This window comes from Cyanistes caeruleus, chromosome 2 (assembly GCF_971803275.1).
Source record: "Cyanistes caeruleus chromosome 2, bCyaCae1.hap1.1, whole genome shotgun sequence".
Classification (NCBI taxonomy): Eukaryota; Metazoa; Chordata; class Aves; order Passeriformes; family Paridae; genus Cyanistes; species Cyanistes caeruleus.
In genome coordinates, this window is record NC_141702.1 from 53013790 (window position 1) to 53072763 (window position 58974).

At 40.5% G+C, this 58974-nt stretch overlaps 2 protein-coding genes across 6 annotated transcripts; both read right to left on the reverse strand.

Annotated features, from left to right (window-relative positions):
* Positions 1-2985: 2985 nt before the first annotated feature.
* KIAA0408 (KIAA0408 ortholog) lies at positions 2986-18077 on the reverse strand. 2 transcript variants are annotated; one of them, XM_086877022.1, is made up of 6 exons: positions 17987-18077; positions 13792-13935; positions 10714-11055; positions 10293-10372; positions 7709-9083; positions 2986-5905 (listed from the first exon to the last, which is right to left on the reverse strand). In XM_086877022.1, exons 2-6 carry the CDS (start codon positions 13924-13926, stop codon positions 5735-5737), a joined length of 2103 nt encoding a protein of 700 aa, XP_086733148.1. In that variant the 5' UTR covers positions 13927-13935; positions 17987-18077; the 3' UTR covers positions 2986-5734. The 2 variants fall into 2 exon arrangements, with proteins under 2 accessions (XP_086733148.1, XP_023779831.2); XM_023924063.2 differs by having other exon boundaries at positions 13792-13987; positions 17987-18070.
* Positions 18078-25005: 6928 nt separating this feature from the next.
* MTCL3 (MTCL family member 3) lies at positions 25006-55090 on the reverse strand. 4 transcript variants are annotated; one of them, XM_086877019.1, is made up of 7 exons: positions 55012-55089; positions 51925-52865; positions 51377-51601; positions 47827-47985; positions 28195-28266; positions 26428-27603; positions 25006-25116 (listed from the first exon to the last, which is right to left on the reverse strand). In XM_086877019.1, exons 2-7 carry the CDS (start codon positions 52792-52794, stop codon positions 25006-25008), a joined length of 2613 nt encoding a protein of 870 aa, XP_086733145.1. In that variant the 5' UTR covers positions 52795-52865; positions 55012-55089. The 4 variants fall into 4 exon arrangements, with proteins under 4 accessions (XP_086733145.1, XP_086733147.1, XP_086733146.1 ...); XM_086877021.1 differs by lacking the exon at positions 25006-25116 and adding an exon at positions 25123-25511 and having other exon boundaries at positions 55012-55090; XM_086877020.1 differs by lacking the exon at positions 25006-25116 and adding an exon at positions 25518-25788 and having other exon boundaries at positions 55012-55090.
* Between the last annotated feature and the right edge of the window lie 3884 nt (positions 55091-58974).

Below are 58974 nucleotides of genomic sequence, written 5' to 3' on the forward strand. Positions count from 1 at the left end.
TCAACTTACATCTCACCATCTTACCTCCTTTGGTAGACAGCTGCTTCTCTGAGTAGGTGTTTTGTCTTCAGAAGAACTCCTATGAGACTTCTTACCCGCAACAACATGGGTAGGTCAAGTGTCTTCAGCTGAATTTGGAAAAAAAAAAAGTAATTCCCAAACTCCCAAAACAATCAGAATATCTTCGTGGAAACTAGAAAAATCCTGCAAAGAAACAAGCATGCCATATGTACACGCATATCTGGCTGTGGTGTTCTTCCAACATCTTAATCAGCTGTACATCACATATGGTACCAGAACAGCTGATCTGATGCAGATATCTCGAGATACAGAAGTAAAATTCAATATGATTTTCTGTGTCACTATGCCAGTTAGCAGTGTCATGTTTGCAGAGTTCACACATGAGTGCAATTTTCTTTAATGACAGTCTTTTCCTACTGTGAATATGATTTAGAAATTCTTCTAGCTGCAGTAAACTTAAATTTAGGGAAATTTGACAGGCACTGGCAAAGGCCTATGCAGGCACATCTGCCCCAGGCAGTGGCCTCCCTCCTTGTGGAGGGGCAATCAAAATCAGGGTCCTTGGCATTACAATCCCTGTGACACATTAGCAGGTTAGTAGAGGTCCATGCATCCACTGAGATCTAATATTAAAGAACCTCTGGCTTTAATGAGTTGACTGGTCAAGGAATTTAACCCACCTGGTAGTATCAGCCAGCATAGCTTGCTTGCTTGTATTACATACCTTAGACATACCTGTGCCTGCTCTCCTCCCACTGTTCATTTTGGGATTGCATCTATTCCGTAGTAAAGGGAAAAATTATCTCATGTGATAGACTAGATAGATATATGTACTAGACTAGATACTACATAGACTCATGTACTAGACTAGATAGATATAGATAGTATATTTTGGGCTCACAAATTAGATAATCTGATTTTAAAATATAACACGCATGGACTCCCCTACAGTGTCATTTTTCAGTGAGTCTTGGCCATACACACACACACACAAACATGTACCACTAGGCAGAAACAAATTCCAGACCCTTTAACGAAACATTGCTGACAGCAGGTACTAGAGAAAAGGCATTAACAACACATTCATTTTGATCATAGATGGTTCAATCTCTCTTGTCTCATGGAAATTGTGGTACAATTCTTTTTAGAGCAACACAGTTAGCAAGGCACCCTTAGGTATGAGCTGCTACAGCCACACAGCAACTGGATCAACCAGACACAACAGAAACACCTCTCTACTGATATAAGAACTTTGCCAACAGAAGAGGTCCGAGGGAGAGGGATAGAACCAAAGTGAAAAAGCAGATGAATTGTCATTTCAAATAGCAAAAGCACAGGTTCTGTATAATGTATGCCACTAACAGTGTATGAAGAAAGTGCATTTTCAGTGATGCAAAACAATAGATCAAGATCTAATATACTTGTGAATGGCAGTAGTAATATCAGCACATTTTAAAACAGCCTGTCCAAAAAATATTTTGGCTGAAGTACAGATTAAAATCCTGTGGTATGGCATATACATACAGACCAGCAGCAATAAACATAAAAGGACACACACTGCAAATCAAAGAGAGGTAGGAAGGCCAGAGGCAAGAAAGGGCTTTGATTTAGCGCATTTAGAGCACCTCCCAGTTTAAAGAGCATGTACACAACTAAAGATACCATTACAGATGAGAATACCATTACTGAGAATATCAGCAGTATAACGGCTAAAGCTGTGTATTACGGATCTCAAAGCTAAAGAAATTCTTTGCATAGCAGCACTGTGAGAATTGTGTAAGTTCTTGGGCCTGCCTTCTGGACTGCTGTAGATCTTTGCTAAAATGGTGTTGAGGACATTCGGATACAAAATCCCTATTTAAAACACCAATTTTTAAAATAGACAGCTGGAAAAATAAATTGGTGTTCTGAATGCTCTTGAAAATTCTATTACACAGATTGCCAATCCTTTCCTGTATGTAACAGCCAACTCCTTTACAGTCTGTGTAACAGTGAAGGACAATTGTGTTGTTGCTAGAAAATAAAGTTTGTTCCTTCAGCAACATTTTAAAGATATATAAGTCTGTCACTTTCATGTTAAAGACAAAATACTTAATGGAAGAGTACTCTTAAGTTTGAGGAATGATACACAGAGGTTTTGCAGGGAATTTTTTTCATCTACTCCTTCTGCCTCCAGCAGAGGGTCTGAGTCAGGCCAATTTTCTAGCCTCCAGGCAGCCCGCTCTGTTACATATGCAAGCGAGATCTAAATGATTCTTCTCTGTATGCTTCTACCCTGCCACACTCCTCCATAAAAGGGTCTGGTAAGATCATGGCTCCATGTCCCAGCACGAGGGAGAATGATGCTTTCTGTCAACTAAGTACCAGACATCTGATTCCTAGTGACGTCCCCATTTCAATGGGCAGCTGACTCTGTGTCTCCAGGGAATTACTAAGACCCATAAAAACGTAATAGTGACTAATTCAGAGTGCAAGAACCTATAACTGCATTAAAATTTCAGACAGGGTATGGAGGAGTAAAATTATTAAAACCTATTTTAGAAACAAGCTTACAAAACTCACCGTTTCCATAGGCAACACTAGGATTAACAGGAAGGTCAAGTTATGCTCAGATCATTTGTGTTTCTTGCACAAGCGTGTGTGTATATGTGTAGATTTCCTTGTCAGAAACAACACAGGGGAACCTGAAAGCCCAATGGAGCTTCTCCCCCTACTGTGAATAAGTGAATAAATCCTTTACTGTGGTTCAGTAACCAGTTATGGGAACTAGAAAAATCTCCACAGTCCAATGGTCCTGTTACAAGTGCAGTTGAAGAGAATATTTTAACAGTGACACTGGCAATTTTCTAAAGTTAGGCTTTCCAACTAGCCATCTGCAGACCAAAATCACCAGTTTTGATACTTTTAGGCATCAGAACCAATGTCTAAAATTAGACAGACACAGAAAATCTTGACAAAATGGACTCATCCTTGACCTATTAGTTTATTTCAAAAACCTTCTGTTCATTTAACTTACATACATCAGGGAATGTTGTTGATATTAGATCCTTTCTCTGTGATTCAACAATGTGGTCTATGTCAAAGGCAACCAAAGAAACTGAAGGGAACTAAAGAAACACCTTCACTGACTAATCAAGGGAAATGCTTTTGTAGTTACATACTTCAAACAAAAGTGCATCACAATTTTTCAGAACAAAACTGCTTAACTTCACCACAAAGGTAATTTAAAGAAGTGTTTTTGCAGTCAACAGTGACTGAAACTAAGAACCACATTTTTTTTACAATTCTCTCATATTACCCTTTCCTCAGCATTAGGCATTCAAAGCTGGTTAGGTACTTAGGCATTTAAAAGGTCAGTTTGCAAGGTATTTTGGTTTGCTAATTTCCATAGTTAGAATATTAAACCATGTTCCAAATTTACCACGAATCATGTCTAATTTTTCTAGTTCTGAGGAAGCTAATGGAGTGCAATCTCTAAATCAGGGCAAACAATAAAGTTTATAGAATTCTTGATTTTTTTACTTGAACACACAGATTTTTGTCTCTATCCAAATTGTATGAATTTTTTTCAAGATTTTCTGTCCTTGCATATTTTCCAGCAATAACTTTGCAATAATGTCTCAGTAAGTTTTGATAAATTGTTGATTTGCTTGAGGTCTTCATGGGATTTGTGGGATAGACATAGAAAGGAGCAGAAGCCTAGATAGAGCAAATTATTTTGAGTGTATTTTTTGCCAAGCAGACAGCCGCAATGGCATGATAAATTGGGATTTATGGTTCTAATGCCTGCTCACTCCAATATTGGCAAGCCCGAACTGTTACCAATACTACCATACAGGCTATTGCTCAGAACACACGGCCTCCTGTTTTCTCTTTCTTCAAAATCAAAGTTGTGCAGAGGAAAGAAGAATAAGGTCCTTAAAGGAAGGAAAAAGGTGTGAATTCTCAACATGACTGGAGTAGAACAACAGATCACTACCAAATTAAGCACATTAAATTCTCCCTATATTGCCACATATACAATTCACTAGGACAAAAGCCTATACTCTCTCTGAAATCCTTTTTACATTCACATAAGAAGATGTGCACATTAATGGATCCTGGGATGATTTTTGAAATTCCTTTGAAGACACTATGTTTCTCCAGAAGACGAAGAAAAGTTGCCAGACAAGATCAGGCTGATGTTGAAGAAGTGCCTCTTTACTCCTTTTGACCTAGACATGCTGTTTAAAGGTAACATTTATCATCATTACTGCACTGTGTATCCAGCAACAGCCTAACAAAAGGTACAAAAATTCCAGGATGAAGGACACTGTCTTTCTGAAAGTTCAGAGCCTGGACAGCATCCGGACTTCTTTCACGCTGTGAGAAGGAAACAAGCCAGGCTCTGCGCACGTCATTCACATGGCAAATAACACCAAGCCAAGAGATGGCAACACCAGAGTTGCAATGCCATGCGTCAGGATTTCGGGCACCATTGTGATCATATCTTGATGTAATGTTTCCCTACTAGATGCAGCTTGCTGCCAGAGTGCAAGTAAACTTCATAACTGACTGCCACGAGTCAGTCCAGGAGCAGGGAGTTATAGCAAGTGGCTCAGGCACTCTAGTCTAGGAGAAGAGTAAAAAAGGAGTGTGGCTGCACCACTGGGAACAACGGTGCTTGTTCTCCCGCCTTGAGTGAAAGTAAACAAGTCCATTGTTATCTGAACTTTGCCAAACCTCAAAGTATAATGCTGGAAGGAAAAATAAGTTTTACAGAATTAAGCATATACAACTCTTTCTTCCCTTCATAAATTGTATGTTACAGTAGCTGAATCTACCAAAGTGTTTACAGTATGCTATATATATAATGGCACAGTTAAGCTTTGTAAAGGGTTTGGAACATTTCAGAAATGTCTCTGGTGCTGAAAAAGGCTAATGTATTACAAATCATATAATATTTTAATTCAGAAAAAATATGTTTTGGAATTTTGACCTAGCATTAGGGTTAGGAAACTGAACAAGGATGCCATGAAGCATGACTGACAAATCAGTCAAGCTAGTCTGCTTCAGATACATATTGTGCAAGGCATTATCACTGCGATCAGTCACAAAAAATGCATATTTAGTTTTTTTGCATTAAATACTACACCTGTGAACCTATGTAAAAGATATACAAAATATAAATGTCATCAGGACTGTATATTTCAAACTTTTTAAAATAAACACGAAGTATATATATATATGTAGGCATATAGGTTGTAATTTCAATGTCAACACTAGCACAGTTTGTCTCTTCTAAATACAGGCCTGGATACTTCCTAGTCCAACACATGCACCTACAAACACATGATCATGCATACAGCTTTACGTTCTGCTGTTTGCAGAAGAGTCAGAATATACAGCACTATACATTGTTTCAACTCAAAATTGATTGGCAAATTAAGAAAGATGCCGTTCAAAAGAAATTCCTTGTGAACTTATTAAAAAAAAAAGAAAAAAAAACAAAAAAAGACCCAGAGAAAACCAGGGATATCGCTATTTCATCTCAATAAAAACACTGAAGACCATGGTGATGACGACCTAAGATTCAGAACTCTTTGTCCGGCAGGTGGTGGGGGTCACTCTTGGACAAAACACAACAGTGCGGAACTGGTTGCTATGACACATACCAAACACAGTTACAGTGAGGCGTAGAGCTTTCACAACACCATCCAACCCAGCTCTGGGTTCACACTACGGAGGTCTCTGACCGAAAGGAGACAGAGTTGTACACTGTTCTTCTCACAGCGGGCGGTGCTGATGGGGATCTGGATGCCCATCTGGAAGGTAAGCGTCGATTTGCTGGCCGAGCGGGACGGGAGAAGCCCTTCTCACTTGAACATTTAGCTGGCACACATATCTAGAACACAAAGGCAAGTCCTTGCTTTAACAAGTCACAGCTTTTGTGGAATGCAGCAGGAATGCAGGAAGACATTTGCAGTGACCTCAGAACAGGTGGTTGGAAGCTATTAAAAGGAGTGCAGAAATGCACAGAATGCAAAAGAACAGCTATTTCTATGTACAGGGATTCTCACATCAGTTGTGGTTTAAAATATATGAAGACAAATGTCAGACACAAGGAAACGCATAAAATGATAGTGCAAAACAAAAATGGCATTTCCTCTTATCTTTTAGTTTCTGGAAGTTTGTTTTTTTTTGTCAATGAATGCTGTAATATATTCCAAGTGTAGAACTCAGAATAGTATCTGATATTACTGGAGTAGGCTCTACGTACTTCTCAGGTATTTTTTGATAGATCCTATTTCAGGAAACTCTGTTTCCATTAGTTCAGTGTGAAGCTGTTTAACTTGGTAACTTATTCAGAATGGTTATGTGTTAATACAGTGTCATGTCTACCAGCAGAGCCATAGATGAAGAGGAAACTCAAGAGATTTTGATCATAACTACATTGATGTAAATTGGAAATAATGAAAATAAACCCAATGCCTCATGCTACATATAGTTTTTACATCTCTGTGACATTAATTCTGCTGGACCTAAAATGGTAACTCCTAGTTAGGCAGTATTCTACACTTAGTTTCTACAGATAGAAATGACAAAATGTGAGCCTGTGCAAAAAAGTCATTATTTCTTTCTTTCATTTTAATTGATGAAAATTTGTTTGCCTGATGAAAGTTTATTGGATGAAAAATAAATCAGAAGCTTTGAGGCTTTTTTCTTTCTGTGCTGAAGCAAAGATGTGCCTGTTAAGCGAGACACTGCATCACAGTAAGGCTGTCAGAAAGACATGCAGAAGAAAATCTGCATGGTCAGATTCTCAGCTGCTTAAATCCATATAGCTCCACTGAAGTCTGTGAATTTGTGACAGTTTAAGGTATACCAGCTGACAGCCTGAACCCATTTAAGTTTCCCAGCTCAAAACACACCTGCCTTATCTTTTTTGAGATTCCAAGAGGCGTGTCTCTTTATTTTCTTTGTGGACTTATACAGAACCTGCAACTTACAGAGTGTTTTCCAAATCATCTGTTTGTATTTTCATTAAGAAAGAATGTTGGCAAAAGCAGTATTTCTAAACTTCTGAAAATAAACTTCAGCCAAATATAAATTAATTAGTCATGCCAAGCTCTTCTGTTTCTGTAAGCCTGTGCTTGAATATATAGGAGAAGCTGGAACTGAGACATGAGTAAGAGGTTATTTTATTACTGGAAACTTTATGGAGTCACAGTACCCCTTGTCATAGGTAGTTCCAAGGAAACCCTGAACCAAGCAGCACCCTGGATACTGAAGAATGTTATCTAAGACCTCTGGGGTTTGGGGCATGGCCAAGTCTGCTTAAGCCCTATAGGAAGTCTTATGACATAACACATCAGCTAAAGGAAGTGGAGAGGGTGTTAAAATCTGGTTGAAGTTCGCACTAGTTCAATCTTAGCATAACTGCACTGCAGTAAAAAACTAGCTTTACAGAACACCAGCAGGGATAAGAATCTGGCACATGTCTTCACTGCTCATTCTTACTTCCATGCTCCTGCCCTCCCACAACTCTAATCTGCAGAGGAAATGCTCCTGATTCATCCAGATCCTGGCCTAAAGTATCTGTTTTTACGTTCATTATTTACAATATAATGTTAGTCTGCCCCATTAAGAGTCTGAGGCTTGTTATGAAACGGCATTATTTTGTTTTTGTCATTCTTATGAACCTTACCTCTGGTAACTTCTGTCTCTCTTTTCCTTGCTTGAGTTGCTGCCCAATATGCCTGGCTGAATTCCTTGGAAAGTCTTGCTTTTCTTGCTCAATCTGGAGCATTTCTAAATACTGACTCAGTGTCTCGCAACCCCCATTGGTGAATTCAGAATTTGCCTGTGTCCACTTATCTTTGCAGAATTTTGCATTACATGGAGAAGTCACTGTTGGTTTTTCATAGGTTTTCAAAAGCTTTTCAACAACACCATAGTTCGACCTTGAGTCAGCTGAACGCGGGCGACCGGATAAATTACTTGGCCTCCAGTCATGCTCGTGAAGCATGTGCCTATAACCACTAGTATTTGGAAGTCCATTCACATGTTTTTGTTGCCCTGCTCTCTTGACAGCTTTGCTGGGGTTGTTAGTTTCTTGCTCCTTTGCTGCAGAGAGCTTGGGATTTGAAACACAAGACATATTTACATTTTCTGCCCTGCTGTTAGTGGAGTCACACAGTGGACCACAGGGTCTGTGATCTTCTGATGCTGTCTGAGGCACCTGATTTTCCTGCAGAGCATTGTTACTTTTATCTGTATGAAATACAGTCCGATTAAACTCATCAATCTTTGCTGCTAGCATTTCATTTCTTTGGGTCTTTCCCAAAGCATACCTAGTGTCTTCCAAAAGATCATTGTGCAAGGTAGCAGGGGCATAAAAGTCATCACTGTAAAAAGGGCTGCTTTGAGACTTGGTGTTTTGTTTCTGATGGATCTTGTTGCTTTGGGCCATATTTCCATCTGAACAACTCTTTTGGGCTGACAGTGGGGAAGTCTCATTTTTATTGTCTTTTCCAAGCTTGCCCATATCATAAGCCCATGTGTTGTGGCAGAAGCTTGTTGGAACATTGCACTCATTTTTGGTTACAGGTACTGCAGCCGTTACCATCACAGGGACTTTCACAGCCTGCCCTTCATTTGCACAGGCTTCTGCAGATTTATTTTTGTTTACAGGTGAAGGATTCCTCAGTTTCCCCCCATTCCAACAATCCTGAGCCTTGCAATTGCTTTTGACGCCTGAATCTCTTATGGGTGCTTCTGAAAGCTGTACAACTGCAGAAAGTGAGTTTGTTAGGTGCCGAGAAGTGCTCCGTGGAGGAACTGGTGGAGCTTCTTTCTTTTGCCAAGGTCTGAAATCTGTTCCTATGTCACCAGTAAGACTACCATAAGAAATGTCCTTCAAAGCCTTGGTGGAGCTCATCAGATTCTTCCTATTATTATGCTGCTCTGTTTCAAAAGCAACTGAAGTCTGTGATTCATTGCTGGACACATGGTTCATCTCAGGCAGAATAACTGTGTTTTGGGTTTCCTCAAATTCCCCCAGGAAAGGAAGTGACTTCATTCTGGAAATAACAGAAGAGGTGTTTTAGGGATGAGCAATAAGGAACATTCCAGAGGACCTCAGCATGGATTAATTCTCCCCAGGAGCAGGTGTTTTAACATTGGCTACTTAAAAAGGTTTGGGAACAGTTTTGCTGCAGCTGAAATACCCAGCATAATCGAAACACAAACAAAACATTTGAGGAAAGGTCAACAAAAGGAATTTGTATTCCTTTAATTTGCCATTAAAATTCTTCTTCTGAGTTTTTTAGATGACTGTTTTCTTATCTATGATACAGTAAGTACAGCAGGATCTTTTTCTAATAACTCAAAGTAATCTACCTGACTGTGAACTGAATGAAGAAAGCTGTAAAACACAGTGTATGCCTTGTTTAGGTTTCATAACCTTACACATGAGATCTGCCTTTTGATATCTGATAAAAAAGCACCTTTAGAAGTTACGCATCAGCAATGAATCCATTTGCTCTAAAGACACAAACAGTAGCCCAGCTAAAATAATGAATTAGTGATAACTAATAATAACTGATCGCATTTTGGAATGTGAGAAATCTCTCTGACCTATGAGAGCATCTAAGAAGGTTCTGTTTTACCTGAGAAATTCTACACAATGCAAGAGGAAGTCTGGTGTTTAGCTTGCTAGAGAAGACAATGAATACTGAATTTTTAACAGATGATGGAATGTTCACCTGCTGTACTTTTCAGGATCTGACTTGCCTTCTTTCCATCAATAAAAATGTATGGTGGTTTTTCTTTCTCTTCCTTTCCTACTACTCTTGTATCATCAGTTCCTGACACATCCCCCATGCTTAAGGCTAGATTTGGGCTTTAAGTAAGAAATTCCCAGAAAAACCCATACAGTGTTGTATAAACCTACATGGAAATGGGGCCAGAGCAGACAGAAATATCTGTTCACTTTCCCAATCCTCTGTACATGAGAGCTATTACAAACAAATACAATTTCATTTCATATAAATACTAACCAGAATTTGTAGGTTCTGTATATAAAATCCATTTTGCTGGCAGAACATGCCTTTGTATCATATTTCAGCATAATTCATTTGAATGTTTTATGCTGAGCACTGAAACATTAGGAGCGTAGGAACTGCCCAACTACTAATAAATCCAACAGCAAACCTGCCTTCAAAGTGAAAAGCATAAGGAGCATTATTCATTTCCTTCCTCTAATATAAGAAGTCCAAAGATGTTTTTACCTTCTGTGATTGGACTTCTTTCGAATTTCCTCTTGATAGCTGCATAATTCTTCACTGACTCTGGCAAGTTCTTTAAGAGCCTTTATAAATATAAAAACAGTCCTTTAATATATACATTTAAAATGATATCTCCAGAATTAATTCGAAACTTGTGATCATTTGCATTTAAGATTCACAGCAGAGGGAAGTAGTATGAGAAAAGATACAAAAATGTCCCCACCTCATGAACAGAGGTAAAGAGCATGATGTTAACACATTTAAACAGTGAGAAGACAATCACTATAGCAAACCTAGGAGCAAGTTGAGACAGTGACTTGTGGAAAGCTAAAATCAGGGAGATTGGTTCTTTAGCTTAACCTGGAAGACCAAAGTCCTCAGTATTTTCCTCCCCCTTGTAGCTGAAACATGAAACTTTACTTACTACATTGAGATCACCGATATAATTCTTGGTACTCTGCTCAGAATTTCTAATGGAGAGGCTGTCTTCAGGTTCCTTGTGGTTCTCAAAGGCCAGATTGTCCATTAACAGAGTATTGTTTCTGCTCTTGTCTCTGGGTTCCTTCCATTTGTGTCCTGTTATACCGAGCAGACTCCCTTTCTCCATTCTGTTATTTGCCACACAGTGTTGATGGTTCAGCTCCACTGAGTCACTCTCTTGTGAAGTAGGGGAATGCATGGACAGCTGCAGCATCTTGCTCTGAATGGCCTTGCTATCATGGATGGTCATATTGCTCTCCCTTCTAAGTTTTACCTCCTGGTAAAGCTGAAAAGACAGTAGAACCTTCTATTAAATTATGGTATTGTAATGAACTTTATGGCAAAGCCCCCATATTTATCTTCTGTTTTGAATGATGCTTCTAGCATAATTTCATTATATTCATAGATTAGAAAGAGTCTACATGTGTTAGTAGGAAGGTGCTGCTGAGTCACCTAGTGTGATAATCCAAACACCATGATTGCCACAGGATAAGGTTGTTACCATTCTCAAACTCTCTGCTATAATTTTAATGTATGGCTTCCACCCACAGTTGGGACTGGAAGAGATCTCATGAGGTAACTGGCCCTGCCTTGAGCCAAAAGCTGCATGTTGTTTTCCAAGTAATATCAGCACACTATGTGGTGGACACAACTGTGATCTGATGGATAGGGAATGTGGGGAAATGTGACAGAGAGAGAGTGTTCTGGCTATGTTACAGCCTATTAAACCATATTATTTGAAGGAGAGGAAGTGAATTCTCATCAAATACAGTGCCATCTGCACTACAGCAGACTCTCAGCTCTCAGACAAGTGGAATTCTTCCCTGTGACAGGAGTGATAAATCAGTACTGCAGAATGGTATTATTTGGCAATGTGCTGTCACCCTTCTCTTTCATGCTATCTGCTGAGATCCAGTGGCTTCATTAGTAAATGAAAAGGTGTTAATTCTGGTCACCCAACACATTCAAATTAGGAACTGTGGTAAATTATAAATTAGAAAAAAATGGCAACATCATAAAAATCTCTTCTGCTTACAGTATAATTTCCAGTGCCAAGAATCCCACAGCTCTATGTAAACATTCATTCTTAACTTGCTTTCATGAAGAAAGTACACAGGCACCTCTGAACAGCCATCTGCCTGCCCTCTCACAGTGCACAAGGCCATAACAACAGCTTTTGGAAGGACAGTGGAAAAAAATAACAACATGCAGCACATATGGCCATTTCATGGGTAGTGCTGTGGACTAGAAGTATTCTCACGTTCAGAGACTTAACACTTGACCTCATCCTGGGTTTTCAGATTTCACTCCTAAAGCCCAGCTGCTCATGGAAACTGAGGGCTGAACTTTGCCATTTCCAAGCAGTAAGAGCCTCTTATGGATTCAGCATAGCAATAAGAAGGAAGCATACCACCCCATAATATCATCTCCTAAACTCCACAAGTATTTCCGGAAGAATTAAGTTAGGTTTGGTGGGCTAGAGAAAACTACCAAATTAAAACACAAGCTGATAAGTGAGCACAAGTTTTATTGAGAAAATCCTACAGATAATGGCATTTAAAAGGTATCTATCTCTCCTTTCCTCCAGCCATGTGGATTGTGGAAAAGAAATGTCAGGCATCCGAAATTAGCAGCAGCTATAGTCAGAATTTAAGAGGGGATCTTAGGATTCCAGTAACATTGGGGTATAATCTGTAATATTGTTTGGCCCTGCAGTAGCCAGCAAATTGCTTCACTCTCTTCACCTCAGCCCCATTCCATTCTTTATCTTTTTTTCTGTTTCTGTCATGTTTTCCTAATCTCTGTGCTAATACAGAATCTGATGAAAAGAGTCCTTGCTGACATTTTCAGGTCTACTAATAGCCAGAATACCTTTTCATTACTGTCATTCCAAATCAGCTCTTATACCTGAGAAACTGAAATTCAACTACATATACAGATCACATTACTAACTTTTGAAGCATTCTCAACTTGGCAGTGAAATTAGGGAAGACTGCACAGAAAAGTCCTAACACAAAAGACAAAAATGTGGCAAAGACCATCATGCCAAAGTCTGCAAGAATTGTGGATAAAATATAAGAGAGCTGACATCACGGAGTTCTGCTGCAGGCTGGTTTAATGGGCAGTGTATGGCTGCAATTCCTTTGGCTCTGACCATTTTCCTTCTCAGTTTCATGTGAACAATCTCTGCCATACATTCCTGCGCACCTCCGCCACAGGACAGTGCTGGCAGAGAGCAAGTGAAACTACTCCATGTGTATATTAAATGAAAAATGTGGAAAGCTCACTAATGAAAAAACTTGCCTCTTTAGGCTGCCAAGCAGACTCAGTTAATGCATTAGAGAGTGTCAGAGGGTTTGGCTGCAGGGACAATTTGGGGATAAAAGAATAATAAATAATTGCTGTGACTATTTCTGGATAGATATGCATTGCAAATAGCAGGGACTGTTTGCTAGTATGTGTAAACACAAGTGGTTTCAGAACTTTCATGCTATTTACTGGACCTATTTTCTCTCCCAAGAGTCATCCATAAAAGGAAAAGGTTCTAGCCAGAATAATTCTGTATCATGCAGTATTTCATATCTACATTATTTTTAATATTTCCATTTGCCCCAGCAGGCCAGCACCATCTAAGGCCTTTTTGCTACATAATTATGAAACCTACATTTTTTGTTACTAAATATGCATTTTTCTAAACCCCATGTTGTTCAGTATTTACTTGAAAAAAGTATGCGTAATATAGGCAGCATGGCTCATGCCTAGTTGAATTGTTAGCAGTACATACAGCCAATAATCTCATAGCTCACAAAGCCACATTTCTCCTCCTACCTTGTATTCATGGTTGTTAAATGAGCAGTTGCAAACACTGCTTCATGCCAGGATTTTCATACTACCATCAACTGTTAGAAAGTTCCAGTGACACGTAAGAAGTAAGATAAAATACAGAAAAAATATTGAAGTGACTCCATGTCACTTCACCCCAAGCGAAAATGGTAGTGCTCAGATTTTTGTTTAAAAGTACCTCTTCTATTTTCTTCTGCATGACCTTCCATTGACATTCCCATTCTTTCCTTTCATTGTCAAATCTCTCCAGCAATTCCATTTTTTCTTTATTCCAGTTCCTCTCGGTATTCTCCAGTTGTTCACGCAGGTCCATGGCTAAAGTCTGTGTAACAGCAAAGACAGCTCTGCTTTTTTCTTTCTTCCCTGAATGTTTCCTGGAAGTTTATGAGAATAAGTCTTATGTTTCATTCTAGCTTTCAGGGAACAAAGACAACCAAGAAAATTCCCAAAAATAACTGAAATGAGCTTGCAGGAGACAGTATTACACGAATGCTTGATATTTGTCTGGAATGTGACTCAAATACAGATGAACTGAGCATTATAGGACATAACCCCAAAGGCAGAGATGCCCAGTCTGGAAAGGGGAGTTGAAACACACTCAGCATCACGGAATTCAGTAACATCTGCCACAGCAGGCTCTGTATCGTGATCGCTTCGCATCTTTGCCATTACTCTTCACTATAAAAGAGTTTTCAATGAATTTGAGTCTGTATAATATTGAACGGCACTTCAGGACCTTGGGATCTTGCAATATCTGCCTTTGAGGGTGAAAGCTATTTTTATATTTGTTCAAAAGACAACTGCCAATGTAAAAGTATCATGTTTGCTCACACACTCCTTGCACATGTGCAAGGAGCACGACAAGTTCTGGTACATTCCTTTGGCTACTGAAGACTGCAGACTCGATACACACAGGGAATTCTCATGGCTACATGAATTCTCTGGAGTTCATGAAGGAAGACAGGACAGGAAAGCTAACATATACAATAGAAATCATTTATTTAGAAGGGACAGAAGGTCACCAAAAAGGGTTCAAGAACTTTGGATTTACAAATCTAAATCCATAAATGTTAGTTTCAGCACCAGCATAGGGAAAACTAGAAAATATTCTCCAATAGCACTAACTCCAATCTAGTTCAAAACCTTTCTCAGAATATTTGATTAATTAGTGCTTCTGTTTCTTCTTTCCCTTCAGAAGTTTTTAGCATCTTAATGTTTGTAAATGAAATAATTATTAACTGAACCACTACATAGGCAAGTTTTAAGGGAAATATTTTAGATCTGCTTATCTGACTTTGAAGCAAAGTAGTTATAAATCTTATTGGCCTGGTGTTCTTCTTTCTTTCTTAGGCTTCACACTAGAAACCCCATTACCATCAGCATATTTACTAAGCCAGCAAGGCTGAAATAACACTCATTCAGTTATGATGGCTCCTGTGACACCCCATCGATACCCCAGTTTGTTAACTTCAGCTCTCAAAGCCAGTTGTTGTGTTACCTAGGTCGTCATGGAATCTAGTTCTAGTAATAAAATGCCTCTGCATTGTCTTCTTCACCTGTCAGAAATCAAATAGGTAGGCAATTATCAGAAAGTTAACTAGGAGTAAGCCCAGTTTACCTTTATGTAATTTGTTCATTTCCTTGACTCGTGATTGGTGATTGCCAACTCACAGAAACTGCTGATTTTACTGCCTACATTTTCTATGATATAGTAAAAGTTCATTCCTGAGCAAAGTTCTTCCCCATTCTGTATGTTACTGGCAAGTCTTGTTGATTTAGCTGTGGCTACCATGTAATCACCATTTACCAGTGTCTGCTTGACTTCAGCTGACTGGGAAGACAATGCCAAACCTGGAGTCAGCCTCTTTCATGTACAAGAAGAGCTCAGATGAAACCCAACAGGTTATTTAGGTCTTTGGGTCATAGGAAGTCTTCCCACAGGATCTCCCAAGCCATCATGGGCCCAGCCCTAACTCAGGGCTTGCAGAACCGTTTACCCAAGCACCTGACTAGGAGCTCTGAAATGACAATCTGTCCCTCAACTACCTACAAAGAGATTTCAGACCCTTCTTCTTTCTCCTGCCCGAAAACATACAAGCAACTTCATAAAACCATAAAACTCCTTGAAACTAGGAGCTGCTGAAAGGCAGCACAGAATTCTCATCAAAAAAGAAGCCAAGTACTGGTTTGCTCACGGCCTCTTAGGGAATGCAGCCAGGCTAGAGAGACTGCACCTCTCCAGACCAGTGTTTCAGCTTTGGGCCAGACTCCAGTGAGCACTGACCAAAAACAACTTGCAAAAAAATTCTATTACACTTAAGATCTATTGCAATCTAAACATCTATTGCCAATTAAGAATATTGCAGTACTTTCTTACTTTTCTAATTCAAAGGTTGCAATTTTTAGCAAGTTCATTTTATTTTTTTATTTTTTTTAGCTACATTTATGTCTATGTAACCTTTCAGGATACCTCTGAGAAATAAACAAAAGTCAACTCTCTACTCCACTATAATCCTTATACAAATACATGTCAGAAAAAAACCCCAAAAACTAGAACCCGCCATGTGTAAATGCTATACCGTCATGAACAAGACAGGCAGACATAATCTGTCGACAGCTTGCAAAAATGGTGATATTGCTAGTGTACAATTCGTGATAATGACCACGCTTTAGTCAGCCACATATTACTAGAAAGGTCAATACTGTATAGCATATTCGTTTTTACACATGTAAGAATAAATATAATATGTACTTCTTTCAAGCATGAATATGGCATTGAAAAGGCCTCTGGTGTTTCCTTAGTGCTGGAAACTACTATTGCCATGTTGGCATTCATCTTAACAATTTTCAAATTGTTTCATATGGAACTCTGATCATAAAAAAAGACTGAAGACAGTCAGAAGGAAATCAAGTCTTGAAAGAGGACAGTTACAGAGGTTACAGATGGTCACTTGCAGCTCTAAGATTCACAAAAGGCTTGTATTGTTTCTTAGGCTTCTCTGATTTCCTCTTGACATAAATTCTGAGAAGAAAGCTCATGTTTATTTATGTTAGCAGCTGGATGACTATACAGCTTCACTGCTATTGTACAGTGGATCAGTTCCCCAGAGACTTTGACTTCTATTTCTACTTCTCTTTCCCCCCACTTTCTTTTTGCTTAGTGTTTCTTTTGGGTTTGTTTGGGGTTATTTTGGTGGAGTACAATGTGCAGTCCTGGTAATACACCCTCTGTGTGTACAGTGCACTGAGACTTCCCCATGGGTATTTCACATGGCTAAAGCAACCCAAGGCATGTGAAATGCCACATTATCATTTGCTCTGTGGATCAGAACAATATCTGTGCTCTTGCAGTATTGGCAATTTCTGCATGTCCTAGACAAGGTCAGAAGCTCATTACAGCAAGCAAATTAAGCAAATAATCAATTTTGTCTGCATCAGCTGCATTTTCCCTTATTTTTTCCTTTAGCCCTTCCTCCTCTCAAGCAAAATATATTTTAAGCAACTATTTGATGTTAGTCATTATTCCCCCATATCTTACTCTTTCTAGCCAGATATTAAAAATGCAAGATAGTTTGCAAACAACCTCTGGCAATTTCTGAAAATAATCTGCTTGACATCAGCTGAGATGTTATTTTCCAATACAGTTTAATCAGATTGGATGTGCATAATCATTCAGATACACAAATATTCCCTTTTTTTTTTACAGAAAAAAACTGCAATCAAATTATATTTCCAAATTAGTGCTGTATTTTGGATGACTAAGAAAATTGTAAACATATGTATTTGTTCAATTATAAATGTGTGCCATGTGTCACGATAGAATACACTTTATATAGTAAAAGAAAGTACAGTTGTGTGAGAGAAGAGAAAGAAAAGAGGGAGAAATGAGAAAGTGAAAGAAAGGGAAAGAAAAAAGAAATAAGGGAAAAATAAAGAAAAAGGAGAAAGAAGAGAGAGAAGAAAGAGAAGAGAAGAGAAGAGAAGAGAAGAGAAGAGAAGAGAAGAGAAGAGAAGAGAAGAGAAGAGAAGAGAAGAGAAGAGAAGAGAAGAGAAGAGAAGAGAAGAGAAGAGAAGAGAAGAGAAGAGAAGAGAAGAGAAGAGAAGAGAAGAGAAGAGAAGAGAAGAGAAGAGAAGAGAAGTATTCAAGTGCACACAATACTATCTGTCATCCCTGTTCTGTTAATATATATCTGCACTGAAAAAACTAACTGAGCTTTTAAGAACAAAGACTACATATAACATATATGAACTTCACAGTATATAAATAACATTAAAAGGGATGTTCAAATAACTGTTTGCCACATCAGAAATTTGCCTTCTTTTTTAATCTTAACTGTTCAAACCCAGTGATTTAAAATTAACTTCAACCATACCTTTCATGGAATAAGAAATCCTTTAGGAGTTTTTCAGTCCATTTCCCGGCAGCAGAGAAAGCAATGAAAGGCACAGCTAGCAGGGATCCTGTTCTGTGAATCCTGATCTTTAAAAGAAGTAAGAAAGCTAAGCAACACACGACCTTTCAACTGGGGCAGCATTTGCAACTCTCTTTGAATAAATCCTCAACTTTTGCAAACTGCAAAAGAGTTCCGTTCAGCATCATCCCCGCAGCTGGCTTCCACGTGACGTCAGTGCACGGAGGATGGTTTTAAAGCCATCTCTTCCAACCCCCAGCTTTGTAACTTTATATCTCCTCATATTTTGTGTAAACAACTCCAAGTCCAGGACATTTTTAGGTTTTATAGTGCAGTCCAGTCTTTAAAGCTTGCCAAAGCAGCTAGTGTTAATATTAAAGCTATGACAATAGGCAATTTTAGGTTTCTTTTATAATTGTCCATGCTGTAAAGGAAGATTTTTTGCTATCTTTCAGACCCAGTTTTCAGGGTTGTATTTTTTAATATGATCATTTTGAGCTTTAAAACTTGATCCTCCTTAATTGCTTTGTAAACGGAGTTTTGTTTGAAGCAGTGGTTTTGTTGGTTAACAGCTATCTTAAAGAGCTAAAAGCAAACCACTCCCCGCTAAAATCTTTTTCTGTATTCTAACTACGCTCTCGCTTACGAAATGCAGAATTATTGGGCACTGTGTAATCCCACTGTCTTGCATTCTGGGAATGGCAGTAACGGTTTCTTTGGAATATAACCAAATATTCCTGATACTTTATAATGTTTCTGGATCAGATTCTACAGTCTGTTAATTCACTTTGTATCTCAGCAAAGCAAAGCACTTGAAATTGGATGAAGAATATCCCTTGAATAGGGAAACTCATCTTTGGCACAAGGCTGGTAAAGAAGGTCCAAAAACACCTTGGGCTGGATATAAATCCCTGGGAGTGTCCATAGCAAGTGTTGGCACGGGATGAGGGAAGGGAGTGTGACAAAAGCAATCCAGCAGGAGACCCTGAAGCCAGAGCAGCAGAATTCAGCTGCTCCCCCTGCTGAGCTGCAGGCAGGAGGAGCCCAGCTCGCTCCTCGGGTGTCTGACCACCACGGTAACTCTGCTGCTGCACTGTGGGTGAAAGTGTTCTTGTTTTCTGGCACCCCGAGAGAGACCCCCGGGGGGAAGCATCACACGCACCGCCCTGCTGGGTACTTGTGCTCGGGTGTGTCTGCAGACAGCAACTGAGACAGGCGGCAAATTCACCTTTTGGGGAACATTTTGCCCCGTGTGTGCCTGGAGAAGGGCCACAAAATACTTGATTCAGGCGGCATAAAACTGGACAAACACTGCTGTCAGACAGATGTCTTGGAATGCCCTAAGCAGGAGCATATTTCTGTGGGCAGAGCAGCTGATGACAAGAGGATCAGTGAGAAAAAGGGCACGATATGAGGATTCACACACCCTTTGCTTAGTCAGCACTCTCCTCGTTAGAATATTAAGTTTTTATCTGGTAAAATCCATTATAAAATCCAGTATAAAGATTTTTAACTCTGGGTGCATTTTATAGTAAATACCAAACCAGGTTTCAGGGAAAACACATTTTTTCTCCTTATATGGTCTAGCTGTAAGTCTCAGTGAATACATTCATTGGGTGCTTATTCTGCTCCCATTTGTGAAAATTGTAAAGATGATCTAAAAATTGACCAAATATGCCCAAAGTACACAATGAATGTTCCTGAAGAAAATCCCCAGACTCTAAACTCTGAGGATTTAAATCTAAAGAAACAGTATGACTTTATTTTGTGAGGTTAGGTCTCAAGTGCCAGCTGACATGGCTGGGAGTGAAGCTGGAGTGCTTGGGAGCTGAACTGAGCCCACAGCTGGAGGCCAGGCACCACAGCACTGCCTCCCCCCTGAAGCCAGCACAGCTGCACTACTGCACATGAAGGCAGATTCTTCAGACATTTTTTTTTTTTTAATCTTATCCATCAACATAAGATATTATTCTTGTGTCTTTAATATTGCTAACTCCATGCCTCTTGCCTTGCTATGTGGACTCTTTGAAGTAAAAACAGTAAAAATAAATAAAACAATGGGCTAAATCCCAGGCTTGTGTTCCCACTTGGACAAAAGCCTACATTTCTGTCAGTGCAAGGAATTAGAAATGTGTAAGACTCAGGGGCTCATTAGGAGACAAGCACTGGACCCACCTCATAGGTCAAAGGGACACATTAAATTCATCCTAACTTGGAAAAGGTGAGACAAAGAAAACATGAAGTGAGTTGTAAAAACATAGGATCATTGTTCTATATACCCTTAAGTCTAGCAGTAGAGAATTCTGCTTTTGAGGATAAGAAATTACTCAACAGAGACTGCCCCCACTGTCCCTCCTCCAGCATCAGCAGACAAAGCAACAAAAGTGGCTTCTTGGCATCTGGCACAGATAAATAAGCAGGAAGACTACTGTAGGCTCCAACATATTGCTTCCACAGGAAAAGTACACTTTGTCCATATCTGGTACCAGCACTGCTTGTGTTAAAAGTTAGCACCTCAGCAAAAATGGTGCAAGGGTATTTTAAACAAGACCTCTAATAAATTTTTCTTCATTGTGGTAGACTGGAGAAAAAGCAGCATGAGTTTCAGTATGGGCTGAATCTGATCAGATACGCAGGACAATGGTTAATAAAATGTACTCAAGAACACTTCAGAGCATCTTTGGCTGCGCTGCACCAGCTTGGTTATGGCACACCCATTCTGCTATGGCCACAAAAGCTAGTGACAAGAAGGAAGAAGAGCAATGCTGCCACTGCAATCAACCCAACCTCACCATTAGATTCCTGAATGATGTACACCTTGGTAATCCTGGTACATACAGCTCAGGAATGGATATATATGGGAAATGGGCAGAAGGGAATACAAACTCTGTCTCCTCTTACTGTTGTGTGTTTCTGCAAGAGGATTTAACTCAGTGGAGAAACAGAGCCAACTAAGTGTTATGTCATGTCTCTGCTCCAAGGTTACATTGGAAATCGTTGGCAGATACTTTAGATGTTTACTTTAAATAGAGCCACCGTAATTTTCCCCATAGGCAACTGCATGTGTAATGGCAAAAGTTGGGTTTGAATATCACTTCCCCTGGCATTAAATCAGAGACAGAAATGTAAGCCAATGGGAACTACGTCCCTGATACTGATGCCTTTAGAAGTCTCCTACTCACCTATCAGATTCTGGGGTGATTAAGGAGAAGGGCATGTAATACCCTGAGGATCTGCTTGTTTTCGTAAACAACTCCTGAAGTTCATGCGCAGTTCATCTCTTTTTATAACACATATCTAGACAGCCATGTTTTTGGCAATTTTCTATTTTCCGACTGCCAGGCATATTTCTGCACTATAGCACCTGCTCTCTTTTAGTTTTGATTCTGAAGCACTGGTGACATGTGTCAACAGACACTTATTCTATCTCTCAACTGGAGCTTCAGGCATGGATATTTTTGGTTGAAAGAAATATCTGCGAGCTTGGAGAAAATGGCCATCCTAACATAATGGGAATTTTTCAGTAGCAGTAAAAGAGAATATCTGTTAAGGGATTTTGTCAGGGCATTCAGAGCCAGCTCTAAACAGGATTAATTGAATTTTTCTGGTTGTATTAAAGGAAAGAATGCACCTATTCCCTAAATTACACAAAAATTCTTTGGAGATAGTGCCAATTTCCACAAGTGCAAAAACATCATAATTAGATCTACAGAAGCAAGATCTTTTCCTTTTGAAAGAATCCCCTGGGAACATAGGAAACAGAAATTTAATATTTCAGGGAAGTGCTAAATTAAGGCAATCTCGTGGTTCAAATTCATTGACTTTTTTCCCCTGGAACATTAATATTTCAAAAGAATATTCCAAAAGATGAACTGTGAATCTGCTAAATTTCAAATGATAAGTAACCTGGCATATCCAGCTCCTTGCCACACACAAACAAAATCTGTATTCTTCTTATTTATCTTCATGACTCTGAGCTGTGCAGCAGGCAGAACCAGTGAATTAGCAGTGTTCTGTCTGTCTCTGCCCTGCCTGACTCCAGTGCAGTCCTGCTAGAGGATGCTGCTGTATTCAGCTGCATTTGCTCACTCACCTGTGAGATGCTCTTTGCCCACCAGGCCAGTTACTGAGTGGGGAGAATCTGCTTCCTTTTTTGGCAAGTGTAATTATTGCATTTCGTAATATCAAGTTATTTCAATTTAGCAAGACATAGAACACTCATTTCTTTGGCTAGATCTTATCTTCTGGCTATGGATAAATGTCATACACATTCTATTAGCTTTCTCAGCATCTTTTAAAGTTGTGCAATATCTGGTATGAAAGAGATCAGCAGCTCAAATCACTCCCTTCAGCCTGAATGCAAAAGGATAAGAAAAATACATCTCATTTCTCACTGAGATTTCTCTGTGAGGCTTCTTACCATTCTCCTTACTCATGAGAGATTCAAAGACTGTGGGGAGCTTCTAAAATAATTTTGTATGCTTTGGTGTGCTTTAATTTCAGATTGCTGCCTATGCAATAGCTCCCTAAATGTCCCAAAAGGTCCCAGCTTTGATTTTGCTTTGTTGATGCCTGATGGAAAGCTCCAGCTTTTACTCAAGAAAAAACACTGTGAGAAATCAATGTGGTTGTAACTGCTGTGCAGAAATTACCTCCACCTCTCATCTCCATAATTCATTCTTGCCTTTTCTTATTTCTGAGAAACAAATCTTTCCCAATTACTTTCCAAGATTTATTCCATGTATGAATTCAGTGTATTACTACTTTAGAGTATTACTGTTACTGATACACCCTCTGTAAATCAAACCTTCTCTACTAATTTTTATTACAAAGAACACCGAGAAAGATATAAGCAAGTGTGGGTTAAAAAATAGGAGGCCAGAACTTCAGATCTTAGATTAGGTATGACTTTTTGTCTCTTATGGAAATTGAGTCAGTAACATTTAAGAAAACACAAATGATTGGTTTTTCCTCCACAGGAGATACTAAAGCAGAAAGAAAATGGAAAAGTCAGTCTTGTGCTAAGATCTGGTATGACAAGTTTAAGCCTCAAATGATTGTCTTTTTAATGTCCAAATTGCAAATCCATGCAGAGAAAACCTCTAGTATTTCCAGCAGCTGCTGAAAAACAAAAGGCTTTTTCCAGCTACAGAAAATCACTGTGAATTATGGCTTGATCATATCTTGCCATATTAGTTTTTAATATGTGGCACTTAATTTTAGGTAACTGCATAAAGTAGAACATCTTAGAAACTCCTCAGAATTCCTTGGGGCCTGACTTTATCCTTAACTGGGTAACCAGTGAAAGCTATCAATTAATCTCACATATATTGATTATAATTTCCTTTACACATCTCATTAACTATAAAATGATAATGATGACAACATCCCCCAGTAGAAATAGGTATTTGGATTAAATCAAGGAGCTGAGTGATTTAACTGATCAAGGTTACTGCATCTGCAGAGTATGTTGAGGGAAAAATAGACAAAGAGAAAAATATAGGGTTTTTTTAATAATGAATATTTTTGCTATTTTTTTCATTCTCATAACAAAAAATTGATTGTCCCATCCCTTGCTGCTCTCTGAGGATTTTCCCTCAAAATGAGGGAAATGAGGTAGCAGAGCACAACCTAGGCATGGAGATGAACTGTTCTCACTGGGGAGTGAATTAAGTGAACAGAGAGCTAAAATGATAAAGGGAATCCTTTACCGCTAGCTAGAAAAGCAGCTGCTTTATTTATTACCACTCTTTACTACTACATTATTCAACATGCAAACTGCAGGAAAAGAAGTGTCATTAATACACATACTTGTTCACCTTCAGAGAATTCATATTTGTGGGACTCAGTGGTTTCAACATGGGTTGAATAAAAGAGAAAAGTGAGCTCCATTGGGCATTTCAGATGAGGTTTTCATAGCGGGAGATCTACTGCTTGTCAGAACTGCCTACGTAAGTGTGAAAGAAAAGAAATGAACCACCTGTACTCTTACTTCAGCCTCTCACAGGCAAGATAGGAATATTCAGTGACTACTGATGCACACCCATGCCCACAAGCTTCCCTCACTATGGTCACTGGCTAGCAATGGCACGGTTAGACAGGGGTCACTCAGCAAACCAAGAGTTACCATGTCCATTCAGAACTCATGCTGAAATCTGGGGAGACAATGTAGAGCCATGGTGGCCACAGACTGGGAAATATTGCCTGGCAAACTCGACACCAGCCAAGGTGACTTACACCACTCCCATCAGTGCAAGCCAGACTGTAGCATGGCCAGTTTTCTAGAGCACAGAAATAATGCAGCCAGGCTCTATCTCTCAGAAGACTCCTCAGCTACTCTGATACCTTCTCCTCATGCATCTCGTTCTCAGAGGCTGCAGCTCCTGGTCACAGTTCCAGATATAGTGCTCTATATTTTGACTTTGATTTTGTCCCCTCTGTGGGCCTAATCCACATAGTACAGTGCTGAAAACATCATTACAATTATGCAAAATATACATACAAACTCTGACATAAAATTGCAGAATACACACAGAATGTGGCTTTACTATTTTTGTATGTGGCTAGAATACAAATTCATTTTCTAGTAGTGGGAAGAGTAAGTGAGTCCTCACACCCACTCTGCATATTTCTGTTTTGTTTCTGATTTGGTGCAAATTAATGAATATTAAATTGGTTCCAGTCCTTAGGAAATTTTTATGCAAAAATTATAAAATCAGACAAAGTGAAAAATTCCATTTTAAGTTTGCTTACCTGGAATACTGCAGTAAGCAGGTTTCCTATTCAACTGGGTGACTTTTTGGTATGTTTCTTTCCAGATTTTTTTGGTTTGGCTTTGGTTTTGGCAAACAAGTAGTCTTCAGTGTTTTTACAGCAGCGGCTATTACAGAAACTATGTCTCTTGCACTTCTTTTCTTGGAGGGTGGACAAAATAAACAAACTGAAAATAACACTACAATGAACAGTAAATGATGAATGACTTACAGTACAAAAAACAGTGTAAAAAGGAAGACAAGTTTAAATATTGTTGTGTATGAAAGGGATGAAAATAATACAAGGATGAGAATAAGTAAAATGATAGGCTGGAACATCTGGGAAAGTAAATACAAAGACAAAGAGAACAGTCAATTAATGGAATAGCAAGTCCAAAGTTTAAAAAAAATAAATAGTGAATCAGACTATGCTTGTGGAGGGACCAACTGCCCATCTCCCATTTACTTCAGTAGGAGTTCTGCATGGTCAAGCCCTGAGATGTCCAATTGTTAAATGTTCAACTGCTGTTATTTGTTTAGAGAAAATACTAATTAGTTTGTTTTAAATTTGTGTAAGCCCATGCAGCCCTCTGCCTTTAAGCTAATGGGAGCTCTACAAGCTCAGAACTACTGCTAGATCAGAAAGTGAGCATGCTAAATGCCGTCTCTGTTTGATTTCATGCAATACATGTATAGTAATTGATTAGCTTTAAACTCACTGCGTCTGTGACTTTCTGATACAAGGAAACAAAAGACTAATTAGTCAGCATAGGAATAAGAATAGCTTTCAGCTTCACCTGGCAACTACTTCGACTGTAAACTAGCAAGACAGCACAAAGTAAATTAACACAGCAAGAGACTTACAAAACATTGGATAACTTCATTAGCAATAACAAGATATGCCAACTATAGGATTGCATGATAAGATAAGGGTAGGTAATTTTCATTTTTCATGGCAAAAGATCTTGAGTCAGCAAGGAGTTTGCTCCCCAAAACCTCTCTGAAACAATTCTGCACAAAAACAAACCACAACAAAGACGCTTGTTACTGCTGCATGCAAGCAGTGATTAACAGGCCTTCAACAAGATGCAATCTATTACAGCAATTACAGTGTTCACATTACTGCGTGGCTCTCTGACTCCATAAGGTAGATCTGCATGGTTTCTTTTAACCTGTGGTTTGCCATAATCTCTACAATTTTTGAAATTTAGCATTTCCCCCCCTTTAAAATTAATAAAATTTTCCTTTTATTCATTTCAAGGAACCCATCCACTAAGAAAACAATCATGTATGTTTATGAATCATGTTCATATGTACCAAAAATACTGTTTGCACTGCCTTTAGTGGCAATGAAGGCCCAACTCCGTCAACTGCAATTGCAAAGCAAAGAAAGGAGTCAAATGCTCTAACTAAAATTAGAGCATATTTTTAATTTCCAGGAGACCGGATTTATTCACTGTTCACAAACAACCCTACTGGCAGAATTTGTTTTCATATGGCCAAATGAGGATTTTAAGTAATATAAGAAACAGTGATTTTTGTCCACTGCCTAGAATAAAGAATTTCCTTTTTGTTCCGTAAATCCAATTTGAGGTTTAATTTGCTTGGCAGAGCCTTTTTACCTGTAGGCCGTAATAAGTAAAAGTCTACCTGACTCACTGACAAAGGTTCATCTGCACTTCGATCGTCCGAGGACTTCGGAACTTCGAGTCTGTCGATGAAAGCCTGGAGCTCTTTCCTGAAGGCCTTCATCTGCGCGTTGATCCGGTACAGAAGCTCGTGCTCACGTATTCTGCTGCCATCGTCTTCTTCGTCCATCAGTCCAAAGAGGTCCCCGTTAGCTACATAAATTCTTGCCTCCGTGATGATGGTGCTCGTGTCAGAAATTAAGCGATCTATTGTCTTGCCCAGCCGCTCCGCCTCAGAGCGAATGTCCTTCATCTGCTGCCTGTCAGTGAAGCTTTTCTGCCACCCAGACGGCGTTGGATAGAAAGACCTCGTCGGCGTCAGGCACCGAATGTTGCGCACCTCTTCGGAGTCACTTTCCCCCCCAATGGGACCTTCCCTTTTGCGGTGAGGGGGGCGGGAGTCATCATCGCTCTCCTTTTTTCCTGCATCGCTTTCCGCATCACTGTCTCTAGGGCTGCCACGGATCCCAAGATGAGAGGCCAAGTCGTAGCGCTGCATGTTGGACATCAAGACTCGGTTCTCATACTGGAGCTGCATGACTTTGCCGCTCAGCTCGTTGATCTGCATTCGTGCAGCTTTTAGCTCCTCCTGTAATGCTTCTGTCTTGGCATTATCATGGTGCCTAGAGCTCTCATGGGCCCCAGACTTGTACTTGTATTTGTTCAGCTCAGCTGTTATGCGTTTGTTTTGTTCTTCTAAATCAGCTACATTTCTCCTCAGCAATTCGGTTTCATCTTCTACTAGCTGCAAATGCTGTCGTAATTCTGACAGGGATTCATTCTGCTCACCCAGGAGTGGGTTAGTGGTCCCTGAGAAATCATCTCCTCTTAAATCATCAAGCTCTGCTTTCAGTCCTCTATTTTCTACTTCTAGTTCCACTATTTTCCTCCCGAGAATGTTAGCTTCCTCCTCCACAAGCCTCAATCGAAGCTTGAGTTCAGCTTCTCTTGTGGTAGGTGGCCCACCTGCTTCACCTTTAGGCAAGGGGCTGTCCAAATCCCCATAAAATGATCTGTATTTTTGCAGCTCATGTTCAAATCTGTCTTTCTCTTTATCAATTTTAGCCATTTTCTTCCTCATCAAGGCTGCTTCTTCTTTGACAAACTGTAGCTGGCATTTCAGGTCTTCATTGTCATCCTTAGGAAAAAAAAAAGCAGTATTTCAAGAAACCTGAAGTCAAACCTCCAGTGGATTTCCTTAGCTTACAGAAATAACAGTCACAGGTACAGACACTAAGATATTTTCCTGCAATATTTTTTTCACAGATCAATAAATTAAAGAGGGGAAAACACTATTTTACTTGTGACTAAAATTTGCACAGTGCACAGAAGTATCTTGGGGGATGGGAAAAGGGGAGCTTGTAAAAAACCTTATATTATCTATGCTTGCAACATTATCAGACTTAACAGTGTTCAAAAATCCTGAAGTCAGCACAAATAGAGCCCATAAATCTTGTTTCACTGCTGCTGCCATTTACTTTGCCTTAAATACAGGGTAGGTGAAAGCTGATAGGTTCTGTTGCAGCACCAAGTTTGTTTAGGTGGTCCTTGAGATTAATGGTGTCTGACTGTGGATCTGGGGTAAAAGCTCTTCCATTTCACAGCATACAGGAAAGCAAAGGGCAAAGCAAAAAGCAAGTCAAGTGCAGATATGTAAACCATGTATCCCATTCCCATAGTTCCCTGAAGTCTCCACATAAGAATCGAGGCTACAGCTACTGCAACATACCTCTGTTGGTGTCTGCTGTGACTTTTTTTCTGATTTTGGTGGGTCTTTGCTTCCTCTCCTTCTTAGTAATTGCTGCAATTACAACAAAACGACACGCACTGAATTTTTCAAAAGGTATACTAAAGATGTATATAATTTGTATATCATTAATTTGAAAATATAGCAAATCAAATGCAATTATAAAATAATTAATTTCTTGCAATTTTTTGAGATACCAAATACAGAGGAAAGATGACATCGCCCAAAAATGAAACAGCAATGGCACACAAGTAAGGTTTTAGTTTAATCAGTCTGTTACCTTTTTTATTCAACACATTTTAAGACTAGTGCATTACGAAAACACATGGCAAGAGTGGTAAGAAAACAGGCATCCCAAGTGGTAACTTAGAGGTGAGAAAACACTTTGAGGTGAGACAAGGAGTGAAACCCAGCTTGCCCATTCGATATTAACCCTGGTGGGGCCAGGGCACTTTAAAAAACCCACGGTCTTAGACTTTGTGGTGGGACCGCTCCAAAAACAGTGTTATTGAGATCTGTGGCTGACTCCAGTGTACACCTACAAGCACAGCTTTCTCTGTGTCCCCTCCTCAGGCTTCAAGCTTGCACTGTACTGCAGTCACACCTCCTTACCTTGTACACTGGGGACAAACTCACACATAGCTCTGGTCACTAGGTTTGTTTTGTTCTCAGATCATATTCAAATAAATGCCATTTAAAACTGCTTGCACTACAAAGTTCTAAAGAGAAACAAATCATACCAGCTCAAGAACAGAAACACACAAAACACACAAACACAGGTCTGCACCACCATATGAGATTCTTTGGTGTCCTCTCATATGCTAAGTAGCCCATGAGAGTAGAAAGTAAACTCCTGCTTTCAGAGCAGGATGCACTGGGATTGAAGCCAGCTAGTGTATCCAGCAAAAATGTTGTAGCTGCTGACAGCAGAAACCTTGTTATGGAAAAGCAGCAGCAGTGGAAAACAATTGCTACCATCACACTGGCAACATTCAATGCTCATCATCAAGAAAGCAGCAGGAGGAGGCAAGTAAATGAAAGAATATGTCAATACATAACACCCCACTTTCAGCTGTTCCCAGTTTTTGTGTTCCCCAGGTAAACTGTAGTCCCCAAGGCAGGACTGTGATATAACCACCACCATCTTCCTCTGAGATTATTCTCTGATATAAAAATCCTTTGAGAAACATACATTTCCCTGCACCAGCTGGGGCAGAATCCAGCTCTATCTAAAAGCCATCCAGTTCCATAGACTGGGAATTAAAATGCATTCATAATCCTCAAGAAACACAGTACAGTGAGTGGGTACGCTGCACATAATAATCCTGTGCACCATTTGCCTGCTGGTACTAATCATCCTCTTTCTTCTGCAGATTAACTCCATTAAAAATTCCTACACTCAGAGACTGCTCACTCAAAAGAAAAAGTTAATGCCATAGAAACATTCACGTGTATATAAAATTTTTATGTCTCTTGCAGAAACACTGGATGCTCTCAGTAGACCAAACGATAAAACAAATCAAAGAACATAGCTAGAGAGCTGGATAGCTGTAAAACACAGGCTTCTAATGGAAACCAGAAAAGACATGAAAATAGTTCAATTAACTTATTTTTCCCTTTAAGTATAAACCCAGCAACTTTGGGATCCAGTCTACAAGCAAAATGATTCTTTTTCAGAGTCACCTACAAGTTATCCTGTTGTAAAACTGTGACATAGATTTTTGGAAGGGTTGTTTTGCTGTTTTCTTTTAGAATTGTCAGGTTTATAAAGCCCTAAACTTTCAAAGGAGTAGGTTCCTCCTCTATATCACCATTAATTATTCTACCATGTATTACCACTTTGAAAAAACCCTTTTCAAATCAGTTTACACTGCAAACTTTTCCTTGCCCCATATTTATGCCAATACCACCCACTGATAATAATAATATAAATAAAATAAATAAATAAGTAAATAAATAAATATGCTATAATTAAACTATATTTTTGCTTTATTACCTAAATGCCTTTTGTTCACCCCATTGAGCTCAGCATCTCTTCAAAAACAATGAAGTTCTGGAATGCTGGGCTGAAACATCTTTTGTACCCTACAACTTCTCAAAAGATAAAAGAAAAACTACTTTTCTAGATTTGATGTCAAAGGAAAACCCCCTGTTTTTCTCCTCTATTGCTCTATTTTTTGGTGTTCCTTTTAGTAGTCAGGATAGTAATATTCTAATTACGACAGTAGTTGTGGCTATGTAATGATTAGGCACTCTATTCTATTCTGCTCTCCTTAAATTACAACCAACCCTCTCAGAGCTTGTACTGTTCGCCAACAAAATCTCAGCATTTAGCAAAAATTTTATAGCAGAAAGCACTGAAGAATACGCACAATTCAATTAGCAGGATGATGTGGGTAAGCAGATTAGGCCCAGCTGGGCCTAAATTGGTATGATCTCTTTTCATATGAAAAACACCGTGAGACAATTTCTGATCACTGGAGGTTAACATCCCACACATCTCAGCTGACAGATAATATCCTCACAATCACAGTGTCCCACAACAGCATGTCAGGGCACTGAGGCAATGGCAGTATTCTACTAAACAAAGGATTCCGCATATCAAGAAGTATATTCTGCCATAAATATTAATTTTTTGTTATAAATACTATATTTTTAAGAGTTTCTTCCAGATGTGCATTTCACAGTTTACAGTGGCTACTCTTTCTATCAATTCTCTCAAGCCTTGTACTACTGCAGTCTTCCAGTTCAATTTTCAACATGAAAAAAATGTATTGCTGATAATGAAATAAGCAATGAAATTCATTGCAGCAAAACAAAAAAGGGAAAAAAATGTTCAAACTATGGCAGAACCAAAAAATAGCAACTCAGACTCCTGCTTGCAAATCTTCATACCAAACCAGAGACTGGACATTACTAAAATTGTCTGCACATTGCTTGTCACTAAAAGCCACCTCTGCTGCTTTCTCAACTGTAGCAAAAAATCTGCCCCTCCTATGCTAGAATAGGTTTTCTAGCAGAGTTTATTGTGACGGACAGTTTGTGGGCTCAGATAGTTTTTTCCCTAATAATAATTAAAAAATCCTATTCAGAAGTGTCTACAGCCGAGATAAGGCTGCAGATAATGTTTGTTTTAGATGCAAACCAGATCTCACACAAAGGGCAATTCTGCTGCGGTGCTCATCAATTCTCCAGTGACCTTCACTGGAGTTTGTCCAATGTCTTGCTGGAGATGCTAAGCACTTCTCAAGATGGCATAATCCTTCTATTGCCAGCCCTAAATTGCAAGCCAAATGTGCAGTCCTAACATCACCTGTCATGCTCAGTGCTTCTCAGGTGGAAAGAGATGTAAAATCTACTCTGAGAAGAACACAATGCAGAGATAACTGCATCAACTCCATGGAGGCAGAAAACTGTAATATGAACTCAAATTCTTCCTACCTTGTTCTAAGCTAAAATAAATATCTCAGCAATTAATAATCCTTAAGCAAAATCTACCAAGATTTTTCAAGATGCTTAGGTCTGATCATTTCAAGCCTGATCTAGAGGTATATTATCTAAAAATTGTGGTAGACAACCTTGGGAGGAATTCCTGACACATCAAGGGATTTATGCATGCACAGGCCCTATAACAGCCTTTATGCCTCCTCAAAGAACAGGGTAAAGGGTGTGCAGCTTCTTGAATCTACCACAGCTACCACAAACCTTCTCATCTACACAAAACTCTGCTGTACTTGGCTATGGTTAGCTGACCCCCAACTGCTGTGACACATCTGCAGTGCTTTCAAAAATGAGAGTAAACCTAACACCATCTTTACAGTCTTGAAAAGTTGATGAATATTGAACAATTTTTGGGCTGCACAAACTTGCCTCTGTGTGGCACTGAGTGACTACGACCAGGGAAATGTAAATTTACCCTAAACCTCGCTCTGTATTTTCCCTATAATCAATATGGCTGTGTAAGTCATGGAGCTGGATCAAAACAGGCACAAGAGATATATTTTAGTTTTCTGCCGCTGGATCTAATCTAGTAAAAACTAAATTGACACTATCCATGTTGGCAAATCGAAAATTTATATTCTCAAAAAAAAATTAAAAAATTAAAAAAAAAAAATCTTTGTTTTTAAAATTTCTTCCTTATTCTGCAACTCTTAGTGCAATTTGCCAGCAATTTCCCAGCTCAAGACGCTGGCTTTGTCTGTCATTGGCACAAGTACACAGAATGATAAAATAATTCATTCCTTCCACCACCATTCTAGAGCAGGAGAAGTCTTGAGTATTTCTGTATTCTACTTGCTTTGCAAAATTAAGTCACAAATGAAAAAGCAGAGGTTAACTAAGATACAAAAGGCACATCCTACCTGTCCACAAAGCAAACACTAAGCATATACCATTATTAGCTGTACCAACACTCTCTTCATATTTAAACTGGTTTATTTCAAAACACTGCTGAGGAGCAACAGAAAATGAAAATGATCTTTACTACTTCACTAGAGAGAGAAAAATAGTTCTCATGTAGTTGAATAACTTCATATTGAAAAAAAGAGGAGCTGACCTCCAATATTTGTACTATTTCATTTGCATTTATTTAGGAGATATTTCAATTATCATTTTCAGATCCTTTACCATTATTTATAAATTAAATAAGAAAAATATAAAGAAGGGAAAAATATATGCAATATTTGCACTTTATCTAGAGAAGCCTTTTGCAGTTTGAACTAAAAACCACGTTGTTAGAGCATATCATAGTAACTCTTGTGGTATAACTAGGTAAAAGCATTCTTTGCAGTGTATAACTGAAGCAGCATATTTATGCTCCCATTACATTTGCTTCCTTCTTTTCCTTATTAAAAAAAATGACAGAAGATGAAAGCCACCTTTTCAAAGCTCTCACTACATCTCGGTCAAATAGCTGTCTAAACTGCTACTTTGCTTTCTGTGATTACACACTCCTTCATCCACCAGGATATCACAAAACAGTGAAAGCAATTTCTCTGAGGAGGAAGAGGTCTTCTGCCATTTGAACCTTTCAAAACATGGAAGAGCTAGACACGGTTATTTCCCCAATGCTATCCAACTAGGCTTTGTTATAGATGCAGAAATCACAATCATCTTACACTTGGCTCCCAAATCCTGAAATGCAAAAGATCTCAGAACATCATGAATATTTTGAAGTGCAAGTTCAGGAATAGGTTATTGCACTGCATACTGATGCTAGTTAAACTTTTCCTAGGGCTTCCTAAGTTGGTGTTTATTTGCCAGTTCTGCTATTTGTCTGTTCTGAGAAAAGATATTCAGTCTTTTTGTCAGGGTTTGCACGATTCCTAGTATAATGCACTGCTTCAACATTTACCTGGGACTGACAAACGGCACGTCAACACAGTTAAAACCACTACCACATAACAATAGCAATAATCACAGCACAGATATGTATATTATGAATTAAATACATATGAGATTTCATCAAATGTAAAGTCTTTTTTTCTCACACCTAGTACCACATGTGGAGTTCTTCAGTCTTCTTAGGAGGATATCTCAGGAGAGATTTCAAACAGATTTTCATGAGAATCAGAAAGTGCCAGCAACTGGATTAGGTTCATTGCCTTGGTTACAAAATGCATATGCATTAACCAAAGTGCAGCTACAATATCCCAACAAAAAGGGTCTGTGTCAAAATGAAAAATAGGGAAGGAGAATTGGAATGATTCTGCACATAGTGTACACTGCTCATTAGAAATGTATAGAGAAGCCTGTTCTGCAAATCTGTGGGTTGATCACACCTGTCCATTGGTGTTCATGCTCATTTGGTACTCAAGAGTTGCATTAAATGCACAGACAACACTTACAGTCCCTCACCTGGGTTCACAGGGTGGGATAGCATCAAACACAGGCACATTCATGTGCATCTGTAGGTGCACAGCAGAGAAAGGAGCCTTGACGCTCACCCTTTGAGACTGTGTGCTTCTGACAACTTCCAGTTATAGGAACATCTCACAAAAATTCAGATTATAGAGTTCATTTGAAAAGATGCAAAAATTGAAGATGAATTCAGGTAGGAAAAAATCTGAAATCAGCATTTGGTCTTGAAGCCTGAGCAGTGACCAGAAGATTTTCTGTTAACAGGGGAAAGAAATCCATCTCTTACTTCTCAGCAGTCACTACTCCGTCCTCTGACTTTAAAGAGGAGTCTTCTGTTACTCTTGGTCTCTTCTTTTGTCTGTGTTTACTTGGGGAAGCTCTTTTGCAAAGCTAACTCTTTGTAAATTGTCTGAAAAATATTTTCTGCAATACAACATATAGGGAAGTTTCAAAGGTGTTTGGAAAGTTTGGTCATTGAGAACAGAGGATCAGACTCTGCAGTGCTCTGAAGTTATGCCAGTGTGATCCAGCCACAAATTAAACACATTTTGATGAGCAGCTCATGTAAAGAAGGAGCTCTAGAAAAAATAAAACATGGAGCTGAAGAGCTGAAACGGAAGGAAGGTGTTTTATAAGTTTGGACAGCCCCACCTTTCTTTTCTCATTCTGGTACCAGTCTGACCTGACATAACCTAAGCCTGCACCCAATACTTTTCCTGATATTTCAACAATGCGAAGATGGAGATGGGGGAGGGAGGATACTGCAGCCCTGGCTAGAGCAGAGTGTCCAGCTGCTTCACTAACTTCAAGAAGCTTGTAAGACCCATCACTTGATCCCCATGTCCTGTCCTCCTAAATAATGACTGTTCCACCTAACTGAAACGTGCTCAGGTTCTTATGGGAAATGCTTATTCCCAGCAAGGAATGTGACTCTTAGGCTGACTTCAAACCATAACATAGAGGTTGATCTAAAGCTATTATTTAAATGTTCCCTTTGCTAGAAATGTGAAAACCTCATTCTGAAAAGAAGCTTGACAGTCTTCTGCTCATTATAAATATTTGATCACTGGAATGTATTTTTAATTAGCTATCATGAACAAATATTTGACTCTTCAGCATTTATCATAAATGTCACTGAACCAGCAAATCACCTGCAAATTAATACCACAGCAGCCCTAATGGGGTTATGCAAGAATCAATTGTAGGTCGTACTCTAATTAACATTTTTCTTGCTCTAAAATAACATTGGATAAAGACTGGTGGGTAAAGGTTGGAGAAACACTAAATATTGAAAAGGAAGGTCACTGATACAAACCTTTGTGCAATCAAACAATATCAGTTTTAATATGACAAAATATGAAGATACGGATGTAAGAACAAGGAGTAAAAGCTATGCTAAGACAATAGGAGAACTGCCTAGAGAATAGAGATCTCTTGAAAAGCCAAATATCTGAAAAAATCTTGCAGGGTCATAGACAATAATCAGCTGAAATTATATTGAGGTGCAATTTTATGACCAAAGGGTTTATTAATATGGGATATAGATATCAAAAGTGAGGTTTGCTGTGCAGTAACTAGAAACAATGTGCCTCTCCACAGAGTCAAACCAGCCTCAGACAAGTGGAAAGATTCACTTCCAAGTAGCGCATACCTTTCTCCTTTGAGGGAGGTCAAATTCCTAACCTAGGTTAAATGCTTAACTTTTACATGGCTAAATTATATCAATCCTAAGCATGAAAATTTTAAACAAAGGAAAAATCAAACACCAAAACATTGATGCTGGACTCTTGAATTTAGCAAGGCAGAAAGAAATTATGTTTCCTGCCTGGCAACTAACTGTCAACAAATTCAGATGAGAAGGGAGGTGTGAATTTTTACTTGTTCTTGGGACAGTTTAGGAACAGCTGTGGTAGACTGCTATCAGCTGTCAATTTTTAACAGAGGCCAGCACCCTTTTCTGAAAGGTAGGCACCAGTTTGAATAAAATAGCTGGGGTATTTTACAACCTGTGTTATTCAGAAGACCAGACTGGTTTATTATATAAGAGAGTTCTTCTGTCCTCATAATTTTGGAACACATGAAACTTGATCAAAATTTAGGAACTGAGCAACAATACTCCCAGAAGCACATCACAAGAAAAATAAACCTTTGAATGCATCTATATGTGTAAGCAAGGTGATATTCTAGTTCAAAAATCTTTCTGAAGGACTATTACTGGTGCTTCTAATTAATCATTTAATCAAAGATTTAAACTAGCATCTGTGAATTTGAAATAATTTAGACCAGCCTGTAATTCAAAAGACTGCTGGTAATCAGGACAGTTTATAGTCATCATCAGTCATGCTTTGAACGGATGTAGAGTCCTCTCATTGCAGACAACACAACAGATTCATGGCAAATACCTTCTAAGTGCAAGTACTCATCTGTGACCTAAGCAAAGGGCTTTGCTGTTATCCTAACCTGGATTCATTGCTAAGCTAGCCAAAGTCAATTAAAACAATCATGCAAACAGGATCAGACAAATCAAAACAGACTTGATACCTTCAGGTTTTATTCTACACATCTTGATATGTGCAGTAGTTAATACTAGCAATGAGGGGGAAGGGGGGGAAATCACATCATATATCAAAAAATCTAAGCAAAAACAAACACTTGAAAAAAGCACACCTGCACATCTAAGTGGTTAATCCATTGCCCTTTACTTCAAAATAAGAAATTTAATACTTAGAACTCTTAGCTATGGAACATTATCAAAATCTGAACTTCCCAAATGCCAGGAGGTTGCTTTTCTTGATACTATGAGCACTGAAGTAAGTGAAAAAAAAAAACCCTAAAATATCAAAAGCCTGGTGCTCTTGTTCCTGGCTAGCACTGATTCCACATGATTCAGAAGAGCTGCTGAGCTGATCCCAGAACCCAGCACTTCTAGAGCTGGGTATTCTCCCTGTTACGTGACATGCACTATAGCATATAGCTATAAATGTGTGCAAATGAGAGGGTCTAATAAATGAGAGTCTAAAAGAAGAGGGTCAGAACGTGCCATTCTGCTCCCTGAAGTGTGACATTCTTCCAGGGCAGTTCAGAGGTAAAGCACAACCAGCACACTGCCAGTTTATGAAGAATCAGCTGTCTGCCCGGAACAATGACACACAGAAGCTGTTTGTTGGGCATCGTTCCCCACCACTGTACGTGTACAATGCTTCCCTTGTGGCACTTTGCTCATCCTACCTCGAGGTATGTGACTGATGGAGGGTTCCATTCTTTGCCCACAGACACACACACACACAGCTCCATGACACAGAACACAAGCAGAGGCACAAAATGCTGTGCAGTATCAGTGCCACAGCGAAAATGCCGTGCCTCAGATCATTGGCTGTGTTTTGCCTCAGAAAATAGTCTGCTTGGACAAACCCTGAGCTCTCCTGTTTAGCAGAAGTAACCTAGAAACCATCTCCTTTCTCCCTATCCAGAAGTGACCTTTTCTACCCCTTGTGTGCTCCACTGCAGACTGGGAAAATAGATTCTGCTTGTTATTAACAGGAACAGATCAGAACAGTTGAGGCTGAAAGAGACCTCTGTTATGACCAGCCCCTACAACTGGCCTCAGCAAAGTGCCCTGGCACCTCCACAAATGGGCAAATGTTTTGAGTCATTAATCGTTTAATAGTCCAGTCTCTCACAACCTCTGAAGATCTAGTCCAGTTCCCCCTGCCCAGAGCAGAGACAACTGAAGCAGGCTTCTCAGCCTGTGCAGTCTTGAATTTCTCCTGAGATGGAATCTCCATCCTCTATAGGCAATGAGTTGAGCACCTTCACACAAAAGTTTTTTATTGTTCTTCACTAGAACATCCAGAGAATGTAAAGACAGAAAATTGTTTCATGTGTGGTTTCTGAAACCACACATTTTCACACAGTTTAATACTGTGAAGAAAGCCAGCCCTGAAACCAGCGATAACCACAATCACTAAACAGTAATGGAGCTATGGCAACTTTTCTTCCAATCTAAAACCTGCTCATCTTTGACCTATACCAGCACATTGCAAATACTCTCTTATGTCAGAGTTTCTTTGAAAGGGGCAGGTGCCCTTAAGCAGGACTAAATACAGTGGTATAAGGATCAGAAAACATGTATGATTATTATTCATCAAAGCCTTTCTGGGACTTCCAGTACTGAAGACATTTGGTGTACACTGATTCCATACAAAAACATGTATCTAGACATCTGGTTCAGCACTTAGAATGTCTCTGTTCTGTCTCTATAAAGCCTTCCCAGTAATAGAAAGAAATTTTGCAAAGTCATATGGATTTCCTCTAAATCTAGAGGTAGAGATGATATAGATACCCTACATCTATTTCCTCATTCATGTTTTTGTACCAGTAGAAAGACATTGAATGTCCTCTCTATCATGCAATCTCTTTCTTTAAGATCTAAAGAAATCATGAATAGTGTCTCAAAACAAAAAATAAATTTTCAGAGACCTGCCAAAAATGTCAAAAATGAAATGAGTGGAAATAAAATGTGAGCTAGAATTTTAAAAGTACAATGTATTATTAAAAAAAAAAACCCAACCAAACAAAAAAACCCAATTTAGGTGGGTTTTTATAATCCAAACCAGGGTGGATCATATACTGTCTATGGATACTGTGAATTGTAACATAGTAAAGTTATTTAAGAATCAACTAAACAAGGGAGTTCATTTTTACACTTTTAAGTGACCTGGCAACTTTTTTGTTTCAATTGAGCAGTCAAGTTGATACCCCTGTGTCTACATTGCATATAGGGAAACTTGAATGTCCACTTGAGTAAAGCAATACTGAAATTGGGAAGTACAAAAATAAAAAGTTTTATTCTGTGACTGAGAACCATTAAAGAGCCCTCTGTATTTCCCAGACTTTCCTCCATTTGTTAATGTGGTATCATATTTTGGCAGCCTTAGTAAAGTCAGTAGAGATTCCCTACTCTGCTAAGAGATAGAAAAGATAGAAAAGGTTTTCTTTCTCCTTTATACCTTGAGGAAATCATATCCTAAAGTCTGTATCAAGAGTAATGCATCTTTTACAGCCTGCCCTATGGTGAGTTCCTGCTCACAAACCATTTTCTCTGATAACCAGTTAATATCTACCACTTGATCCACAGTTGGTCAGTCCCTGTTCACTACTTCCACACACAGCTGGGCGTGCCAGGTGGTTGCCCCTCGCCAAGTAATTCCTAGCTGTAGGAAATCACATGGCAGCAACAGACTGGACTTGCTGTTCTGCATCTCATTTGCCATCTCCTCTGGCTCCATACCAAGTCAAAGAACCTTTGCCTAGCTTTTACACTAGTAAATAAAATGCTCAGAGACTGTTCTCAGGACCTGATGCCAATTGGCTCCTCATAACTCAGTCTCCTTTCAGCTGTGATGACAATACAGCCTAAACTTCCCTACAGCTTCCTTTCAAACAAACAGGATCACATCCAAATTGTCAATCAGTAACAAGCTCTGACCCAGCCTAGACACCAAATCATGCCCAAGCACTGAAGCAGTGGTAGCTGACCTAGGTTGAAACCATCTAAGGGACATGTTAGCAACTGCTTGTCAGCTTGTGGGTTCTCCCTAAGCCTGATTTACTTTACATATATCATTTTTGACTGCTGGAAGCAATTCTGTAGCAAAGAACAACTTTGAAAAGAATGATCCAAGCCAAAAAAAAAAAGTATTTCAGATGCTTGAGACCAGAACGTTGGGACTGATGTCCTTTCTGTAAAGCAGAGTTTCTATGTGTTTGGAAGCTCAGGTTTTATTCTATGCTACCATTCTACTTAGTTTTTTATTTTTTTAAGATGGTCATTACTTTTTTTTTTTCTTTAAAATACACCTTATTGCAAGGTGACTCTAATTTTACCAGAAGACCATGGGTATTATCAGTAACTGCTTTGACAAGAAAGCTTGTGAATCTAAGGTTGCTATCTCTCACAGAGATGAAGGAAAATAAAATAAGATTCTGACACAAGGAAAGAACTCTCATGTCCCCATGAAATCAGTGTAGCAGCATTATGTTTACAGATTCAAAAGAACTGATCAGTATTTTGTGATGGCTAAATTAGTTTCTGTTTTAAACCCATTGCAGATATAATATTTTTCACTACAGCTGCCACTCCTTCATTATTACCTGCCAATCAGCCATCAACCCTGCCACTCCTTTTACACATCCTTGTAAATTTTCAGACTATTCAATAGAAATTCACAAAGCAGCACACCAACTTGAATGATTGAAAAATATCCCTTCCAGGCACCTTTACTCACAAAATCTATTCACAATAAAGTATTTATGGAGCTTTATTCCTTTGAAATCATTCCCTATGTATTATCTATGTTTTGGAATACATTATTATTGACCATCAGACTGTTTATATTCAATTTTGACTAACTCTCTTGAAGCAAATGGCTCATGTGAATTGTTGATGGCTGATACAAAATTAAAATCTAATTTTACAAAGTTTGAGTGTCAGCTGCTTCTCAAATACACTTTTTTTTCCCCTGCTTATGGTGTGACATTTTCAGAGAATTACTACAACAGATTCTGTTTCTTTTTCTTTCACCATTATGATTATTTTCTCATATTTGAAGAACCATATCAAACCAAACTCTGCTTATCCCAGTCCCTGTGAAATTGCAGTGTGCTCTGAGCAAGTATGTCAGAATCACACCCTCACAGGTTATGAATAGCATCCCTGCTAAGTACTGTTTTTAAAGGAACAAAATATTTGGGCAAGATACCAAAAGTAACAGAATACCACACAAGCAAGTCTGACTGGAGGTTATGTATCTGCTGGGATGTGGTGCTTAGAAATCACTGAGCTGTGCTTGGAGACAGAGGACTTTCTTTTTCCTGTACAAACCCAGGCAAACACTTGTTTCTCATCTCTTTTTTAAAAGTCTTATAACTATCCCATTCTCTTCATCAAAACAGATTTAATTTTCATGAGACAACAATCTGAAATCCCAGCTCACAGAAACCCTCTGCTTAAAGGTACTGCTGGTAAAAGCATTACTGATAGACTCAGTACTGGATACTCCAAAAGACACAGGAGGGAACTGGTCTTGTGAGAGCCCTATTAAATCCTCCCCTGCTGCCACCTGGTGCCAGGAGCAAGTAAATTACTGTAACTCTCCAAAGAGTTCCACTTACTGCACTGATCCTGTGAGGATGAGCAGCTACAGCAGTCTCTCATCTCACTCTGCTCAACCTTGTTCCCTCCATTACCAGCTGTTTGAAATGAGGCTCTAACTCTGAGGAAAAATGAAAATATGAGGTGCAATTATGGTGTGCTTGGGAGACATCATGATGGAGGAGACTTAAACTTTCCTTTCTAAACCAGAACAGCCAAGTACTATTCCCCAGTGATTCACATGCATGCAGCATGGGCAACAAAGAAAAGCTAGAAATCCATGAACATCCATGTAGTTATGACCTCACTGGAATCACAGAGACCTGTCAGGATAGCTCACATGCCTGGAGTGCAGCAAGGGATTGATGAAAACTCTAAAGGTGAGGAAGAAGGGTTGTGCTGTACACAGAAGAGCAGTCCAGTTGTGTTTGGTGTTGTCCTGTGACAGGTGATGGGCCAGCGTGAGCTGCAGGCAACAATCAGAGGAGAGAGGAGCACCCTCTGGAGTGTCTGCTACTGCTCATCTGATGCACCAGGGGAAAGAGATGAAGCATTTTTCAGACAACTAGCAGTCACATGATTTCTGCAATGGCTGAATGTTTGCTTGCCACAGGTGATTAATAAGTCAGCTATGGCAATTACTTTGATAGATCTCTTGCAAACAAGGAATCACTGGTCAGAGGTTTGATGGCCAGTGGTAGCACTGGCAGCACTGACTGTGAGATGGTGAAGTTTAAGGTCCTGAGAGAAGGGACCAAGCCAAGTACAAGACAAGGAGTTCTGAAAGCCTCCAAATGTGTAATGTTATTGTTGGATATGGTTGCCTTGCCTGTTGGAAATGCTGCAAACCACCACTCTTTATGAGACTTGTTTCCAGTTTCTTGCAACCTCATTGTATTTTAAGCACTGCAGATTTTCCATACCATGCATCTGTCCTGGGATAAGTCACCAACTAATATTTTGGGAAATTTCAGCAAATTATTCAGCTCTTTTCAAGACGAGAATATTCTTGTTTGCTTATAGTAAATTATTCTAGCAACTGTTCTCTTGAGACATTCCAATATGTCTGTGTTCCCAAAAACATTTTTCTGTTTATATACAATGTATACCTCATGCTTTCCTAATTCATCACAAGGATGACATAACCTTTTAGAAATTTTTCATTCCTAGACATTACCAGGTAATTATTTATTAGAGTTTACCAGTTTCAATTGCTGAAAATTCAGTATTTATGAATTACCTCACCCTCTCCCACCACCAGCAATCAATCTGCACATTTTCTCCAGCTGACAGATTATGTTCCAGCTCCAGGGCCAGAAGGCAAAGCCTAACTAGTCCTTCAGTTGTTGTCCCATGAGGGTCTGGATAAAGCTGAAGCCAGGCATTAGAACCAGAAACCTTCCTTCAGGTGCTCAGAGTGATACAGTTGCTGTTTCCTAGCACAGCAAGTGATCCTCCACCGCTCTCAGTCTAGATGCAAAAATGAAGAGCTAAGGCTTGGAAACCAGGAAAGGAACAGAACAAACCAAGGAAGCTGACAGATTTGCATGAGGGGGTGGAGGAACCATGGGAAAAGTAAAAATTTCCCAGCAGATAGGAGCTGTAGCTAAGAAATTGGGATAATACATTTCAATCAGAATAAGAGCAAAATGAACTAAAAAACTCTTGAAATCCAGAGAGGAGACTGGACACTCATGAAGAGTTGGAAGGATGCAGGGAAGGAAGGAATGGAGGGAGAGAAGGACAAGACTGGGACTTAGAAGACAGCAAAACAACCACTGCTATTGGACACACAAGAAAAAGAGAAAAATAAGAAAAGAGAAAAAGAAACGGAGAAGAAAGAAAAGGAGAAAAAAAGAAAAAGAGAAAACAAGAAAAAGCAGAAAAGCTAAAGGAAGGAGAAGGAGAAAGAAGAAAGAAGAAAGGAGAAAGGAGAAAGGAGAAAGGAGAAAGGAGAAAGGAGAAAGGAGAAAGGAGAAAGGAGAAAGGAGAAAGGAGAAAGGAGAAAGGAGAAAGGAGAAAGGAGAAAGGAGAAAGGAGAAAGGAGAAAGGAGAAAGGAGAAAGGAGAAAGGAGAAAGGAGAAAGGAGATCATATATACTGGATCAAGACTAAGTGAAAGAATCTGGAGAATGTGAGACTCTGAGTTATAGAAGAAAGACTTGAAATAAGTGGTTGTGGTTAAATGGCAGGAGAAGGGGCTTAAAGAAGGAAAGGGTTACAAGAAAGAATATATACTGGATTTTCATCCTAGAAAAGCGAGGCAAGCTGATATTGGTGATCAGGGGGACTGGGACAGAATCTTACCAGACCTTCTGCAGTGTGGGTTTGTTAGTTTGAGGTGGTTTTATGGTGGTTTGTTTTTTTGGGGGTTTTTTGTTTGTTTGTTTTTATTGTTGTTTTTGTTTGGTTGTTTTTTGCAGGGTTGAGGGGGGAGGAATTTGGAGTTGTCTGGGTTTTTTTTATAGCAGCTTTTGTGGTGAAATTTCCATCCATCCTTCTGATGTATATGCAGCCTGAACACTCAGAGATGTATAAAGAGCTAATCTGTGCTTAAACGAGGCAGGCAAAGGTTGCAAGAGTAAGCAGAAAAGTTTAATTACTTTCCTGTGATCCCACAGCAGGTTAGTGTTAAAATAAGGAACAGAACTCAGATTCTTCACCCCCAGCTCCAGTTCCCAGTTCCCCAGATCCTGTTGCTTTCTTCCATTTCGATGCAGTGTATGAACCAGATTGATAAGGCAGGCACCACGACAGCAAAACATAGATCCACGTAGGGACAGACTCCTCTGCCTGCAGTCTGAACTGAAGGGACAAAAGACATCTCTGGTTCACATGCCATTGTTATCACAGGTTCTCTATCTGAACTGAAAGCCTATGCTTAGAAGAAGAAAATGGTGGCTTGACAGCATTACCCTAAAGTGGCTGTAAAACCGAGCTGTCTTGCATCTGCCTAGCTTATTGCTATTGCTTGGAGCAATAGCAGAGCAATCTGTACCAGTCCAGAGACACATGTCCCCAAAAAACACTGGGCTTCTTGCAAGTGCATGTCTGCACTGCAATGAGGATTTGTAAAGCCCAGGGTCCAGTACATCTATCAGATTTTCCCCCTACTTCATTTCTCTCACAAGGAACCACCAAAGCGCAGCTAACTGGGTGCTCGCTGCATAGCTACATCAAATTCATTTTCAGGTCATGATAATAGAAAGGTCTGCAAGCATTAGCAGGCTTTACCTGTTAGCAACATATTAATGGAAGTTAATTAATTAATTAATCAATGAACAACATGTTCATTACTATTAGCATGTTAATTTTTTTAATATCTGAAAAATTATGTCTAGCTACTGTTGGTTTACCTTTTCTGCTAGGAAACAATTCCTCTGCTTTGCTTTCGGCTTCCCAAAAAGCATCACAGTTGATAGAAAACAATACTAAAGACAAAATCAGCTGCAGTTGCCACAAATAAAACCAACAAAGATTAAAAACCTTGTGTGTCTGTGTGGACATATCCAGGAATAACTTTCAATCAAATAGCTGCAGTCTGGGGGACTGAGAACAAAAACAACTCATAGAAAATGTATGCATAGCTGGAACACCTTCCAAATCCTGGATGATTGCAAGCTTCTGCTGCCATCAACAACAATTTCTAATTTGATGTTGAATTTATTTTTTTTTTCCTAAAGCTCCAAATCAAGAAGGCAAACAGCAATTACCTCTTTATATTAATGGACAAATACATTCACATGTCTTTATTCACCCAAATGTACACTGGAGAACTCCAGATTTTACTCTAAACCAACACATCTGCTAGCTTTTATCTTTTCTAAATGTTTTCAGTCAAGTTTCCATGATTTTTGAAACAACAGAGGATCCACACAGAGAGAACTTTGGCTTTGGTCCTGCCCTAGAGACTACCTACCGAAAAAATTTGCTTTCCTTCTTACATTTTCTATTAAGTGTTATTTTAATTCTCTGCTATCTCACACTTTTCATTATAAAAGAATAAGAAATTTCAGATGGCAGTTGTACAAAAATAGATTTTAAGAACAGAAAGGTTTGGGTTTCTGCAGTACACCTGATGACAAAAGTACAGAAATCAATCATTACATCTCCAAGCATTTTTACTATGTTGTGAAACAAAAATGGTTCTTTGTCCTTAGAGAGATACTTTCCCATTTATTCTAAGCTCAATAAAGCAAAGATCACAATCCAGACAAAAAGTTTTCCCCGTATTTCAATTTAAGCTGAGTAGAACTCCCTTAAGCAGGAGGTTCCATTGGTTATAATGGCTGTATTGAAATGAGAAAGGGTTGTAAATCCATGAAATTAGAGAAAATAACTCACAAGCAAACAGAAAATTAACATTATGACTATCTGACAATGACATTTTAAATGCATGAAACCTTCAATTGCCAGAGAAGAAAAATTATTTGTCATGAAAAAATTCTAATGCAGACTGCTTTCAGCTGTTTTCATGGGTTTTTTTTTTTGTATTAACATTTTCATAGCCTCTTCACAAATTCTAAATTTCAATTCTATAAGATTTAGTATTCTTCACCAGCATGTTTCCATGGGTCTCCCAAGAAATGGTTTATTTGAGAAGGGCACAGTAATTTGGCTTTGCTTCAAACTTGTTTTTTGTATGATTTGCACCTCTTCAACTATCCTCCAACTTCCCCCATGCTGTGCTGAAAGTCCTGGCCTGAAAAGCAGCATTCACCTGCCGAAAGCAGCTCAGTAGCCTATTTGAAATACATAAATCCTCCCTAATTATGATGACACATATAATGACTGCACAAAGCAGTTCTCCCTACTTCAGTATAAGGCTGTATTTCTGACTCTTTGTCCACTCCACCCCTGCTATGGTGTCAAGTCTTACTTCACGTTTTCATTCTGGCTCAGTGCCCCCGTTCAGTGCCACTGGGAATCATCCATCTGCTTCAGCTTCATGAAAACCATTCTTGTGTAACAGAGACCCTGAACACGACACCATCTCTTCTGGAGTCTCCAGCACCCTTTCATTGATACCAACAGCTAGACCAGAAATGGCTAAACACTTAAGACAAAGAAAGAAGTGGAGAGCAGTGTGGAAGCAACAGAATCGTAGTTCTGCATTGTGGGCCAGAGGGAGGAACCACGATAAGAAGAAAGTGACTAGTGATGACAGGGATGAAGAAATCCACTAACTGGCTTAGTATCAAAGAACACAAGCTATTAAATTGCCACTGAACATCACTGCAATCTGAAGATGCTTCAAAAAAGAAAGGCAAAAGAATTTTATAGCAGCATAACCTATTAGAGAGAAGGAGGAACCAGACATGAGAACCTGAAAGAAAGTAGAGTCTGAATGGAGAAGAATAACAAAAAACTTGGAGTAAAGCCAATCTTAAAGACAAATTACAAGGATAATTACAGAAAGATCATACTCTCACCAAGAGGCTAGTCCAGGAAACCAAGCCCTATTTAATGGCAGTAACCAGAGAGAAAACAGAAGGTGAAAGTTTCAGTGAGATGAGGGGAAACCTAACTACGGCTTAGATTTTTTTCATGCCCTTTTAAAATCAGCAGTTATCTGGGAAGGCAGCAGAAGGTGGAACAAACCACCTGTTTAACATCGACTAACATGCTAGAAATTCAGTTCCTGTAAAAAAAACATTTGAATATTTTTAATACTACATCACTTAAAGGACTCACTGCAGTTCTGAAAAATGCTCTAACATCATACAACTGAAAATTTCCTGCCTTTCTTGACAACTGAAATACATCTCTTCTGCTTCATACAAGATCAAAGAAGACACTGGTGTTCCTACTAGGGTATGTTCCTAAAAGTGAAAATCGAGGGCATGAATTTTAAATCTTGAGCAGGAAACAGGAGAGATGTTTTTAAAATCTCTTCTGAGAAGTCACTCTTAGTCAACAGTTTCTCCTTTTATTGCTGCTTTGTTATCTCTGTCAGCCTGGCTATTACTGCTGTAATGCAATTTTCTGCTTACTTAATGGCACAGTATCTTACATCTATATAATGGCAGCTGGAGTAATTTTGAAGATTAATTAGATACAATGAAAAATTATGCTTACATTGAAAAGCCAGGTAGAGTCTCTCACTTCCCAGTACTCCAAAGAGCATGACTGAACAAGATGCAGAGGTGGCTAGATCCCCAGTCTCAGTGTGCCTGCTTGTCTCTAGTAGTAGTTAGCAAGGGAAAAACTATTGGCTACTGGTCACAGGTAAAAAACCTGTGGGAAACATCATCTGTAAAGTTAGATAACTCTTACACACTTGAGCATAGTTCCTGTATAAATATTTATGTAGGTAAAATGTAATAAAGTCTCTGAACTCGTTACCACTAGTTTCACATTTTCCTCCTAGCAGAGAGAGAAAAAAAGGCACCACTTCATTCCTGTTTTGCCTAGAAAACACCAAATATTTTCATTTCTTCTCAGCTTTGCAATCATCAAGTTGTGCTTTAGCACTCCTTGCAACTTCCAACTTTTGACTGCCATATTGTTTGCCCCCAAAACAAGTTGTAGAAGAAAAACAGTTCTATAGTAAGACTCTAAGATCTTAAAATAATTGGTGTAGAAGTAAATAGCAACACTAACCTCTTTCATTTTTTCCAGTTCATTCTGTAGTGCTTGTTTGGCAATTTCAACTTCTATAAGCTGCTGTCTTAATTTTTCATTTTCATCTTCTGTTATAGTACGTTTTTCTTCCACATTTTCTAACTCATGATGAAGTCTCACCGATACATCTTTTGCAACCTAAATGAAATGGTATATCAAAAGAAAGGTTAAAATAAAAATCACTGCTGCAGTGCTTAGTGCCTAAGCAACCATTTAGAAGTTAATTCTGGATGTTTTGATGGAAGAGACAGGCATGTAAGGAAACAGGTAGACAAGGACATCCACAGACAGAATTTTAAATAATTCTAAATTCAAGCCTGAAAGTGGTATGTTATCCCTACGGGCTTCACTGGAAACATCAGACATTAAACCCCAACTCCTTCTTAGGTTCTGTGACATCAACAGTTAAACAGGATCTTCACTATTTGTGGAGATAGTGCATCATCTATCTACTCTCAACCACAGCCAGCTTATGCTTTTCATTGCACTAAAGCACATGTCCTTCAAATACTTGATGTGAAACAGCATCTAAAAGCAGGGCCCATCTTCTCCAGGCCTTACCTACCTGTGTCTACCTGTGACCACAGATGGACACACGTTTATTCTGACTCTGCTAGTTTCTCTCTCCTCAGTGGACAATTAATGAAAATATTTACTACTATTGGCTCATTTTAAGATTAAAATATGAACAAACAACATTTTTACTGATGTTGTGCTCACACAAATGATGTCAAATAATTTCAATGAAAATGAACACTAAGGTTTCTGGTTCTTTGGGGGTTTTTTATGCATTTTCACAGGAATAGAGTTAAAAGGCATATGACAAGATCTAATTCCTATTCCTCAGGAAAAGTAATGAGAATCTTGCCCTGCAAATCACTTGCACTGTATTTTGTGATACCACCAGAAACTATAATCACACACCAAAAATATTTAAATATACACTAATCACTGTGTTGATGGTGATTTAGACACAGACACAGAGTTTGAAAAGCCTCATTTCCTGCCTTTTTTAGAACACTGGAAAGCATAATTAATCCTACTTAGCATTAGCTAGGGGAGTTCAGCAAGCTGTCCTTCATGGCTTTCACTCAAACCATCTTTTTGTCAGTATGTCAGAAGTTCTTTGACATACAAAAACTCTAGAGAAAATAAATAATAACTGTAAGCAAGCATCTAGAAAGATCCAATCTATCAGAAATCAGCAGCAGCTAGTGACTCAGCCTCCCTTGACAAGAAACCCAGTGTGTGTGAATTACAGATACAACACTGCAGTGTGGCACCAGATCATTCAATAACCTCCCCCACTGCACACGCACTCAAGACACATAATGCCCAACAGAAAGAGTGAGTGGAGGGGAATTTCAATTATAACCATAGTCCAAAGAGACTGCAGAATGAGCTGAGAAACACACCACAGGGCTTTAGCTTGATGTCTTTTCCTACACTTAGTATTAAACTGTTCATCTCGTTGTCCAACCAAAGTAAATGGAAAATCATGGGGGATATTTAAAACAGCACCCTAAACAGAACCTCTCTTCAGTCTATAGATATAGTCTGTACCAGTAAACAAAACCAGATTGTAGTATCATTACTGGTAGCTAATTTTTTGAAACAAAATTTGGTGGAGTGACTATTAATGCAGGAAAAAATACAGAGCATTCTAGATCACATGGTAAATGGGACTCACTTATGCAAGACACATTTTAATATAGGCATATGTAAGATACATTTTAATACAGCTCTCTGCAAGACTGTATCTCTGAAGGATCAAGTTCCCCAATATATTGCAAAATAAGCAATGCAAAATGAACAGTGTCAATTTGGATGGTCTTTCTTCAGAAAAGGACTTGGAAACACTAAAGGAAACTACACATGAGTTATAATTATGGTTAGCCAGCACACAGAACACTATTAGGCAGAAATTTGGCATTGAACATTCATCCCTACTCCAAAGCAGAGCACATTTGTGAACGGTGAGGACACTCTGCAAGAACACTGCTCCTTTCCAAAGAGTCAGTCACACTGGGAAACACATGGGAGAAATGCTAATTAAATCAAGCTCTTTGTCCAGCTAAATCCAAGGCCTTAGCTTCTATCAACTATATTGGCAGACAAGCACTTCAGGAGAGGTGTTCTCAACAATTCCCTCCCCAGCCTGCATGTGTATGACTTGCTAATAAAAGTAACACAGCCAACAAAGAAGCCAATTCTATAAACTGGAATCACAATTCACTTGGGATATGAAGGCCTACCTTCAAATTCTGCCTGCAAATGTGTGTATCTCAGCTGATCACCTAAGCATCATTCTAAGCATCATTCATATCCTTTGTTTCAAACAGAAATCCCCATGAAAAGGGGGCGATTTTGCCTCTGATCAGTGAGACTCTATTTTGCCAAGAACCACATGGGCAGCTTGGGACAGTATTTATAGTACATGGGACAGTAGTTATAGAACTGTCACAGCCACAACAGAAAACGTGGGTTTTGAATATGCACAAGAAAAGCATATCAAATAGGAATTTTAAGAATAATGATGATAAGCTTAAAAACTTTCAGAAAAGGTGATCCAAACCAGGCCTGGGAATAACATACTCTTCATACTTCATATTTATCAGAAATAAGTTTAAAAATAACCTTGTTTGTAATCATATATTAAATTCACATTTCAAACTGCAGCGCACAGAGTGCCTGTGCCATAAGTAACTACAGTCCCAGGCAAAAGTGTGGCCAATAAAGCTCACATTTGCTATACAGAGGTCTGCACTTCCATGGGAGACCAGTCAACTGAAGAATGTTTCAGCAGGAGTCCTTCAATACCTAGTGAATGGAAGCAGAAATTAAACTTCCATGTCAAGAAAGGGGTTTTTTTCTCTGTAATTGGACCAATCTAGAATGGAGATGATGGGATATTTTTCAAGGACAATCTTTAAACAAGGACTGAAACTTTTCCTCAGCAATGGGCTGTGGTTCATTCAGATCTTATGGATGAAATGCAGTTGATGACACACTGAAATTTGATGGGTTTTGTCTAAGGTTTCAGGTGGATATGAGAAACCCTGGATTCATTGATCATAACAGCAGTTTTTTTACTGACAACAACAGAGTAAGGACTTAGTGTTGTGACTGCAGGTATTCAATCTGCTTGCCCCCTATAATCTTTCACTAAAGAGTGACAAAATCCCCTCAAAGTCAATGGGGATGCTTGGTGAGGTTGGTTTAATTTTGCAGTGGAAGGGTATGTATTGCACTCATCATAAAGAGTCCAAAAACTTTAGCTCCTAATTTGCTTTTGAGTAACTCCTTGCACGTTACCTTTACAAAAAATGATAGGACTGAAGCTGAAAATAGCCTATCTACACACAGTAAGGGCTCCTATTACCAAGAGTTGCTTGGCCATCCCTATTCCATGAGCTGCATGGAGTGCACAGTGGAATGGATGGAAAGGCCTGAGTCATGAGGACCAAGAGCACAGTTGAGTCTCCACCTGAGACGCTCCCTTCCCTCTGACACCTGCTCACGGCTGTACCTTGAGGTCCTGCTCCATGCTGCGTATGAGCTCGTTGTCGATCTCGCCGGTCTGGGCGTAGCGGAGCCTCTTGCGCTCAGCCTTGCGCAGCCGGTACTGAAGGATCCGGCAGTTCTTGTTGGCTCGCTCCAGTTCATGGCGCATTTCTTGAAGCTGACAAGCGTCCTCCTCAAAGAAACTGTCCCTCATCTCATCCATCTCTGTCCTCAGCTCATCTATCTCGTTCTAGCACAGGGGCAAGAAGGGGACAGGGATGCAACAGGTGGGTCAGAAGCACAAATGTCAGCACGTATAGGGGAAGGCAGCCAAAATGGAGCTCCACCCCACAGGGACGGCATGTAAATACGATCCAGCTCATTATAAGCACCGCAGAGAAGCAGGAAAGTGGCACTGCCCGTACGCCCCACGACAGAGCCATCTTAACGCTGCCTCCAGCGCTCTTGCCGCGAGAGAGGGAGGCTGGGAAGGTTCTCCCTTCGGGAGGCAGCCCGGCTCCCGCCCGACCCTGGTTCTTCTCCCCCACCCCCGCCGCCGCCCCGGCCCCTCACCTTGAGGCTCTCGTTCTCCTCCCGCAGTTTCTCCATCTCTTCCTCCATCTCCTCCTGCAGGTGGGGGCTCAGGGCTCCCTCGGGGCCGCAGCTCCTGCCGTCGCCTTCCGTCTCGCCCTGCCGCAGCCCCTCCGCCCCGGCCGCCGCCATGGCAGCGGGCGAGGAGGCGGAGGCGGCCGGGGGAGGCTCGGCCGGGGCGGCGGCCGCGGAGGCGGCGGAGGCAGCGGAGGAAGCGCTGCCGCTGCTGTGGTTGCTGCCCTTGGTTTGCATCTGGGCGGCCGCCGCCAGCCCTTTCCTGAGGTGGAACTGGATGAGCTCACTTTGCAGGCATCCCTCCTTCCAGTACCCGCCGCCGCCCGCCGCCGCACCGCGGCCCTTCCCCGCGCCCGAGGAAGATGGAGGCGCCGGGGCCGCCTCCCCCGCGCCCTTCAGCGGGGACCGCCCCGCTTTCCCCCGCCACTGCTTGGGCGGCGGCGCCGCCGCCCCCTCCCGCTCGCCCCCGCCGCCCCCTGCAGGGGGCGCCTCCTCGGCGGCGCCCGGCGGCGGCAGCGGCTCCTCGGCGGCGGCGGCCGCTCCTCTCCCGGCGGCGGCGGGCGGTGGTTCAGCACCGGCGCCGGGCTGGACAGCTCCCCGCGCCGGCCTCTCGGCGCCGCGGCCGCGGGCGGCTCGGGAGGCCTGGCCGGGCGGCGGCCGCGCCGAGGCGGCTTTGGCGGCGGCGGGCGCGGGTTTGGCGGCGCTGGGCGGCGGGCGCGGGGCGGTGTCGCGGGCCCGGCCCGGCGAGGATGCCCGCGGCTGCTTCCTGCCGCTGCTGCCCTCGGGATGCAGGCGCGGCTCGGCGGCGGCGGCGCCCCCTGCAGGCGGCTGGCTCATGGCGGCGGCTATCTCGGGGACGCGTCCATCACCGGCGGTGTCCTCCGCCTCCTCCGCCGCCGCCCCGAGAGCTGGGGGAGGAGATCAAGAGAAGCGGTCGGGGAGGGGACGGCGAGGACGGGGAGACGGGCTTCCCGAGCACGGCGGGGCCAGCCTGCCCGCTCCCCGCCGCCCCCAGCCCTGTCCCGCGCCCACCTGCGGGCGGAGCGGTCCCCCGGAGCGGCCGGGGAGAATCCGGCCGAGGCCGCAGCCCAGAGCCAGCCCCAGCGGCTCAAGGAAGGGCCCGAAGGGTCCTTAGCTCGGCTAAGACAGACCTGTTCCCACTCCTCCTGCTCATAGGGGCGTTTCCCCAGCCCTGATGCCGAGCCTTCCCCCGCCGAGCCGCCACAGCAAGGATGAATTTCCTTCCAGGCGCAAACTTCCCTCTCCCTTGTCCTCACCACCAAGCCCGGGCTGCTAATGCAGCTGTCTGCCTGCTAAAAGGCCTCGTCCCAGTGTCTATCACAGCCGAGTGGGGGAAAGCTACTGTACAAAGGGCTGCACACGTGGAAGCGACGACAGATTTCCTTTCAGCTTTGACAGCGACTCTTCCGGGGCAAGGTGACTCGGGAATAGAGGGTCATAAAGGAAAGGGGTTCTGCAATCAGCTTCTAAACACACATTCGCCCCAGACTGTTATTCAGATTGTTATGCCAGAATTTAGACCAATTCATATTTGTTATCAGTTATGCAGATCGGTAGGTTATCTAGGACTCAGCTCCAGCAGATTTTCAAAACAGAGGAAGCAAGGAATGCACCTTCACCCAGAACAAAATGTTATGTGGCATTCTCTGAAGGATGCTCACTTGGGAATTTACTCCTATAATGACACAACCAGAGTTTTCACGATCACAACAGATTATGAAAAAGGGCTGTTAAAAGCCATATCATGTGGCTAATGTCCCCAATATATTCTGAAAATAATGGCTATGATCCACAAACTGTTTTCACACACCCTTTATTCAGCTCTCCTTAGGGAGAAAACACGGGCAACGGCGAAAATGACAGCATTCCTAACATGGCCTGCCCATTCCCACCTGGAACATGGCTTAACCATTCCCTGCTAGAACGGCAAATAAGAAGCACTACTGGGCAAAATCAATGCAGAGACTACACCATGCTCTGACAATTGGTTTACTCCCTGGAACATACTAGACAATGAGACTCTGCTCTCACTGGCAGGAGTACCTCATTTCCTCTCAAATGCACTGTCATTAATAACCTGGTTGAAACCAATATTCTGGAAATTAATGCTAAAAATGACACAATTTGGAAGACACTTCCCAAGCATTAATTAGTAAAAGAAGAACAAAAAAAAAAAACCATGGGAGTGTAGAGCTATAAAACTTGCATGACAATACTTTATAAAAGATTTGCTTTGCATTTCTCTTAGCCACCACAAACAGAATTCCCACCCCACCGTTGTTTGGAGCTATCCAGGTATGAAATAGAAGAAATGTAATTCCAATAAATCATCAGGAACCCTACGCTGTACCTGAATCTTTTAGGGAACTTTCACTGCAACTGAGACATCAGACACAACCGCGACCTGCCAGAAAACAACCCCTACCCTGCGTGCCCAAAATCCAAGTTCGGCTACAGCCTACGGTTAAGTTGTCTGATTTTAGATAAATATATATATATACACATGCATTTATATATATTTTTAGCTGGCACAAAGAAAGCCCCGTTTGAGACCAAGTCGGAAATCTCTGTCCTCACAAAACTCCGCAGCTCGACCTTCTCCCCAGAGGCTAACCCACGTGCGGCGCCTCCGCAGGTTTTCCTGTCGGGAACAGCTGTCCAGGCGGAAAAAGGGGGTAAATAAATGGAAGCAACAAAAGGGAGCAGCCCGGTGGCTCCACGGGCCAGCGCGGGGATATCCCGTGCCCGGAACTTCGGGCAGGGCATCCCCCCGACCCTGGTCCTTTCGTCCTGCCGGGCGCCCGCCTCTGCCCCGCCGAGAATTCGCAAACGCCGCTTAAGATTTGGGAGCGCTTCTGCCTTTTGTCCTGGTTTAAAGGAGCGGAGAGGATTTTTGAAGGTCTCCCCTCATACCTGGCAGGTTTGATGCATCTGAATCAGGAATATTTCCTTGCAAGGAAAAAAAATAGAAAAGAAGAAGGGGAAAAAAAAAAAAAAAAAAAGGCTTGGATGTGAAGCATCTGCATTACTCACCAGCACTTTGTCCGCTGCCCGGCTGGCGAAATGCATGCACGGAGAGCCGGGCACCGCACACGAGGTAGCCGCCGCTGCCAGAGCCTCTCAGGAAAATGAAGCAATATTCATGAGCTGACCTCACAGGGCCTGGGAGACGGAAAGGGGGGTGGGGGGGGCGGGGAGAGAAGAAAGCAGCGAAGGGAAGAGAAAGGAAAAGATTAAACGGCGAGAACCCCGCCCAGGCCTGAAGGCTGAATTACGTCCCTTCATCTATCTGCACATGGTGGAATAGGATTACAGCGCAAATGGGGGAAGGAGCAGGCTGCAAGCAAGGGATGCGCCTGCTTTCGCTTCCCAATGCACGCAGGCAATCGATTATGATCAATTATTTAGCGTCCCCTTCAGGGGAGCCTGCTCGGGCCGGGCAGGGGCGCCGGGCACCTTCGGTACGGGCACGGCTGCGGTGACAGAGCTTTCTTTCCTTTGTTCGCCTGCGCCCCTCCGGCAAGAGCCCGGAGGGGGAGAGACAAAGGCAGCCCCGTCTCTGGGCTGCTGGAGATCCTTCCCTGGGGTTATTCAAGCGCCTCAACGCGGGGACTAATGGGCCACTGACCCTTTCTGTACTCGTGTCGCGGGCAAATCTGTTTTACCTCTCTATTCTATCGTGAGGTGAAATCACCTTTGCTCCGAAGCACCTCAGGAGGCTCTTAAGGCTTTGCGCCTGAAGCCTTTCCCAATTACAAAGAAAAACGGGGGAAAGGCTTTCTTTCCCCTTCCCTGCGAGGAGGGACCATGTGATGGCTGTGTGTGGGAGTGTCCCGGACCCACCTGTGTCTGTGTGAACACCCAGCAAGAATAAGGGGAACACACAGCTCAAGGGGAGCCGTGCTCCATTTGGGGTCCCTCTCCCTCCTCCTGCAGCAGCTGACAGGGCCGGGGGAGCTCCTGGGCTCATATAGATGTGATGAGGACAATCAGAAAGTAAGAAATGGAACATTAATGCTGAATAAGAAAAACAGTGGGATGAAGGAAAGCTACTTTTAAAATTATTAATATTTAATGATTTTATAGGCCTTTGAAACACAAAAAAAACCCACTGCAATCATAGTAAACAGAATAATTGGTTGAAAACATGAGGAAAAAAAATAAAAAATATTTCTGGATTTGGAGTTGAGAAATTTTCCTGTGAAAGCAATAGATAGATTCTACTGGAACATCTAGGTTCTGATCTCAGTGAATATACAGGATAGATGTATTAAGGTCATCACAACAACATAACATTTAATTTACACAATATCATTCAGAAGGACAAGCACAACATCCCTACTTTTAAGCACTGGGCATTATTTACCATCCTTTCTGCTCCCTTGGTGGGTGAGTTGCCTGGATGAACTTTCTACAGATAACAATTATGCAATGTGATGGCATTTTATACCTCCTACAACAAGTTTGATCATGCTTTTGGAAAGACACAGATCCTTATTTTCTCATAATAGTGTCCAGACGAAAACCAGGTTCATTAGATTATCCTCACCTACATTGTCAGGCCACATGTCTGATAGTAAAGATCTATCTTATGAGTGTAAAAATTCCAGTTTCTCAGTGTGGTTTGGTATGGTTGTCTTCTCAAAATTTCCATTCTGTCTAAACATCAGTGCTGACAGAGTTATAAAAATTGACATGGGCACCAAAAATATTCTACTCATATCATTTACTTTTCTGGGGGAAATGGATAAAATCAACACAAGTTAAAGTACTCTTTTTCTAATGTAACGTATATTTCCACTAGGAAATTTTCTGCCAGATCTCTGTGGGCATTTTCTATTACTAACAGATCATGATAAAAAGACACAATAATTATATCTAGCCTTGAGTAAGTGCAGTATGAAGACATCCATATATAAAAAATAATACAGTAAAAATTCCATTTATGAGCAGATTTTACTGTAGAGTCTCTAAAAACCTGTGGATTGAAATAGTACACAGAAGTAAGGGTCTTAACTTCACACAGAAAACAAGGGGCTCTCAGCTGACTACTGTAATTCAGAAGTGAAACACTGACATGGTGCAGAACAGTTATACAAACACATTGTCTCAAATGTCAGGGAAAACAATAGAAATAAAATACTAGAAATTATTTAGTGAGAAGTGTGGAACAAACCAGAAAATATAATTATTGATCCCATATAATTCCATGGTACAGAGAGATTTTGATTTCTGAGAGCAGTTCTGGTTCTTCATCTCAAACCAGGCAGGGTGGAAAGGAGTAAGATCAGAGAAGGGTGGCCAGGGCCTGAAGTGTCTCTGCTCAAGGAATTATGAGGTATGGTAGAAGTCTTCAGACTGGAGACAGGGTGACCAAGGAAAAATATTATTCAAGTCCTCACAATCTTAGGTAAGAAAGGTAAACAAATGTAAAAGGTTCACTGTTACTCACAGTCTCTTTCCACACAAATAGTGCAAAGATGCAAAAGAAAGAAACAAGGAGGTGATGGATTCCAAAATCCTAGGAAACATCTTAGTCCTTGTGGTAAAGTCCTTGACTCAGAGTGTTGTGAATATAAGAGTCTACTTGAGTTTAAAAAGTGATTGAAGAAAGTAATGGAAGAAAAAATTGAGACAAAAAAGGGCAAACGTTCATAACCCTCCTCTCCTCTGACTATTTTTCTGATTTGGGGGATGATCTGGGAGAGGTATTTGTGTGTGTTTTTGCATTCTTTCCCAACATCTACTATTGCCCACAGTCAGACACCTATCAGTAATAAAAATCTTGGCTCTGGCTCTGTATGACAATTCTTATCTTGTTAGTATCACACTCTGGCTTTGCCCCCTCTCTTTTACAACTTACTTTGTTTTTGTCATTTTTATTTCATTTTTCTGCCTTAGATTTAATTTTGTGCAGAACATTGGCAACCTGCTGCACCCTAGTAGAGCATACCTATGATTTTTTCACTACTTTTTTGTCTTCAATAGCTAGAATTGTTTTGACTCAAATTAGAGATGTGAATACCTTGTTTTCTAGTCCCCATTATTCATTGCTCATGTAGAGACACATTTTTGTGTTCAGCCAACAACTGCTTTAAGTTGTGTGCAGTTATGCAAGAGATGAAAGTACAGGAAGAGAAAGGAGAGGAAGAATTTCTCCTCCAAGCAGAGTCTTAGTTTAAGTCATGTACGTTTCTTTTCCTAAGTTAAGAAGAGAATCCCTTTACATAACAACCTAAAAGTGTGACCGAAGCACAACCTCCTAGCTTTCAGTAGAGAATACTTTAATAACAGATCTCAGAAGAGGCTTGGAGAGGATGCTTTTCCAGGAAAATGCCTGTGTGGCTCACAATTGCTGTACTTTCACCACTTGCTTACTCACCTCCTGTGCCCTTTTGGGAATACGCTGGGCTATGCTGGTGCAGAAAGAGAAGCTTCTGGAGCATGCTGTGCTAATTCATGGTACTGGCACTGCCCCAGCTGGCAGAGGCTGCAGTTTATCTCCCTGCCCAGGAGGATGTGCCGGACACGACTAATTATACCCTGGGCTAGGGCCTGTTTTATCTGTCCATAAAAAAAAAAAGGTAAGTTTGAGACTTTAATTCACCAATTTCTAATATGTTGACTAAGCACCTCAAGAGGTAATTTGAGAATAGACAATGAATACATTACAACTGTTCTATTTTCTTACTTACTTGTAAATGGAAAAGCTTTCCAGAGGTACTGCATAAAAGAATTTTACAGCACCAAATCATCATACTTCAAAAGGTAGAAACCTTGGTGTTAGATAGGAATAATACTTGGCTGAAAAAACCCAAAACTAAACCCCAGATATTTTAAGTTCATACAACTCAATAGAACAGAAATAACAGCACCAAATAATTTCTTAAAAGACACATAGTTTGGCATACCTGTTTAGCCAGATAATTATATAAAATCATGGTGGTCTGATTGCCATTTCTCCCTCCTTTTTCCTCCTCCTCCTCCTTAACAGCT

What these genes read in the sequence shown, in the direction of transcription:
- KIAA0408 (XM_086877022.1), bottom strand. Translation starts at nt 13,926, where the DNA reads ATGGACCTGCGTGAACAACTGGAGAATACCGAGAGGAACTGGAATAAA. An exon ending in TGCAGAAGAAAATAGAAGAG is followed by an intron (nt 11,056 to 13,791) that starts GTACTTTTAAAC and finishes CTGTCTTTTCAG; the next exon opens with CTTTACCAGGAGGTAAAACT. An exon ending in AGAGACAGAAGTTACCAGAG is followed by an intron (nt 5,906 to 7,708) that starts GTAAGGTTCATA and finishes TTTGTGTTCTAG; the next exon opens with ATATGTGTGCCAGCTAAATG.
- MTCL3 (XM_086877017.1), bottom strand. Translation starts at nt 52,794, where the DNA reads ATGAGCCAGCCGCCTGCAGGGGGCGCCGCCGCCGCCGAGCCGCGCCTG. An exon ending in AGGAGAACGAGAGCCTCAAG is followed by an intron (nt 51,602 to 51,924) that starts GTGAGGGGCCGG and finishes CCCCTGTGCTAG; the next exon opens with AACGAGATAGATGAGCTGAG. An exon ending in GCATGGAGCAGGACCTCAAG is followed by an intron (nt 47,986 to 51,376) that starts GTACAGCCGTGA and finishes CATTTCATTTAG; the next exon opens with GTTGCAAAAGATGTATCGGT.